This window comes from Callospermophilus lateralis, chromosome 4 (genome assembly GCF_048772815.1).
Source record: "Callospermophilus lateralis isolate mCalLat2 chromosome 4, mCalLat2.hap1, whole genome shotgun sequence".
Taxonomy (NCBI): domain Eukaryota; kingdom Metazoa; phylum Chordata; class Mammalia; order Rodentia; family Sciuridae; genus Callospermophilus; species Callospermophilus lateralis.
This window is the reverse complement of record NC_135308.1, coordinates 157,699,023-157,767,483: the sequence shown is the minus strand read 5'-3', so window position 1 is coordinate 157,767,483 and position 68,461 is coordinate 157,699,023. Positions and strand designations below refer to the sequence as shown.

The following is a 68,461-nucleotide window of genomic DNA, read 5'->3' as shown; positions in this document are numbered from 1 at the left end:
GGACAAGACCTCACTTCATGGGGCTTCTTAAAGCACAGCCTTTGATCCAGGGGTCCTGGGGCGGGCTGTGAGCATGCGCCCTGCCTCCGCCAGTGATGCCCACGCCCAGGGCCATGCTCAGCAAAGCAGTCCCCTGAAGGTCCTCACCACCTGGTCCACATAGTTCTGGGAGCTAGGACCTCTCAACGGCCCTGCCAAAAGACAGTCCAGGGCAGCATGGCCTGCCCAGGCTGAGTTCTCGGGTGTCAGAGCAGGGTTTGAACCCTGGCCACCTTGCCCCAAAACAAGGGTCCTCAAGGGAGCAGAGGACAGCTAGTGTCCTCTGCATGACTGGTCACACAGCTCTGTGAGAAATAGTACTGGAGTTGGGTTCCAGGGTGGTTCCCCAGGTGGGCCTGGGCAAGTTCCTCAGTGTAGTCTTGAAGGGCAGCCTTGAACCTGGTAGGCCTTTGTCTCACGAGCATGTAAAAGAATGTCCATCAAAGTGGGTTTATCCGACACAGTTTACTTTTTTTTTTTTTTTTCGGTACTGTACTAATAAACTACATTCCCAGTCTTTTTTATGTTTTATTTGAGACAGGATCTTCCTAAGTTACTGAGGCTGGCTTTAAACTTGATGATCCTCCTGCCTCAGCCTCCTGGGTCACTGGGATTACAGGTGTGTGCTTCAGGTGTGTAACGCCAAAAGCACTGTTTGAACCCAGAGATAGCAAAGCCATCTAGTGAGAGGCCAGCCCTGTGGGGTGGGCTCTGGGAGGCATTCTTTGGGCATAGTTCCAAACTCCTTCCAGTGCTGGAATTTGAAGACCCGGTGACCTCAGCCTGGCTCATGAGCCTGGAACTCATACCCCCATGTGCAAGGTGGAAGCAAAGGTGGGTTCTTTTTTTTTTTTTTTTTTTTTCCAAGTTGTAGATGGACACAATGCTTTTACTTTATTTATTCTTATGTGGTGCTAAGGATCGAACCCAGTGCCTCACATGTACCAGGTGAGTGCTCTCCACTGAGCCCCAGTCCCAGCCCATGGATTCTTATTCACAGACATCAGGTCAGTCAGGGGGTGTTACCCAAAGCCAAGAAATGCCAGTGGGCCCTGGAACTACAGTGGTGAGCAAGACCTTCCTGGGCTGGGTAAAGATGGGGCGCCATGGTCAACTGGTTGACCTAGGATGTGCTTTCCACTCACACTTGGCCCAATGAGGCCCTGGGGAACCCCACAGAACCAACACCCCCCCCTCCCTTCCCTGCTTGGAAACCTTCTGGGCTGGATGCCTGACCACACAGTGGAAAGTTACCCACTGTGGCCCTGAGGGAGAAATCTGAGGAGCTTGCCCCTTCTCTTGATCTTATTTCTTTTGCAGTGAAAATTGTGATAACACTAATGTGTTTACTTGTTTGCTGTATTCTACAATACATTTGAAAATAACAATTTTGATATTACTGCCAAAAATAAACCTGTGGAGGAAAGACTTTAAAAATATTTTTTTCTTGTCCTTAAAAACATTACAGTGCTCAGAAAGAACTTGAAATATTCTCGGGTTATTTTATCAGTTTTAATAAGGAGTTAATGCATTCCCACACACTCACCCCAATTTGGTTTATTTTTTTGATGTGGGATATTACAGATACAAAAGTCACGCCATACAAAGCCGTAATCAGAATCACTCCTGAGGAGGGCTCTTCCCCTTCATTCTCGCTAGTTTCCGGTTTGTCCTTCCTGTGTTGCTTCTTCAGGGAGTGCGCTGTGTGGGAGGGGACAGCAGTTGACATTAAGGAAATGACATTAAGCTGAGGCCAGAGGAGTGACCATCATGCATCACCCAGTCAGAGTTTATTACTTAAAGCCAAACATTCACCAGGATATTTTGGTCTGACCAGAGAGGGCAAGCATGCCACCCGTGACTCATCTTACATTAATGCAGCTGACACGCACCTGACTGGGCTTGTGTGGGTGCCAGGGCTTGAAAGGTGCTAGGCTGAGGTGGGGCAGGGGTGGGGGTGAGGGGTGGGGAGCACAGGGTTGGAGTCCAAAGGGTCAGTTGGACATCTTGGGTACCAGGTCTCAGTTTTCTTTTCTGCAAGCGAGCGGATGATGTGTGCTTCCCAGGGTCCTCAGAGTACAGAAGACCATGATGGGCACAGGGCTAAATTCACAAGGGCTCACCTGGGCCAGGCCATTTCCAGTCCATTGCTCATGACAATCCAGTGAGGTGAATGTAGTGTGATCCCCATTTTGTAGATGACAAGACAAAGGCATGGAAGAGACTGGACTCTACCACCCATGCTCTTGACCTTCACTGCTCAGGTAACTCACGAGTGACGAGTGTAGTAATCGTACATTTCAAACTTGAAGTGTGAATCTTGGCTTCCAGAGGCCCACAGCCTCGTCAGGGAAGGAGTCAGGCTACAAGTGACTCATCCAAATCCAGAATCCACCGTGTAATGTCCAGTTGTCAAAGTAAAGACAAAGGAAGATAAGGTACCTGGTGTGGAGGAAGGTGTTTCAGATACTTGACCTTGAAGTAAATGTGAGTGGGAGTTTGCTGGGGGCTGGAGAGGTGGAGAAAGTCATTCCTAGATTGTGCAAAGGCCCAGGAGTTGGATCAACTCCCTTGCAAGGAGTTGCAAGTCCAGGGGGTGGGGGAGGCACATCGGAGCAGCTGAGACTGGAGGAGGCAGAGGCCAGATTCTGCAGAAGTGGGTATAAATCCAGCTCTCCCTTGCCCTACCTGCAAGCTGCTCATCCTTCTTCAGCTCTGCTTTCCTCATCTGCAAAATGGGAACAATCAGCTCTAGAGATGCTGCTGTTCACCACAGCCCACACCACTTCACCACCTGGCTCATCAGCTGCACCTGCAAGGTGGGGAGAAGACACAGGATGCTAACTAGGAATGTCATCTGGCCATAGTGGGCAGGCAGACTGAAGGAAGGAGAAAAGGGCAGGGAGAAGGGTTAGGGAGCTATGGTCACCACCACGGCGGGAGGTATCCAGAGGGCAAGGATGACCCAACTAGTAGCAGCCTGGGAGAGGGATGGTCCGGAGGCTCTGGGGCTACCTGCCCGGAGACCTGGGATCAGGGACAGAAAGCTGAATGGGGTCTGGCACAGTGGCACACACCTGTAATCTCAGCGACTAAGGAGGCTAAGACAGGAGGATCGAAAGTTCAAGGCCAGTCTGGGCAATTTAGGGAGACCCTATCTCAAAATAAAAAATAAAAGGACTAGAGATGTAGCTCAGCAGTAGGTAAGACAGAAAAAGCAAGCAAAGGAGGACATGGATGGGCGAGGGGTGCATTTTCAGTCCCAAACCTAGGAGAGGCCACCAGTGAGGCAGATGCTCAGCTGGGAGGGGTAGATCATCCAGGGAGCAAGGTGGGGCCCAGGTGAGGCTCCATGTAACCCACCTTAAAAAGGGTGAGGCTGGCAAAACAGATCTCAGCTGATCAATTCCCCAGGTCCTTAAGAAAAAAATTGAGGGGCTGGGGATGTGGCTCAAGCGGTAGCGCACTCGCCTGGCATGCATGCGGCCCGGGTTCGATCCTCAGCACCACATACAGACAAAGATGTTGTGTCCGCCAAATACTAAAAAAAATAAATATTGAAATTCTCTCTCTCTCTCCCTCTTTCTCACTCTCTCTCACTCTTTCTTAAAAAAAAAAAATTGAATTATAATATGTGTCTAAATTATGAACATGCTAGCTGGGAGGGCTGCGTGGCAGTCATTCCCTCTTGCTGGCCTATTCCCACTGGTAAGGGTGGAGGTGGGTCCTGGGTTCAGTTAACAAACAGGAGGCGTGGGGCGCACGCCTGTAATCCCAGCGGCTCAGGAGGCTGAGGCAGGAGGATCACAAGTTCAAAGCCAGCCTCAGCAATGGTGAGAAGCTAAGCAACTCAGTGAGACCCTGTCTCTAAATAAAATACAAAATAGGGCTGGGGATGTGGCTCAGTGATTGAGTGCCCCTGAATTCAATCCCCTGTACGCCCCCCCAAAAAAAATGTGCACATCCTGCGTTCAGCTCAGTTGCTTTTACCCATTCCTGTCCAGCTGTGTCATCACCCACTGGATGAAGATGTAGGTGGCTGCGGATACTCCAGCAAGTCCCCTCCTGCTTCTTCCCAGTTCTCTCCTCTATACCCAGTACCCCTGCCCCACTCCGTGCCCACACGGACCACCGGTCTGTGGTCTCTGTAGGTTTTGTGCAGAGAAGAGTCAGAACAGGAGGAGAGGCGCGGGGGAGGGGCCTGACCCCAAGGAAGACAGGAAGTGGAGCCTGAGCCCACTACATCCGGGATGGACATAGCAGGTGTTGTGAGAGTCGAAGGCCAGAACCCTGAGGGTGGACCCTTCCCTGTACTTCTCTTCCCTGCAAAAATACAAGCCCCTCAGGTCACTGGCCAGCTCCTTCCCAGGACTACAGCCACCTGCCCCTCTTCCCTCTGGCTGCCTCTTCTTTCACCCTAGCCTGGAGGCACCACCATCCTCCTCTGTCCCAAGTGAGGCCACGTCTGGTAACCTATTGGGATTCAGGGAGTGCACCCCCAGGGCTTAGCCTTCCGGGGCTGGTGGGATGGGAAGCGCCCAGGCAGCTGCTGGGGTGAGCAGAGCAGAAGGCTGGGCCTTGGGCTGCAGGGAAGAGCACTGCTCCTTTAAGGAGGCCCCCCTGGAGCCCCCCATCGAGGATGCCGGCAGACAGCAGCCTGGCTCCTCCTAGACTCTTGGAAAATCTTCCCAGGTAATTATACCTCCTAAGGCTTTCATCCCAGCACCTTCAAAGCACCTGCAATTAAGGTGTACCCCACCCTCCCTTTGAAGCACTGCATCCAGGTTCACCCAGGGCAGGCAGGAGGCCTAACGCGTCCTGCAGTCCTAGGCCTGGGACACCCAGGTCTCTGGCTCCCCGTCTCCATTAAATCCTCCAGGACCAGACCCCCATGACCCGGGACTCGATGGACTTCTAGAATTTTCCTGCTCCTTTAACCACACACCCATAGGTAAACGTACATGCAGACATGTCTGCCTACAGGACACAGCCGATGTGTCTTCCAGGTGGGATGTTTTCTTTTTTCCTCTTACCCACATACCTGGGAAAACTGAAGCTTTATCAGGGACTTGAAGGAATTTAAGAAAAGGACAGGGATGGAGGTCAGAGTGAGGAAGAGTATGTCAGGTGGTGCTCCAGCCTCGGGACAATGGTGTTCAACCAAAAGAGGTTGCTGGAGTGGAGTTGCTGGAGGCAGTGTTTGGGGCAGGTTCGCTTCAAAATTGGTCCAAGGAGCCAGGTGTGGTGGCCACATGCCTGTGACACAGCAGCTCAGGAGGCTGAGGCAGGAGGATGGCAAGTTCAAAGCCAACCGCAGCAGCTGAGTGAGGCTCTACGCAACTTAACGAGACTCTGTCTCTAAATGAAAAGCAAAAAGGGCTGGGATGTAGCTCAGTGGTTAAGCGCTCCTGGGTTCAATCCTGATACCAAAAAAAAAAAAAATTGTTCATGAAGCCTGCCGCAGTCTGGCTGGGCACAAATAACCAAGATGCCACAAAGCACTTGTATGTTCAAACAGGAAACTTTATTGCCTGAACTCTACCAGCACTCCATGCACACTCCCCGGGAACTCTCTCTCCTCACACTGGGCTCCACCCGCGCACTCTCGAACCCTTCCAGATCTCCACAGAAACTCCAAAGTAGCAGCGCCGGAGGCAGCAAGAACTGCCCTAATGCCAGACAGTAAAGGCCTAATATACAATTGAATACACAGCTTAACATAACCATCATCATCTCAATGACTCGCTGGCTTCCCCTCTCAACCACTCCCTTCTGGCAAAATGCCTTGTGTCATCCTGACTCAGCTGTGGCCCTCAACAGAAGCCTGTTTATGTTTTTTTTTTTTAGAGAGGGAGAGAAAGAATTTTTTAACTTTTTTTTTTTTTTTTAGTTTTCAGCGGACACAACATCTTTGTCTGTACCTGGTGCTGAGGATCAAACCCGGGCCGCACGCATGCTAGGCAAGCGCGCCACCGCTTGAGCCACATCCCCAGCCCACCTGTTTATGTTTTCACTTATACACAGGAATTTCAAGGCTTTCTTACTCTGTTTATTATTGTAGGCATCACAAACAACAATTGTTTTTTTCTTTTTTGCTGTTTTCCGCGTGGGGATCAAACCCGGCACCTAGTGCATGATAGGCAAGCGCTCTACCACTGAGATACAGCCAGAAACTCTTACTGAAGTGCTTAAAATACAGCCAGAAACTCTTACTGAAGTGCTTAAAATGTGCCAGGCCCTGAGCTACGAGAATTCCCTGGGGTATTTCATTCAATTCAGTCCCCACACCAGCTCCCAGAGGATGGCTCTGGTATGAACCCCATTTCACAGGCGAGGAATCAGAGGCTCACTGAGGCCCGGGGCCTCATGACCTGTCAGGGCCCGGCTGGAATTTGAACAGGTGGTTTGGCTACTGCCCGGACTACAGTAGACCTCCAAGTAGCCACTCCACATCGATGGCTCTGTCCTTAGTCCCTCCATCTCTGCTTTGGCTCCTCGGCTCCCTTCAGGGACTCAGCCCTCTGAGTACTTGTAGCTTGGAAGGGATGACTCCACCTTCTGTCTCCAAGCACAGGGCCGTGATCTGGGTCCCACCACTAATGCTCCGTGCTTCTCCACCACAGTGACTGGTTCAGAGGCGGGAAGGTGACCCAAGCTGGGCCAATCAGAGGTGATCCTGGGGCAACTTTGGAATTCTTGGGAGAGGGACCCTTTCTACCACTGAGGTGTGAGCCTTCAGTCTAGCTCTTTCTACCTTGAGCTTCCTAATTGAGTGAACCCATAAATTCACTTTATTTAACTTAGTTAGAATTTTATTTTGTTAGTATTGGGGATTGAACCCCGGGGCACTTTACCACGAAGGTACATCTTTAGCCCTTTTTATTTTTTATTTTGAAGACAGGATCTCACCAAGTAGCAGAGGCTGGCCTCAAACTTGTCATCTTCCTGCCTCAGCCTCCCGAGCAGCTGGGATTACAGATGTGCACCACTGCACCTGGCTTAATTTTGATTTTAGTTCATTACAACCAAAAAGGTCTAATATTCAGATGTTAGTTGAGGCTTCTGTAGGCAGTTGCTTGATTGTCAGTCAATGTTTTCATAGATATTTATCAGGACAATCCTGCTAGATGAGTCATTCTTACAATCCAATTACTGATGGGGAAACTGAGGCTCAGAGAGGCAAAGCCACACACCTGAGGTCACACAGCTGAGAAGGAATGGGGCAGAGCCTGTGCTCTGGCTACCCACCCACCGACAGACACCCAGCCAGGTGCCCTACAGCACCCTGGGGACATTGTGGGAGACACTGTGGCTGCAGGTAAATGAGTTGGGAGTGGCCTGGGCCACGGGCCACTCAGGAGCTTGCCTCTCCCAGGCCTCTGCTCTTCCCTCCGGGCTGCTCCGGACTTGGCAGTGAGGGAAAGTTGACACCTGGACTTGGGCCTCCCTTCTGCCTTGAGCACGTGGAACTGTCACCAGTGAGCAGCCAAACTCCCCTCCACATCTGGCACCCAGCAGAGGGGCAGGCTTTTTGTCTGTGCACATTCATGAGCTGGGCGTGGGAGGACCCAGAGAAGTCCCACCTGAGTCCCTATTCTGCAGAGTCCCAAGCCTGGAGCGTCCTGAGAGGAGACAGATGTATTCAGATGAACTATGACAGGAAGTGAGAAGAAAATAGAGAAGGAACAATACATCATTTCTTTCAATAACTTTTTTTCCTTAGTTTGAAAATATGACATGATTCGCAAACAAATTTTGAAAAATACAAAGAAGCCAAAAAAAAAAAAAAAAAAAAGGAGATAATTGTTGTTTGTAAAAAAGTGCTTAGAGGAAAGATCCCAAGAAAAGCTAACAAATGGTTTATCACTTAAGAGAACCCACTGAAGCCAGGTGTGGTGGGGCGTGGCTGTAATCTCAGAGGTGGCTCTGGAGGCTAAGGTAGGAGGATAGCAAGTTCAAAGTCAGCCTCAGCAACTAGTGAGGCCCTAAGCAATTCAGTGAGACCCTGTCTCTAAATAAAATCTTCAAAAGGGCTGGAGGTGTGACTCAGTGATTAAGTACCCCTGGGTTCAATCCCAGATACTAAAAAGAAAGAACTAATTGATAAACCATTTGTTAGCTTTTCTTGGGATCTTTCCTCTAAGCACTTTTTTACAGAGTTCAGACCAGGCTATAACACAAATGTATTACTACCATTTTTACCCAATATCATTTCTAATTGTTTCCCCCATGGAAATGATTAAGTGTGTGCAGGAATCTGACACAATATATTTCATAATTCTTAAGTGATTTTCAGGTTATTTTAAATTTATTTTATTTCATTTTTTATTTTTTTGGTTAGGGAGAAACTAATTAAAACAGAATGGGGAGTCAGGCATGGTGGTGCACACCTGTAATCCCAGCTACTCAGGAGGCTGAGGCAGGAGGATGACAAGTTTGAAGCCAGACCCAGCCACTTAGCAAGATCCTGTCTCAAAACAAAGGTTCTGGGATGTAGCTCAGCGCTCTCCTGGCCTGTGGGAAGCCCTGGGTTCAAGCTCCCGTACTGCACAAAAACAGAGGAACCAGGAGGTAGTCTGCCTTGGTCCTAGCTGTTTCCTGGGTAGAGAGGGCTAGAACCTGCGGTGAGGGAAGGCTTTCTTCTTCCTTAGCCAGTGGACTGGGAGACCACCATAACTGTCCAGAAGTTAAGGTGGCCTAAACCGGGGTGGTGGACACAGGCCTGGAGAGGAGATGGGACAGAGATAGGGAGATCTCCGGGCCTCAACAGAAGGGGCGGATGGGCGGTGATAGACAGAAGGGAGGGGCAAATCTTTTCTTCCTTTTGGAAATCCTGAGCAAAGACCCCGACAGGAGAGGCTTGTATCTCCAAAAAGGAGCAACCAAGAAAAGTTCCCAGGGTCACCTGTTGACCTGCCATGTCACCAGGCCAGGTGACTTTCTGTCTTTGAGCCCCTTTGTGAGGACCCATGCCTAAAAATACCCACCACCTGCCTCTGCCCCCAGCAGCCTTGGGCCTCTGTAAACTGAGACCGGAGGGTGAGCGTCCTTGAGGAGCAGGGACTGGGTGTGGTTCGGCCTGAAAGCCCTGCTCAGGACCTGGATACCAGGTTGCGTCTGGTCATAAACATGCGAGATATAGCCGCGTGGTTGGCACCAGGACTTTGTCCTTGTGGAGGGAGGGAGAAGTGGGAAGTCATTAACAAACGATTACAATGTAATTGATAAGCCTGGTCCTGAGCCCGAGGGACTTCATAACTGGGCTGGGAAGGGATTTTTCTAGAAGGACTTTGCTTTCATAGGATATTTGTTCATGCTACAAATACATTGTGTACCCAGGTTTGCTCTGCTAACTCCCGTGCTAAGTACTGGGGTTACATAGGGAAATAAAAAGGATTAAAAAATCTGTGTCTTCTTTGCATTTCTGTTCTACTGGGAGAAGACAGAGGGCAAACTAATGTGAAAGAAATGGAATGTTACTAGGAAAACAGAGCGTAGTGCAGGGGGGACAGGGTGTGCATGTGAGGGGTTTGGCTACTTACCAAGGTGGGGGACAATGGAGCAAACCCTTGGACACTGAGGGGGCAATCATTCTGTATCTGGGGAACAGTAACAGAGAAAGCGGGAAAGACCCGAAGCCAACTGTGTTCCACTAGTTCTAGGAACAGCAGCGGGTCATGTGGAGAGCCTGAAGGGTCCGAGACGAGGTCAGGCATGTCTGGGCAGGGAGAATGGCAGATGAAGCCTTTGTGCGGACTTGTAAGGGCTCCAGCTTTTATTTAGAATGAAATGAGAGCTGGGCATAATGGCACATACCTGTAATGCCAGTTAACTCAGGAAGCTGAGGCAGGAGGTTCACAAGTTCAAGGCCATCTGGGCAACTTAGTGAGACCCTGTCTCAAAATAAAAAAGAAAAAGGGCTGTGGGTGTAGCTCAGTGGTAGAACATTTGCCTGGCAGATGTGAAGCCCTGGTTCAATGGGCAGTACTCCCCTCCCTCTCCAAAAAAGAGGAGTCAGTGGAGGATTTTGAGAAAAATGCTATATTTGACTCAGGATTTATTTATTATTTATTTATTTAGCCGTGCTGTGGATTAAAATCAGGGCCATGCACATGCCAGGTGAGTGTTCTATGGGTTTCAGAATAATTCTTCTGATTCCCACACTGACATAGACCAGACAGAGAGCAAGAAGAAGATGGGATGTGGCTCAAGCGGTAGCGCGCTCGCCTGGCATGCGTGCGGCCTGGGTTCGATCCTCAGCACCACATACAAACAAAGATGTTGTGTCCAAAAACTAGAAAAATAAAATATTAAAAAAAAAAAAAAAAAGAAGATGGGTTTGGAGAGACTTGCAACAATCCTGGGTAGACCAGCAGTGGGGGTGGGGTGGAGGAGGTCAGAGCCTACATATATTCTGCAGATAGAACCAACAGAATTTCCTGCTGCCTGCCTATGTGGATAGAGGCAGGAGAGGGGATTCAAGCATGATTCCAGGTGCTGGGCCACAGTGGCACATGTCTGTAATCCCAGTGACTCAGAAGACTGAGGCAGGAGGATGGAAAGTTTGAGCTCAGTTTTGGCAATGTATTCAGACACTGTCTCAAAATAAAAAGGTCTGGGAGTGTGGCTTTGTGGTAGATGGCCTCTGGGTTCAATCCTCAGTGCCCCCACCCTACACTACCCAAACCGAAGAGTTCTGACCCAGAGAATGAAGGATGGAGTTGGCCACAGCTGGTGGGGTGGTGGTGAAGGCTGGGAGAGAGCAGATTTGCATGTGTGTGGAAGGGGTATGTATGACCTTGGACCTCCAAGCAAGAGAGATGTGGCTCAAGCGGTAGCGTGCTCGCCTGGTATGTGTGCGGCCCGGGTTTGATCCTCAGCACCACATACAAAGAAAGATGTTGTGTCCGCTGAAAACTAAAGAATGAATATTAAAATTCTCTCTCTCACTTTCACTTTAAAAAAAAAAAAAAAGAGATGTCAGCAGAGAGTTGGGGTGGGGAGAAAATATAAATTTTGGGCTCTTGCACATTAACCCAGAACTTGATTGCCTTTTTTTGAATTGTCTTTTTTTTTTTTTTTTAATTGATTGCATTTTCTGCTTTTCAGTTCACTGGCTAAAGATGTGGATCTGGCAAACAGAAATAGGTCAGGCGGCTGGAAAGATACCTGCAGAATGTGGCTGGTCGGGCCACCTAGAGCGAGGAGGGGCAGGAACGAAGCGCAGCTAAGTAGAATGGGAAGAAAAATCCGCTTTCCGTGCTTTGCCAATTCGTTTCGTGTTCCTGCACACAGCACTCGGTATACGTTCACGCCCCAATTCCACATGCATCTTTCACGCAACAAATAGACACTGTATTTAGTTTCACCTTCAAAACAGGCTCAACTGGAAGAAATTGGGGTTATGAGAATTGAAGCGGCGATAGGGCGCCACAGAATTTGTAGCGGGTGGTTCTGTCCAGGCGCCCAAGGAAGCTCTGTGATGGGCAGAGTTGCGGGGACCCGTTTTGGTGTGCGAGCGCAGGAGAACCAGGTCATCCCCTCCAAGCGAGAGGCGCGCTGCGCTGGACTTCGCGGCGAGGTTCCTTTAAGGCCGGGCGGGTGACCTCAGCCGCGCGCTCACCGCCCCGCCCTCCCGGCCGCGCGCCCAGTGCGCATGCGCGCCGCGGCGGCACTCCGCTGGGCTCGGGACGCGCCGGCGGCGGCCGACACTCCGGGCTGCGGCGCCGCCCGCCCGCCCGCCCGCCCCGTGCGCAGAGCCCGACCGCCGCGCGTCGCCCGCACACGCCCCCGCCATGGGATCCTGAGGTACCCCGCCCGGCCAGCCTCGCGCCAGAGGGGCGGCCGCGGACTCCCGGGGGCGGGGAGCTGCTCGGTTCGGGGAGGCCGGCGCGGGGAGCGTCGGCCTCTGGTCCCGGGGACGGATGGGGATGGAGACCGCTGGCCTGGCCGCGGGGGGGGGGGGGAGGGAGCGTCCGTGGCCCCGCCGGTCCCGCCCTGTGCCCCCTCTCCGCGCCGCAGGTCGCGGGCGGCTCGTGGGTGTGCCCCCCCCCCGCCAGCGTGGCGGGGGCCGCGTCTGGAGTGTAATCGGACCTGCCCGTGGGGGTGGCCGGCGAGAGGGGCGGTGGACGCAGGCCCTTTGCAAGTGGGATCGTGTGCGCTTGGGTGGGTGTGCTGGTGCCTGGCACTGCCCAGTGATGGGGGAGGCATCTGAGCCCTGTGCGGTGGCGGTGACCCTGGGGAGGGTACTTGGCTGGGGAGGCCTTTAGGGCAGCGTGCATGGATGGTGTACAAGCCCCACTCACTGGTCGGCGTATTTGGAGGGGAACCTGGGACTCCAAGGCTGGCTGCCTGCAAAGGGACCCTGGAGGCTGATTTGGGTATCATCCTGTGGGTTGTGCATTTCTTCCCTTGGGCCCCTTGCTTGGATCTACTTGCATCAGTGCCAGGTGACTCCAGGCCATTGTAAGAGAGTGAGGCTGGGAGTGGGCACAGATATCCAGTCCATGTCTTCTGGGGGAGGGGTTGTTTGAGGCCAGACATTTCACCCCTCCCTCCCTTCCAGGGCATCCTGGGCAAAGCAGGTGTTTGCATGCCTGATACCTGTGTGTGAGGTGAAAGCCATGTATTATTTATTTGACTGCTGGGTGTTTTATGTAAGGAAAGAAGTAGCAATCTGTGCCCTGGAGGCTGGCGTGCTGCAGAGTCAGCCTGGCAAACAAGCTCACCTGCACCTGCAGAGGAGGTGAAGGTCTCAGAGGTGTGACTTTCTTGACAGGTTATGCAAGTAATGTCCCTTTCCATGTCCCTTGTCAACCTGCTTGGTGGGCCCTTGGGTTCTGCACATCCGGGTATCTTGTTGAGAGTGTTTGTGCATGTTAAAGTTGGGACTGTGGGGTGGGAGAGCCCTCGAAGCCAAGCCTGTGCCCACTTGAGGCCCTGGGCCTCAAGGAATTTTCAGGTGGGTGAATGTATCAGACTTGGAAACAAATAATCACAATGTTGTGAAAAACACAAAACAAAGGAATAGGAGTGCAGAGGTAGGTTTAGTGCTGGGTGAGGGGAATGTGGCACAAAGGGACAGTTGAGCCATCTGATATTCCTTTGTACTTCCCATGTAGACTTTCACAATTAATTCTCACAGCAGTTGTATGAGTAAAGAACTGTTGTTATCCCTATTTATGGATGAAGAAAACTGAGGCCCAGAGGAAATTCATGGCTCACTTGTCCATCATGCATTGAGGCCTGAATGGAGTCATCCATCTGGATCCCTTGCTTCAGATCTTGTTGCCTTCTAACTTATTGAACATCTAGTATGTGCCAGATACCATGCTGAAGATGAGCACAGAGATCTGAAGATGAATGGGTTCTAAGGGCCTGCCCTAGGGTAGCTCACAATCTGCTAAAGAGATGGAAATAGAGAGTGACCCCAATCCAGGTGACCCCAATGGCCAGTAGGTAAATGCACTGTAACTTCTCTCCAAGAACCATAGGCAATCTGGGGTGCTTTTTGCAGTTTGGGGGGTTTTGAATGTGTTATAAGTTGCTCTAATGGTGGTGATGGATTTTACAAGGAGTCCCTTCTAAATGTCCCCACTGGGGTAGAAGACCTTCCACATATGGCCAGATGAGTGACCTTGTTGTCCTAGTTCACTTTGTGTCTGCTGAGTTCTGGGAGCCTGGGCTCCTGCCTGGGGGGGGGGTTTCTCCCACTCTCTGTCCTGGAGGTTTGGCTGCTGGCTGACCTGCCCAGCCCTCTCCCTGCGAGGGGCTCAGTGCTATTTCTAGTCCCTGCTGTGCTCATGGCTCTCCATGCATTCCCTGGAGTAGAAACAGCCTTGGCAAGGCAGGGTTCAGCCCTTTGTTTTGAAACCAAGTAGCAGCGGATAGACTGGGGATTTGGTATGTGAGTTCAGGGAGGCAGATGGACTGGGGAGCTCTGTGTGGGGTCTGCTCTAGGACCTTTGGCTGAGGCTCTTGTGGCAGCAAGCACTTTCTGAGTACTTACTGTGTGCCCTGCACTGTGCCAGACCTTGGGGAAGAAAGGCCAGAATCATGGGTGGTGCCCTAGAAAAAGCTGTAGCTGGCTGAGGGAGCCCAGCATGTAACCAGTATGTGCAAGACAGTGCTCTACTTGTGGTGGAAACAGAGGGCCCTAAAGGGACCCAAAGGACAATAGGAACAACAGCTCGTTTATTGAGCACTTACTGTGTGCCAGGCACAGTTCAAAGTGCTTTCCTGAATCATTGTGTTTCATCCTTGCGCCACCAGTGAGAGGGGTGGTCACCTTCTACATGGAGGCCAGGCTGATCGGACTTCAGAGCCTTGCTCTTCCCACTGTCCTAGGATGTGCGGCAAGTCTTCTATGCTCTGAAGGACTAGGGGTGCTGGACCCATGGAGGAAGGGAGAGATTCTAGGTAGAGGGGGACCCTGGGGCAGCTGTGGAGGCTTGAAATGCCTCTCCTCCTAGATGTGGCTGTGATGGGTCTTGGGGAAAACCTTTGAAGACCATGCTAAGGAATTTGAACCCGATTGATCCTGATGTGGTCGCCAAGGAGTCTTGAAAGTTTCCAAAAGGAAGTGACATGTTCACCCTTGTGTCACCTGGCAGTATCATCATCCCACATCGTCCTTCCTTCCTGCAGATTAACTCCAAGAAGACCTGCTTTCCTCCAGAGTGCTTTCCCTCTGGTCCCTGCATCCTTTTAGTCACTGCTGGTCTTCATTTCTCTTCTCCCAGCGGCTTCTGGTCTGAAGGCTTGTGTACCCAGGGGGAACCTCTGGAGCCATGACAGCTGGCCTCTTTAGCTGACTGAGCAGGCTTCACTGAGCTGGAGCTTATTTTATTTAAAGGACTGAAGGTCTTCACAGGCAGGACTCGTGGATCCTCACTGACCTCTCATGCCACAGATCTGCCACAGAGGAGTGCCTTGGAAGCTGTGGCTCATCATCCAAGCAGCTCTGTAAATACAGGCAGAGGGGAGCAAGGGACAGTGCTGGAAGTGGAGCAGGGACACTGGGTTTACCTTCTGGATCTCATCTGTGAGCTCATTGCCTGTCCGCTTTGCTGGGGTTTGCCTGTTGATGCAATGACATGCTAGTCCCACCAGGGTGTGGGGAAATAGATGCCATCCCTCCGTGCGCGACTGAGAGCTGTGGGTTGATGTGTTCTAGTTGGGGTCTTTGCAGAGTACTCTGAAGCACAGCTGCAGGAGGGATATGGGAGCTGATAGGGTGTAGGGTGTGAGGGCAGGAGTTGAGGAAGACTTCTGAATTGGGGGCCTTAGGATAGGAGGATGAGGATTCAGGGAAGGGTCAGAGATGGTCACTGGGAACATGGGAACAGGTGGGAGATGGGGAGATAATGAAGGGAGCAGTTCTGGTGACCTGAAGAGATAATTCAAAGATATAGTTCAGATCCTTGCTGTTATTAGTCCTGTGGCCTTGTGCAAGTTGCTTACCAGGTTCTAATTCCTGTTCTTTAAAAATGGGGGGGTGGTGCAAAATGGGAGCACTAATAGTGTAGCTGTCACAGGGCTGTCATGACCAAATGTCTACTTGGAGCTCCTCAAGGCACCTGGCACATAGTACATGCTCAACACACACTAGGTTGTACTGTTACCCTACAAGCCTCTTGCTTCATTCAGAAAAGAGATATTGAGGGCCTGTGTATGTGAGGAACTGCCCCAGGGAGCTGAGTCCAGCTGGGGAGACAGGTGTCAAACACACAGGTTAAAATTGTCTTGGGTGCTATGAGGTCATTCTTGCTGGGCAGACACTTGCCTGGTGAGGTGATGATTAAGCTGTCACCATGTGAAAAGGCAGAGGAGATGGGCTGTAGGCTGAGGAACAGCATGTGCAAAGCAACGTCTGATTTCACGTCTGCGGAATTGTATGGCAGACCCATACAAGGACTCAGCACCTAGTGGGTGCCAGATAAATCTTTGTGGAATGTGATCTTCAGCCTCAGATCAGAAGGGGAAGCAGGAGAGTAGGAGGGGCTGTGGAGAGAGAATCGGGTGGTCACTCTTCTCTTCATTCCCCCCCATTGCCTCCGCCTTTGCCAAAGGGACTGCAGCACAGGTACCTTATTGCAGTGCACCCCACATGGGAAGTGGGGGGCTGCCGGCTTTCTCAGTAGGTGCTCCTTGAACTGTGCTTTTCTGAAGGACTGGAGAGGAAGCCACATGCAGAGGGAGTTGAGAACCAGATCTAGGCTGATACCCAGAGTGCTTCTGCTGTTGCGTTAATGTGACTGAAACCCTGGGCTTGGGTGCAACATTGAGAGCTGGCCAATAAGCAGGTGGTGGCGCACGCCTGTAATCCCAGCAGCTCAGGAGGCTGAGGCAGGAGGATTGCAAGTTCAAAGCCAGCCTCAGCAACTTAGTGAGGCCTTAGGTAACTTAGTGAGACCCTGTCTCAAAAGAAAAAGGCTAGGGATGTGGCTCAATGGTTAAGTGCCCCTGGATTCACTCCCCAGGACCAAAAAAAAAAAAAAAAAGAAGGCTGGCATGTGACTTCTCATGGGCAGCATTTCCAGTCTTCAATTAACGGGGCTCAGTGTTGCTCCGTGTCTGGCGTGAAGTCTTGCACAGATAAGTTCTGAAATAGCTTTTGACTGAGCAAATGAAGAGTTGGATGGGTTAATGGCATTATCACACAGGATAAAACTGGAATTCTCTAAAAGTGATAACAAGGGCAATCAGAACAGGATTGTTAATTGGAACCAAGGTGGGGTCATCAGGCGCCTATGGGGTCCATTAAACAGATTTTGGTTTCCCAAGGGCAGTCGCCCATGGGAGGTGCAGGAGCTCTCAGGCCTAAGGAGAGAGTCAGGAAGCCTGGCAGACACCTTCTTTCCTTCTTCTGTGGGGAGGAAGCCAGAGGGGAAGATCCCACCCAGAAAACCTTTGTGCCTAACCTGCGTCACTTCCAGGTTTACTGTGTTTTAAAAAGCTACACACAACTCAGCGAATGTTATCGTGGTGAGAAGTTTGCAGTGTCAGTGTTTCCACCTTGAGAAACAAGACACAGTGCTTGCTGGCAAACTCAGAGCATAGAAAAGGTTGAAATAATTAAAAGGCTGGGGTTGTGGCTCAGCGGTAGAGCGCTGGTCTCGAATGCATGAGACCCTGGGTTCGATCCTCAGACCACATAAAAAATAAATGAGTGAAATAAAGGTATTCTGTCCAACTACAACTATAAAATAAATATTTGAAAAATAATAAAAAATGTTTTAAAAAAGAATTAAAATCACCCCACTTTCACAGTCAAGAAATGATTTATCGAAGTTTGGGTGGATGTTCGGGCAAGAACTGTTTTATCTCATTGTTCACTTACGCTCCGTCAAATACACTTACCCTCCGTCAAATACACTTACCCTCAAAATTGAAGTTAATCATAGAAAAATCAGAGAAGTCCTAAACAGAACCCTGGTGCTCTATCTCAAGTTCCCTGCAGGAAAGATGAAGGTCCCAGTCTATCCTGGAACACCACCATGGCACGAGTGGTGGGCAGGGTACTGGCTGAGCCTCAGAAACTGGGGTGATAGCCTCCAGTGGGTCACTCTCTCTCTCTGAGGCACCCCCCCTTCTCATACCCCTTCCCTCCTCCCAGTGCCACAAGACTCAGGGGAGTTCCCAGGTTAGAAAGCCTTGAGCCACCCCCCCGCCCCAGGCAAGGGTGTGGCTTGGAGTGTGAGCAGGTCACTTGACTGAAGAAGGCAGGAGAGGGCCATTGTGTGTATGTGAGTGCAGTGCCTGTGCGTGTGTTGCTTTTTTTTTTTTTTTTTTTTTTTTTTAACTTTTTTTTTAGTTGTCAATGTACCTTTATTTCACTTATTTATATTCACTGCTGAGAATTGAACCCAGGGCCTCACACTGCTAGGTGAGTGCTCCATGACTGAGCCACAACTCCCGCCCCTGTTGCTGCTTTTCTAGTAGATGGATGCAATACTTTATTTAATTTATTTATTTCTATGTGATGCTAAGGGGTGAACCCACTGCCTCACATGTTCGAGGCCAGCGCTCCACCACTGAGCCCCAGCCCAGCCCCCTGGGTTGCTTCTTTCTCAGTCTGGAATCTGTTTGGGGATCCTTCTGATGACTTGCCTCCTTGCTGCAAAGCCCTGATCTATGGTCACGCTGGTCCCACAGTGGTTGAATCCCCCTCCCCACAAAGCAGGTGGAGTGAGACCTCCAGATGTTACTGCATCTGTCGCCCTGAAAGGGATTTTCAGATCAGACAGCTTCCCCACCCTGAGGGACATATGGTACTTTTATTTTTCTCCTGCTGCAACCCCTGTGGACAGTCTGCACTGAGGGTGGCCCTGTCCTGCTGGCAAGGGGCTGAGAACTTCCACTCTTTGGGCGGGGCCGTTCCCCCAAGCCTGCTGGGTCATCATTTACAGAAAAGCTCCCAGAGAAAAATAACTCACCCGGTGGTGTGCTATAGCCACTGGCAGAGCTTCCTGGTTTCTGCCTCCCACACCCGTGGTTTCCGCTTTATCTGGGATGGGCAGTGAAGCTGGGTGCCCATGAAGCTAGGTGCCCGCGCAGCATAGTGACAGGGGTTGGCAAAGGCTGTGTGAGGGTATTAATGTTAATATTAGCAACTAATTGTATTAATTTTGTCCTCACTGGAATTTGTGTAGGGCTTTGCCAATTACATTTCATATTTATCTTTTCATTTAATTTTCTCAATGGCCAGGAACCTTGAAAGAATTATTATTATTTATTTTTTTGGTACTGTGGATTGAACCCAGGGGTGCTTTACCACTGTTCTACATCTCCAGCCCTTTTTATCTTTTAGTTAAATAATTAATTATTATTTTTAAAGTTGTAGTTGGACACACTACCTTTTATTTATTTTTATGTGATTCCGAGGATCAAACCCAGCGCCTTGCACGTGCTAGGCGAGTGCTCTACCACTGAGCCACAACCCCAACCCCTTATTTTTTATTTTGAGGCAGGGTCTTACTAAGTTGTTTAGGGCTTTGCTAAATTACTGAGGCTGGCTTTGAACTTAATGATCTCCTGTCATGGCGTCTGGAGTTGAGTTGCTGTGATTACAGGTGTGTGCTACCAGGCCAAGCTATTATTATTGTTGTTGTTATTTTGTAGATGAAGAGACTGATGCTCAGAGGGTGAATTGCCTGAGATCCTGGGGATGGAAGCACCCAGCTTTCTGTCCCTTTCTGTCTTGAGTGGCCACCCCAACACTTCCTGCCCATGGAGAACGTGTGGCAAACTAGAAAGCCCAGCACCTTGGATTGCTGCCTGGACTGTGAAACACATTGGCAGGATTCAGGTCAAAACAATGGGGGGCCCCAGATGCTCTGCCGAGGTGTGCTGCACAGGATTGCTTGGGACAGGTGGAGGTCCGGGGAGAGCTTTTCAGGTAGTGAGACCACCTGGAGCACACAGGCCCGGGACCCAGGCAACTCTAACTGAGGTCGAGTGAGCCCTCCTGGGGCTCTTGGGGTCCTGCCTCACCTCCAGGAGATGGCAGTGCATCTGTATGTGAGTTTCTCAAGGGGGTTTAAACAAATAGGACTTGTGAAAATCTGGATTCCAAGACAGTGGGTATTTACTTTATGAAGGATGGTTGATGCACCGTGTATCGATTAGAAAATTATAATAGCCACAGCCTGGGTGCAGTGGGTGTGAGTTCCCGATGGCTCAGCCAGTAGAGCTGGGTGGTGCAGGCCGGCAGGGCGAGGAGGGTTCTTTCTCTCAGGGGCATCTTTCACCCAGCCGGGCGAAGACCATTCCTTTTATCCACGCTCATTAGCAGGGGCCCTCGTTTGGGAGGTGGCAGGAAGCCCTGTCCTGCTCACTGCATATGTTCAGCTGTCCTCATCCTCAGGGAAGACACTCAGTTTCCTTCTGGAGATTTCTTCCATTCTCCATGGGTCACTAGCTTGAGCAATGCTTAGATGGCAACAGCTGTTGAGCACATGAGTTATGTAACAGGTTTGTGATGGGCCAGGAACAGAGCTAGTCAGAGTGAGTGTGGGCACCCCCTGTTGGGTCCCCTCTTGCCTGTGGGGGCTTTGTTTTTTTTCTTCTCTCTTGAACAAATCCTGCTCTTTGACATGAAAAAAAAAGTGTGAGCCTGGGTGTCCCTCCCAACTGCGATGGCCTGAATCTTGCAGTGGTTGTGCAGTAGGTGCACCCTGCTGGGCTGTGCTAGTCTAGGAGCTGACAGCCTTTGGGCTTTGGGATCTGCCCCGCTGCTCCCTGCCAAGCCCACCCACTCCTCCTCTGTGCACTGGCACCTTTACCCAAGAAGGCCAGTTACAGCTGAGTGTGTGGGGACCCAGTCTGTCCCTTTATGCTAACCCTGGGACCAGAACATCAGAGCCAGAGCTGGGAAGGACTGAGAGGCCCAGTGGGTCTAACCTTTTTTTTTTTCCCAATCCCGTTTTTGAATGCTGGAAATCAAACGCAGGGCCTCACACATACTAGGCAAGCACTGTACCACTGAGCTACATCCCAGCTCCAGGGCTAGCCTCTTACCTATTTAGGAAAGCAACTTTGACCAGAGCACTGAGCAAGTTGGGGCTCATCTGGGTCTAGCACAATCTCTTGACTCAAGCTCTGCTTGCTGAAACTCAGCTTTTCTCTACCATTTCTTCCTCTGGACATCTTAAAACTACACATGGTCAGTATTGTATCTAACTTTGAAGTTCATTTCTTGGATGAACAGTTTAGGTATATTCTGCTTCTCTAGTGATAGTTCTCAAAACTACATTTCTTAACACCTGGCAACTGTACTTCTAGGAATTTATCATATGGATGTGTTAACACAGGTGCAGATGACTTATTTGCAAAATTAGTCATTGCTTGGGGCTGGGGATGTGGCTCAAGTGGTAGCGCACTCGCCTGGCATGTGTGCGGCCCGCGTTCGATCCTCAGCACCACATACAAACAAAGATGTTGTGTCCGCCGAAAACTAAAAAATAAATATTAAAATTCTCTGTTCTCTTTCTCTCTCTCTTTAAAAAAAAAGAAAAAAGAAAAAAATTTGTCATTGCTGCATTGTTTGGAATAGCATAAGATTGGATGTCCCCAGGCATGGTGGCTGCCTGTAATCCCAACAGCTCCTGAGGCTGAGACAGGAGGATCTAGTTCAAAGTTCAAAGCCAGCCCCAGCAACAGAGAAGCATGCTAAGCAACTCAGTGAGACCCAGTTTCTAAATAGAATACAAATTAGAGCTGGGAATATGGTTCAATGGTCAAGAAGTGCCTCCGAGTTCAATCCCCAGTACCCTCCCCCCAAAAAAAATTGGCTGCAACTTCTGTGTCCATTCAGAGGGAGCCATAAATTATGGCCCATTTAAATCACAGAAGACTGCACAGCTGGGGCTGGGGATGTGGCTCAAGCGGATGTGGCTCAAGCCTGGTGTGCGTGCAGCCCGGGTTTGATCCTCAGCACCACATACAAACAAAGATGTTGTGTCCGCCGAGACTAAAAAATAAATATTAAAAAATTAAAAAAAAAAAAAAAAGACTGCACAGCTGTAAAAAATAAAGTGAGGATGCCACATGCTGAGACAGAACAATCTCTAAGATGAGCATACTAATATTGGGGTTCAGGACTTTGCACTCATTTGTTCAGTGCCAGAGGGGATTTTAGCTGGCTGGAAAAGTGGTCACGTGTACAGGGGCTCAGAGACAGCATTGGCTGGGTGCTGTGGCAATTCCTGTAATCCCAGCTGTTTGGGAGGCTGAGGCAGGAGGATTACAAGTTTAAGGCTAGTTTGGATAACTTAGTAAGGTTCTGTCTCAAGATTCAGAAAGGATTGGGGGTGTAGCTTAGAGGTAAAAGAGCTCTTGCCTACCATGCTCAAAACCCTAGCTTTGACCCCCAACAGGGTGCGCGCACACACACACATTGGTCCATTGGTTCTAATTTGGGAGAAAACTAGAGTGATCAAAATTCAGGCTGGTATATAGTAAGAAGATGAACTCCAAGGCTGAATTCAGTGGTCCTTTCTGAAAGCCTCTGGATCTCTGTTGGTCCTAGTCATTCCTTCGTCTCCTCCCTTGAGTGCTGGGAACATAAATGGATAATTTTTTCTTGCAGGCTGAGAGACTTGGGGACTATGGTCCCAGAATGGGAGAGCTCTGGAGGCTAGAGTGGCGTGGGCTGGTTTGTGTGCTTGGCAGGCAGTGGGAGGGAGATGTGGACCCCTATGGCTGCGCGTGGGCATGTGATCCCGGCCCACCAGGTAGAGCTGCAAGTGCTGGCCGCTCCTTCCCTCCAAGCCCCTCTGGAGAAGGAGCAGGCTGTGGTTGCAGACCTGTGCCCATGTGGGTCTGCCACCCCTCTAAAGGCAGCCACCCAGCCACTGCTAACAGCCCGAATGGCCCCTGAGGCAGGAGAGCTCGCTGTCATTCCCCAGCAGCCCAAGTGGGGACAGCAGGGTCAGTTCAGATTAACAGTGCCCAAGTCAGATTCCACCTCGGAGTTATGTGGAGTTGGAAGTTCCTCTGTGGGTAAGAAATGCAAGAACAAAAACCGACCCAGGGTGCTTAACATTGCAGAGATATTCCTGAGCACTTGCCAGTTTAGCTCTGTCTGTGGGTGGCAGCTGCCTGAGAGAGTGCTTGGTGGCTATAGCTTAAAAGGGTTGGGATCTGAAGCTGATGAATGAAAATCTGACCTTAGCAGGTTTCAGAAGAGCAAACTTGGGGCTGGGGCTGTAGCTCAGTGGTAGAGCGCTTGCCTAGCGCATGTGAGGCACTGGGTTCAATCCTCAGCACCACAAAAAAATAAATAAGATAAAGGTATTGTGTCCACCTACAACTAAAAAAAAAAAAGGGAAATTAGGCTGGGGATGTAGCTTGGTGGTACGGTGTTTCCCTAGCATGCATGAGGCCTGGGTTTGATCCCCAGGACAAAACAAGCAAACAAACTAACAACAGAGCAGGCCACCAGAGACAGGACTGGCATGGGTCTCAGACTGTTGGGAACATAAATCCCACAGCCTGACCTGAGGATGAAATGACAGGGAGGAGCACTAATGTCAGGTGACATCACATGTGTCAGGCCCTGGCGTGGACTTCCTGTCAACATGTGCATCCCCACAGTTGCCCTGAGGTGATGTGGCTGCACGCCCATTTTACAGATGAGGATGCAGCACAGAGAGGTTGTGAACTTGCCTATGCCGCACAGCTGCGAAGTGGTGGAGATGGGAGTCCAGGCCAGGTGGTCTGGCTTCAGGGCCAGGGCTCTTGCAGCCTTAGAAATCAGGGGATTGGTCTGATAGCGCAGGGAGGGTGGAGTGAGGAATCAGGGCAGACTGCCTCTAGCCTCACATGTAGGCTCGATTTGATGCTCCTGGTGTCACAACAGATTATGAGATACTTGGTGACTCAGAGCACAAACTGCTTATCAGTTTTTGGAGTTAGAAAACCAAAGTGTCTCACTGGGCTGAATGGAGGTGCAGCAGGGCTGGGACCTCCTCTGGAGGCTCTGTGGGAGGAGCTGGTTCCTCGCCTTTCCTGTGTCTGGAGGCTGCCGCATTATTTGACTGTGGCCCCTCCTCTCTCTCCCGAGGCAGCAGCAGAGCATCTTCTGCTCCTCAGCTGTCACACCGCCTTCTTCACACCCGGGGGTCCAGGGTGGCCCATCTCCAGATCCCCAAGTCAGCACACCTGCAGAGGCCCCTTGGCCATGACGGGGACATGTTCTCAGGTTCAGGGCTAGGACATGCACCTCAGCCCATCATGCGTGGCTTAAAGGGTGGACAACAATGAGGTGTCCCTCAAACAGGAAGTGAAAATGACTCAGAATAGAATCAGGCTGAGGCGGTGAAGTGCTCTGGGATGCTCAGATCCCAAGGTGGCGGCGGCCAGGGGGCTCTATGTAGCTTCATGGCTTGTCTGGAAATGGATGGTGTTTGGGGAAGAAGGATCAGTCAGAGCCCATCTGTGTTGGAGAAGTATGCAGATGGGCATGTTCTGGGGGACATGGGAGTCTGCATCCGTTTTCTGGGCTTGGTGTAGTTCAGGCTTCCTGTGGCTGGCTGAAGTTTACTCCACACCACCTCCCCTTCCTGCTACCCTGTCCTCTGATGTCCTGTGGCTGGTTCAGCTTTATTGGCTGTCTGGTGAGAGGTAGAGGGGACATTTGTAAGTTGGCCGCTCACTCTGACTTGTTGCCTCAGCCAGTTCCTCATTCCCAGCAGCTCCAGGCCCTGAAGCCTGGACCTTGGGCCAGAGAGGCCTTGTGGCTTGTGGCTCCGTGGGGCCAGCCTCCTGCTGCTCTTCAAGGCTCTTCAGAAAACTCGCGCACCTGCCTGGGTGCTCTACCTGGATCAGACCCACTGCTCATGGCTGTCAGAGGGCTTTGTGAGCTGGAGAGCACCCTTTGCCCCCGCCTGAGGTTCATCCCACAGCTGGTACTGTGCTCATCACACCCGCCTGCCCAGCATCCACAGGCGACACGTTGTCTCCATGCCTTTGTCCATGCTGTGTCCTCTGTCCCTAAAGCAGCTGTTCAGCAAATACTTTTCAGCATCCAATCTCAGCCAGTCCCTGAGCCAGAGGCATGGTGGGGACCAAGGAGGATCCCATCCTGCTTTCTTGGAGCCTGCCTCTCCAAGAGGAGTTCAGTGACCAAATACAATCTCAGTTGTGGTAAAGGCTGCAAAAGAAAATGCGGCATGCTAAACATAATGAGGGATGGGTGGGTGGTAGTTGGGGACAGAGCCAGTGAGAACCAGGGACCGTTCCAGTCCCCAGTGCTTGTGTGCTGATGGAGGGTCACAGTTTTAGAGTTGGAAGGAACTGTAAAGGGCAGACATCACTGTTCCCTTGTCCAGCCAAGGCATGTTGGGGGCCAGCTGTGTCCAGGACCTGAGACGGATGTACCTAAGACAATCAGGAAGAAGACAGGTGAGGGGAGCACCCTGCAGGTGCCTGGGTCAGTGTCCCTCACCCAGGGAGTATCTAGCTCTGTCTGGGGGGGCCTCCTTATGCCAGAAGCAAACAACAAGTTGACCGAGCATCCTGGTTGGTGGGAACATCTCTATCTTGGCAGACTCACCTTCCCACTGTCCCCACCAGGTGGGTTGGGCTGCGTTCTGAAGAGGCCCATTGCAGGTGCCCTTGCCCTTGTTGGCGTGGCCTTTCTACCCTGGGACGGTGGATGGACTCAGCCTCCATTATCTGTCCTCCCCAGCTTCCCCCACTCCATCCAAACACCTTGGTCCTTCAGCCATGGGGAGGACCCAGTGACAGAGAGCCCGTGGAGTGTGGGGTGGCTCGACGCCAGGTACTCAGTCCCCAGGCGGCTGCATGGTTCTCTTCTCTCCCAGATGTCCGCAGCATGCCTGGCCTTGTGCTGGGTCAGCGAGACACAGGAACAGGGCAGCTGCCCCTTTCAGTACTATGGAGTGAGCACAGGCAGCCACAGTGTTGGGGGTGAGTTAAGAGGGGACGGTTATGGGACTGCAAGGACCAGGGCAGAAATTAAGGCACATGGGCAAGGGCTGGGCCCAGCCTGCTGACAGGCACTCAGACAGGTGACTGGGAAGAGAGGCCATTGCCATGGACTCCCTGCCAAGGAGCCAGGCCCATGTCCCTTGGCCAGCTCCTGATGTATTTTGAGTGGATTTCAGGTCCAGACTTGGGGATTCTGTCACGTTTGAAAGTCAGCATACGTCAGCCACCCAGGAGGTGGTCTGGCAGCTCCAGAGGACCACCCTGGCCATACCCCTTCTGCCCTGTTCTGGAATCCAGAGCGCTCAGTAATCCCAAAGGCTCTTCCTAAGTCTGCAGCAGACTAATTTCGTGGCAAAAATCTGACCTGAATTGATGCAAGTCTAATTATAGTCTTTATAAATATCTTGCCTGGGGTGATCAGCGCATCTTTCCCTGTGTGAGTTCTGTGTATCTGATTTTGGGGGCTGCCCACATCCCTGTGGGAGTGTCACATTGTGCACAGCACTGTAGTTCTCTCTGAAGTCTAGAACATTCTGAGTTCCTAACCTCATTTGGATTGGGCTCAAAGGCCACGGTGACAGGACAGTGTACACCTGTGCTCTGCTCCCCGAGGAGCAAAGTCAGACTCTAGTCACCCTCCCAGGCCCAACTCAGGTGACGGGTGTGAGATTCCAGTTCTACTCCCTCACTCAGGGCCTGGGACAAAGAGCAGCCTGTGGGCAGCGGGCAGCTGTGGAGTGGCTGTGTGGGTGGGCAGGTGGGTCACCCGAGGGGGCTGGGCCAGTGCTTGGCTATGTGTCTGTTTGATCTGAGACCTTGGACTGAGGAGCTGGAGGCACGTGTGGGGCAGTGTCCAGGGAAGAACAGGACAGAGAGGCAGAGAGGTTGGAACGGGGAGTGGTGTTTACCCTTGGGAAGCCTTTGGCCTGAGCCAGTGCTTGTGGCATCAGACTTTCTTGGGTCTCAGGTTCTTCCCAGTAACAACAAAACAAAGCTTTTGGAGCACCCCCCACCTCCCCAGTGTGTGGGTACTGATGTGGGTAGAGGGCTGTGCTGGGTTGCCTCCTTGTGTGCAGGACAGACTGCTCCAGGTGGAGTCAGAGACAGCAGGAGACAGGGCAGTTGAGCTTCTTGAGGTTCCCGCACCCGGCTCCCTCCGCCTGGCTGTTCGGGCAGTGCACTCAGGTAGGAGGCTGCCTCTGCAGGGCCCGGCTCCACCTTGGCTTTGTTTCTCCTGGGCTTTCCCTGAGAAGGACCGGCCTTGGCCACGGACAGCATTCAGAGGAAGCTTCGTTGGCTCTTTCCAAGTCTGGTTACTCACTTCACACCCCTCTCCTGAATACGCAAAGGGTTCATTGAAGTTTGGCTAGTACATTTCCATCCTCCCTGCTGCCAGCCAGATGTTTTTATAAATGAAATAAAAGGTATTTTTTTTTTTAAGATTTTTTTTTTTTTTTTTTAAGTTATCGGCGGACACAACATCTTTGTTTGTATGTGGTGCTGAGGATCGAACCCGGGCCGCACGCATGCCAGGCGAGTGCGCTACCACTTGAGCCACATCCCCAGCCCTTTTTTTTAAGATCTTAACATGAGTCCAAAACAAGCTCAAATGCTTTGGAAAATTTGTAACAGACTAGTAAATTCTGTTACATAGTTTTTTAGTTTAGATATGAGAGTTTGGGCATTTGTTTTTAAATCAGTGTCAGACATACTTAAAAAAAAAAAAAAAGTCCTGTAATAGTAGAAACATTCCAAATATACATTTTCTGAATGTTCGCTCTAGTCCAGGTCTCAGAGCAGTGTCTTCTCATTCATTACGACAACACACCCTTCCTCTGAAAGGACGTCTTAAACATGCTTAAAGATGTTTTGAAACCAGCACTAAGAAGCATATCTTCAACAGCCAATTGTAGAAAAAGCAGCAAATGTGTTGAAAAATTTTTGTAAAAGGAAAATGTAACTGTTGTTATGTTCATTTTTTAAAAAAAATCTTTTTTAGTTGTCAAAGGATGATTATTTTATTTATATGCAGTGCTGAGAATTGAACCCCGTGCCTGACACATGCTAGGCAAGTGCTCTACTACTGAGTCACACACAGCCCCAGCCCATTACGTTCATTTATTTATTAATTTATTTTGTGGTGCTGGGGATTGAACCTAGGGCCTCTTGCATGTGAGGCTAGCCCTCTACCAATGGAGCTATAGCTGCAGCCACTATGTTCATTTTTTGATGTTAGTTCTTGGTGGTGCTGAGGACTGAACCCAGGACCTTGGGAGCGCTGCTGGAGTGCTGTGCCAGTGAGCCAGTCCCAGCCCCTGTTATATTGGTGTGTTGCTTTTTCAACCCTGAGCTACATCCCTAGCACCCCCATCTTTTTTTCTTTGGGGGGGTACCAGAGATTGAATTCAGAGGCACTCGACCACTGACCCACATCCCCAGCCCTATTTTGTATTTATGTAGAAACAGGGTCTCACTGAGTTGCTTAGTGCCTCACTTTTGCTGAGGCTGGCTTTGAACTCAAGATCCTCCTGCCTCCCTCTCCTGAGCAGTTAGGATTACAGGTGTGTGCTCAGCCACCCCACCTTTTCTAAAATATTGAGACGAAGTTTCATTAGGTTGCCAAGGCTGGCCTTCGATATGTGCTCTTCCTGCCTTGGCCTCTGAATCACTGGAATGGCAGCAGGTGCCACTGTGCTGGCCTAGGTTGTCAGTTCTGAGCGCTCTTTGGCTGCTTTTCCACGAGATGACCAGTAAATCTCTGATCAGTTCCTCAGTTGCTTCCCATCTCAGTACAGGTTTTTGTAGAAGAGTCTACAGTTCCACTTCTGAAGCGTTTTATGGAAAATTTCAGACACAGGCGAGCAGTCGTGGGAGTGACTGTAGCCTCCGAGTTGCCGCTGGGTGTGATGCCATTGCATCTTCCCCTCTCCCGCTTTAGAAAGAAAACTCCAAGCTGGACCAGGTGGTGTGCACCTGTGATCCCAGTCCTCGGAGGCAGCCTGGGTAATGCAGAGAGACTGTCTCCAAAAAAAAGAAACTCCCAGAAGCTGCCAGGTTATTTTTAATCTTTAAAAGATGTCAGTATGTATCTCTACCTGATAGAGAATTTTAAAATAATTGGAGCCTCACAGGAAGTTACATACATAGCATAAAGCGCCCCCCCTTCTCCCAGATGCCTCCTGCGGTGACTTTGTTTCTCTGGCTGTAGTGACATCAAAGCCAGGACATGGACATGAAAACAGCACTAGGAACTGGACTACAGACCAGTGCTCACTGCTTGCTCAGGGGGAGTGTGTTGTGTGTGTGGTTTGGTCACTTTTAGATTCATGCAGCCACACCACTATTGGCAGGCAACTGTTTCCCTACCTGGAGGGAACTCCCCACACGGCCCTTGTCATTGCCACTGATGTCTGCCAGCCACTGGCCTGTGTGCCTTCTTTATGGTGTGTCATTTTGAGACCTTTTTTTGTGTGTGCTAGGGATGGAACTCAGGGGTACTCTACCACTGAGCTGTACCCGCAGCCTTTTTATTTTTTATTTTGGGGCAGGGTCTTGCCATCCTCATGCCTCAGCCTCCTGAATCATTGGGAATACAGACATGCACCACTGTGCCTGGCTTAGAATGTTCTGTAGATGGAATCATACAGTATGTGACCTCCTGAGATTGGCTAGCTTCATTAAACATCCTGCCTGGGGTCCCATACCGATTGCTGCATATCATTGCTGGTCTTTTACTGCCAGGCAGGTTTCTATGGCCAAGAAGCATCGTGGAATGTGTTTATTCTTCACCTGTTGAAGGGCAGGTCTTTGGGTTGTTTGCAGGTTTTAGCAATTACAGGTGTAGGAGTGTGGAGGTTTTCTTGTGGTCATCAGTTTTTGTTTCTCTAGGGGAAACAGTAACTATGGAGTTGTGTGGCAGATGTGTGTTTGTTTTATAAGAAACTTCTAAGTTGTTGCCCAGAGTAGCTTGTGTTGGATGCTTCTTGCCACAAAGTGTCAGCTCATGTATTCCGCCCATTTTCTAATCTCCTATAATTGCCCCTCAACTATCATTTTTTTGGTACTGGGGTTTGAACCCAGGGGCACTTAACCACTGAGCCACATCCTGAGCCCTTTTTTGAAGACAGGGTCTTACTCAATTGCTAAGGGCCTCCCTCAATTGCTGAGCCTGACTTTGAACTCATGATCCTCCTGCCTTAGTCTCCTGAGCAGCTGGGATTACAGGCGTGTGCCACCGTGCCCAGCCCACCTTTGTTTTTAAGCCACTAATTTGTTTAGAGCCCAGGCCACTTGTCCCATGGACTGTCCCACTGTCCAGGATGGCCATTGCTTTTCATGGTGTCATGAATGCTATTCCTCTGTCTCTTTTTCCTGGATATTGGTGGTTAGTTCTGGAGGCTTGGCTAGATTCCATCTCACACAGGCCACAAGTTCTGCCAAGGGTGTGGCCTCATGCTCACAGTATATCCCTCCGGGAGCCTTGGGATGGGGGGCTGCCTCATGTTAGTGGTACTGGTGTTGCCCTGTGCCCACGGCTTGATCTGTGCATTGCCAGGTTTTCCATTAACACTTCACTGCACCTCCTTTTTTTTTTTTTTTTTTTTGATATCAGGGATTGAACTCAAGGGCACTGGACCACTGACCCACATCCCCAGCCCTACTTTGTATTTTATTTAAAGACAGGGTCTCACTGAGTTGCTTAGTGCCTCACTTTTGCTGGGCTGGATTTGAACTCACAGTCCTGCCTCAGCCTCCCAAGCTGCCGGGATTACAGGTGTATGCCACTGCGCCCAGGTGGTGCTTAACCACTGAGCCACATCCCCAGCCCTTTTATTTTGAGACAGGGACTTGCCAAGTTGCTCAGGACCTCACTAAGTTGCTGAGGCTGCCTTTGAACTCGTGATCTTCATGCCTCAGCTTCGCCAGCTGCTGGGATTACAGGTGCTCACCTCTGCATCTGGCTCACCTCTAGTTTTATCATCAAGTTACATCATTATTTGTATTAGGAATTACAAAATAGTCACTTTTTTTCTGTTGGTCTGTCTGTATTTATTAATAGGACTTCTGTAACCTGGAACTTTCCTTTGTCAATTGTGACTTATCCTGGAATATTATAGACGGGGGAAACTAAGGCTTCGAAGGAAGTCACTTGAGCAAACTCGCAGACGGCAAGGTCTGGTAGGAATTCCGTCCGTGACTTCAGGGAGTTCACTTGGTTCTGCTGCTAAAGACCCGGCCCCAAAGTTCCCATCACTGGGCCAGGCCAGCAGGCCAGGGTTCTCATTCTCATCAGTGCAGAGGGGTAGGGTCTCCAGGTACCCCTGTCCTTTAGTGCCAGCAGAGTGGCTGTGAGCCCCCACGGCTGAGGCTGGGTCTGCTGTGCTTAGCAGGAGTCCAGCAGCCTCATGGCATGTATTCAGCATCGTGCATCAGGGCCTCTGCCTGTTCTAGGCAGAAGTTATGGTGTGATCAATTGAGAAAATAATGGGAGTTGGTGTGGTGTCTGTGGTCCACGCCTGTGATCTAACAACTCCCAGGCACTCAGAAGGCTGAGGCAGGAGGATCACAAGTCAGAGCCAGCCTCAACAACTTAGTAAAACTCTGTCTCAAAGTACAATTAAAAAGGACTGGAGATGTAACTCGATGATAGAGTACCCCTGGGTTCAATCTGGGTACTGGAAGAAAAAATAGAAAGAGGCCCTGCTAGATCTCTTGTATCCCCCCATCTTGGGGTCCATAGACTGCACCGAGAAAGGGGAGTCATGGAGGGCCCTCTTCACCAGGGGAGCAAAGGAGCCGGCTGCACCGGGCATAGTTATCTTTGCTTTCCAAGGCCTGGGGCTGAGTGTGGGGAGACAAGAGCCACTTTCCAGGGAGGTTCCTCCCCAAGTATGAAAGGATTGGGCCCCAGTGTCTATTCCTGTCCCGTCCAGCACATGCTGGGCAGTCTGCAGGGCCTAGCACAGAGCAGACTCTGTGTGCTGCTCTGGGTCCAGGGAGCAAAGCCACCCCCGCCTTGAAGAGATGCCAGCACTGGCCACTCACGGACACTGGGCCTTGCGACTGTGAGCCAGGATCTTGCTCTAAGTATTTCGGGGTTACTATAAAAGCCCTGGGATCATTTGGGGCCACTGGGAGCACTGCAAAACTAAATTCTGCATCTGTTCCCTTATCTCCAAAATGTAGATAATGCCACTTACTCAGAGGGCCAGGAAAAGACACCTGAGGTGACATTTGGGAAAATGTGAAGGGTTAGGGGTATCTTGGCTTCCCTGCTCCTTCATTTCCCATGTTTATTCATTTAATTTGCAATGATAGACAAATGTGGTGATTTACAACTCAAATCTTTTTGAGGAAACATTTCTGGCACTGGTTTTCAACCTAGCAGCCATGCTTACACAGCTATTATTAGATTGTCACTAAGAACTTGCCACCAGTCTTTATATAGACACCTCCATTTTTGAGTTTCTTAATATAGATGCCTTCTCCAGTTTTGAGTTTTTAATCAGTTCTTAGTCGGTGTGTTAGGGACATTTCTATGTAAGAAAATAGGAATGCGAGGGCTCTGTGTGGGTGCCCATTCAGAGCAGGAGCCAGTGGCTTATGGAGGCAGAGGATGCTGGAGACCCTGGCGAGAAGCCAGGCCCAGGCGGGAGGTGAGTGAGCAGCAGGCCAGGGAGCCTCTGGATCATAGGGTCAGGCCCGGTGCCGGCACACTGGGAGAGCCAGGGAACCCTCCTGGTGTCACTGTGTTCTGGTTTGGATATCAGCTTGTGGACTTGGAAGGGACCCTGGAAGGATGACTTGGGGTTCAGGTCAAATGGGGATGCCCTGGTCCGGCAGCAGATTCCCTGGGGCCCGGTGAACCTGCACCAGGGCAGGTGGGAGCTGGGATCCTTGCTCCATCCCGGCTCCTTCCACAGCAGCCTCTCTGCTTTGTTCCTGGATTTCCTCAGCTGTCCTTGGGTTTGTGGTTGGTAGAGTTAGGCTTCCAGGTCACTGGAAGCACTGACCAGCCTGTCTCCAGCGGGCAACACTACAAAAGGCCAAACGCTATCCTGTTTTCCCCATTTCTAGAGTCTGGGAAGTGCAGGATCAAGCCTTGGCAGATTCTGTGTCTGGTGAGGACCCCCATCTACTTTCCTCACCGTGTCCTCATGGGCAGAGGGCAGTGTCTCTCTTGGACTTTTTTATTTCATTTCTTTTTTGTGTGGGGGTAGGTACTGGGGCTTTCCACTGCACCACATCCCCAGCCCTTTTGTTATTTTTAATTTATTTGTTGATGAACCATTTAATTTAGTTGTTGATAAACCTTTATTTTATTTATTTCTTTTTTTAAAAGATTGATGTGATTTTTTTATGCCTTTATTTTATTTATTTATTTTTATGTGGTGCTGAGGATCGAACCCAGCACCTCGCACATGCTAGATGAGTGCTCTTCCGCTGAGCCCAGCCCCAGCCCTTATTCATTTCTCTATATATGGTACTGAGAAGCAAATCCAGTGCCTCACACATGCTGGGCAAGTTCTCTACCACTGAGCCACAACCCCACCCCTTATTTTTCATTTTGAGACAGGGTCTCACTGAGTTGCTTAGTGCCTCGTTTTTTGCTGAGGCTGGCTTTGAACTCATGATCCTCCTGCCTCAGCCTCCCAAGCTGCTAGGATTATAGGCGTGCGCCACTGTACCAAGCTCTTTGGGTTACTCTTTGTGTGTGTGTGTGGTGCTGGGGATTGAACCCAGGGCCTTATGCATGCCAGGCAAGCACTCTATCAACTGAGCTATATCCCCAGCCCTCTTTGGGTTATTTTTTAATGTGAAATTGTTTATTTATTACCAGGGACACTGAAGTCACACTAGACGCTCTGCCTGGGACCTGTTTTCTTTCTAGAAAGACATTTCTTACACTGAGAAGCCTCCTGTGTCCCACACCTTCAGCTTCCCTTTCCCATCCAGGATTTTCTTGGTGCCACTCTCCATAACCCTTTGTTATTCTTTGCTCTCTCTGTGAGGCATCTCAAATTCCTTTTGAAATAAGAAATGAAAATCGGTAAATAATAAAAGTGAATAGCAGCAGGATGTGGTGGTGCACACCTGTCATCCCAGTGACTTGGGAGGCTGAAGCAGGAGGATCATGAGTTCAAGGTGAGCTAGAGTAACTTAGTAAGACCCTGTCTCAAAATAAAAAATAAAAAGGGCTGGGGATGTGGCTCGGTGGTAAAAGACCCCTGGGTACCATTTCCAGTACCAAAATAAATTTAAATAAATAACTCTAGGTACATGTAAGACTACACATGTGGTGTGACGCTACATCGTGTGCAACCATAGAAATGTAAAGTTGTGCTGCAATTGTGTACAGTGAATCAAAATGCAGTCTGCTGTCACATCTACCTAATTAAAATAAATAAATAAATTTAAAAAAATAATAAAAATTCAGCATAAATAGCCTGGGTGCCACATTCAGTGCTGGGGGCTCAGGGGGTCTTGCTTCATAGTAGGCAGGAGGGTAAATGGGTGATTAAAAGATGGAACCCCTTGTGGCAGAGAACAGTAAGGGCACGTGACATGGAGAGAAGGGTCTAGTCGGAGAAAGTGCACAGGGTGGGCTTCTAGGAAGGGAGCTTCAGGAGCAGAGTTACAAGGTGAGCAGTTTGGAGATTGGGTGGGGCTCAGGGCCAGGCACTTGCCTGCAGTGTGTGAGGCACTGGGTTCCATCCCCAGCATTGGGAAAAAAAAGCAGTTTGAAGTGCAGAAATTGGGAGAAGGCATAAAGTTACCACAGTGGCCCAGCTTGGGGGGTGAGGAATGGGTGTCAGCTATTAAGAAAATTGGGGAGAAATGGTAAAGAAAAATGCAGGCCCTTTAAGGAGGTGACCTGATCAATAAAGTGATTTTACTGTGTCCAGCAGGGGCTTACAGAATGCTCTGTTGCCCACCTCTATTCCAAGTGCGGCAGAACAGAGCCTGTGCCCCAGGGAGCTTGCATTCTATTTGGGGACAGCGGTGACAGCTAATAGGTAATATGAGTAAATATAGTTGGTTAGACAGAGTCAGATATTTTGCGTGTCCTGGAAAAAAATAAAGCAGAGGGGTCATGTGTGCCATTGGGAGAGGGCCATGTTGGAGCCGGTGGTCAAGGTAGAGGCCTGAAGGAAGGGTGGAGTGAGCCACGTGGCCGGGCAGAGGAAGGGGCCATTGCAAGGCCCGGTGACAGGAGCAGGGGTGGTGTGTTCAAGGGGTCTGTGGAGCTGGGCGTCTGTCGGGGTGGGAATTGTAGTAGCTGAGATCAGAGGGGTATGGCAGGCCCTCAGGGTAGTCTTGTGGCCAGTGAGGACATCAGCTTAGTCCAGGAGCTGGGAGCTGTGGGAGAGTTTTGGCAGAGGAAGGGCCTGGTCTGGCTAAGGTCTCAAAAGGCTCACAAGACTGCCGTGTGTGGCCTGGACTGTAGGCAAGGGCAGAGCTGGGGCTGTAGCGACGATTGGGGTCAGGGTGGCTCACGGAGGTGGCACAAGACCTGGAGGACTCTTTCCGATGCCGCCACTCACCTGGGATCTCTTCTCTCTAGGCTAGCTGTCCCCACTCCCAGGATTTCTCTTAGAGAGCCTCCTGCTGGTGGGCACCATGACAGTAAGGGGGGCTGTGCTGGCCCCAGGTCCAGCGTTGCCTACAACTGCAGCAGCTTCACCCAGCGTCTCTGTGACCCCCGAGGGGAGCCCCACAGCCATGGAACAGCCTGTGTTCCTGATGACCACCGCTGCTCAGGCCATCTCTGGCTTCTTCGTGTGGACAGCCCTGCTCATCACCTGCCACCAGGTACACAGCTTGTCTGGGCTCCTCAAGAAGGATCCTGAGGGGTTTCTAGTCTTAACAAGATATGGCTGGGGTAGGCACGCCAGGCTAGAGGAGCCTGGTAACCCCGAATTCTCAGCACCTCCCCTGGTAAACCTGCTCATGTCCGGCTCAGCCGAGTGCCGGTCAGGTTGGCTTTTGCGGCTCGAGCATCAGCGGGCTTCAAGGCTTCATTCTTCTGACCACCAGGGAGATGGGGTGTGGGAGGCACCTGGGTACTTGACCACCTCATCCCAGAAATGACACAGAGGGGTCATGGCCATCACTGTCACTTCTGCTCACCTGTCACTGGCTGGACTGGTCTTGTGTCCAGCCTAAGCTACAGGGAGTTGCAATGCAGGGACCCCTTGCAGAGGAGAAGCTTCAGAGCCCAAGAGCCGGGGGAGAGAGCTGGCTGGGCACGGGCAAGTTGGTGGGAGGACAGGGAAGGAAGTTAAGTCTCCTATTTCTTGTGCTCTTGGCCCCAGAGGGGGCTGGTGTGGGCCGGCTGGACCCGGGCAGCTGGGAGGAGGTTGGCAGCTGCCCAGTGAGAGGGCAGCTCCTCTGCAACTGTCCCTTCAAACCCTGCACATCTAAGGCAATTTTCTTTTCCTCCTCACTCAGGGCTCAGTTGGGCCAAAAGTGATGTCACAAGAGCTGGGACAAGATACTCAGGGGCTGCAGGGGCTGTGGGCTGGGCTGGGTGATTCTCGGCCTCTGCGGCAGCTTTGACCTCCCGTTTTCATTCAGCTAACTGCTGGCGGCAAAATGCCTCAGTTTGGAGGGGCACTGTGAGCCTGTGCTGGGGCCGCTCAGCCAGGAAGCATGTCCACATCCCCTACAGGGGGCTGCCTCTGCCCCGCCCTCTCCGCCTTCAGTTAAGGGACAGAGCAGGGTGGCCACAGCCAGATGGCTCAGTGCTGCTGCTGGGAGACCCCAGAGGCCAGGCTCTGGGGAAGGTGGAGGGGAAGGGAGCACCCCTCAGAGAGTACCCCAGGGAGCTTGCAGGGCTGGGGGTTCTGGCCTTGTCCTTAATGCTGCTGTGCTCCTGGGTGTGGTCTCACAGTCCCCTCTATCTGGAAGCCTGGCCTGCGAGCCCCTGTGCATGTTTCCTGACAGCTTCATGCAGCCCCTGTGGCGTGATTTGTACAATGGATGTTTTGTCACCCATATTTACAGAGCCTCTGAGGCTCTGAGTCAGTGACCTGAGTCAGGCCATAAAAGGAGTAAGGGCAGAGCCGGAAGTGAGACATGTTCCTGTCCCCCTGTCAGGTGCCTTCTCCCAAGGAGCAGGAGCAAGAGGGCGGAGGGGGGTACATGGTGACAGAGGGGTCTCGGCCAATCCTGTGCTTCTGCCTGCAGATCTACATGCACCTGCGCTGCTACAGCCGCCCCAACGAGCAGCGCTACATTGTGCGCATCCTCTTCATCGTCCCCATCTACGCCTTCGACTCCTGGCTCAGCCTCCTGTTCTTCACCAACGACCAGTACTACGTGTACTTCGGCACCATTCGTGACTGCTACGAGGGTGAGTGCAACAGGAGGGCAGGGACAGGAGGGAGGGCTTCAGACAGGCTGGGAGCTGGTGGGCCTGCTGGGGCCCTCTCTGAGGGGCACTGGCTTGACTCACCCCTCGCTTCCTTACCCACTTTGGGGTCAGCATGTGGTCAACGCATAGGTGGCAGCACACTGTGCACTTTGCTGCAGGGCTCCCAGAACCTGGGTGGCTGCGAAGCCGGGGCCTCGCCTGCGTCTCTCTTCTCGGGTCTGGCATCTCCAGGTGGGGCAGGTGGCACTGGGGGGTCCTCTTGTGCGTAGAGGCCTCAGGCAACCCCAGGTACAGGTGGCTGGGGTTCACCCAGTTATCTATGGCAAGTTGGTGGCACAGCTGGTCCTCCATCCCCATATGTCTTACTTTGGAGGACTTTGTCCCATGAGAGGCTCTAATGCACTTCCTGTTGTGGGCCTTGGTTCTATGCCTCCTGCATTGACCTCAGCCGTGGGCCAAGCTCTGGGTTGTGAGGAGGAAAGCCAGCCCTCACCCTCCCAGCCCTCTGAAGTCGGTGCCCCCTAAGTAGTCACAACAAAGAGACGAGCAGGTTGCTATCCCTGGAAGAGAGGAGTTGTCCCACCAGACCAGGAGGTCATGGGGGGCGGGCGTGTGCAAGGTGTTGATCGTGACCAGAGAGAGGCGAGTGGCTGGAGAGAGATTGTGCTGGGAGTAGGGACAGAGGTGGGGCCCACCCTGCAGGCTACAGAGAAGTTTAAAACCATGACACTTGGAGATTGCAGGTTAGAACACTCTCACATGGAGGTGGTGAGGAGGGAAAGTCCAGAGGCCCCAAGACAGGTCATGGTCCGGTGGGCCCAGACCTGGCCGTGAGCAGGCCAGCAGGGAGGGAAAGAGAGCTCCAAGTTCAAGATACGTGCTCTAGCGCCCGCTGCCTACCCTCCTGGGCTGTGCAGAGGGCTCCCTGTGTCCGCCCGCTGGCTTGGGGCGAGCAGGCAGGGGTGGTTCCCGTGTATGCAGGCTGAGCGGGTCCAGCCGTGCCCGGCAGCTGCTTTCTTTGCTGACCCTGGAAGGGTTGCTGTGACTGGGCTCTGTGAATGTTGGGGTGTAGCACGCTCAACCCCAAGCAGCTGGAGTCTCTCCTCCTGTCCCACGTGGAGCCCTGTGAATCTCCAGGGCTCATAGGACATGGAAATGCCTTTGAATTTGGCAAGGAAATGGAGGTGCCTAGACGGCACCCTCCCTGCTGCGTCCCCCTCCACCTCCACGCCTGCCCTTGTCTCCTCCTTTGCAGCCACATTGGCCTCTTTTCTAGCAAGAACGCATCAGGGGTTTTCTGTCCCTGTGCCATTTCCCTGGCACCTGGGTGCCCGTTCCCCACCCCCCTGTGGCTTGCCCCCTCTCGCCTTACCCTCTCCCCAGTGGTTCAGCTGCAGAGGCTCCCGTGCTGCACGCTGCCAGCACCCTGACTGCCCTCCTGGGCCACACAGGTCGCAGTCCTTGTTCATTCTCTGCCTCAGGAGACCCAGCCCCAGGAAAGCAGGCTCAGTCAGGTGTGTGGCCCAGGCCAGGTAGAGCCCCGCACATGAGAAGTGTTATAAAATAATTATTTTATATATAATATATTATTTATGTATATTATTTATATATATTATTATATTATATATTTATTTATATTATATATATAACTAGCCCACCCCATAACTTTTGAACAAAGAAGGGACTTTATTAACTGGTGGGGCCTCATTGACTCGCAGTGCTCCTGCCCCGTGCTTCCAGGAGAGAATGCGAAGGCATGCGGGGGCCCGCCCCCAGCTGGACTAGGGCTCTAGCTGTGGCACCTGTTGTTCTTGGAGTCCCCAGGGGAACCTCTGGGACTGGGGCAGGGCCGAGAGTCCTTTTCCCTTTAGGTGCCAGGTTCGCATGGGTGCCCTGGACAGCCTTCACCCACCTGGTTCCCTCAGAAGCAAAAGACTGTTCCTGCCAAGGGGGCTAGTGAGACTAGACCCTCTTCTTGGCTGGCCCTGAAGATGGAGTGTTTAGCAGAAGACAGGGGCACAGTCAGAGAACCTCTGCTTGGCCCTTGCTCTGTGTCCCAGAGGTGGTGGCAGATGGTCTGTGGGCACCCCACTCCAGCAGCCTCTTTGTCCCTGTCCCCCATGCCCCTACCCTGCTGCCTGCCCTGGCCCGCCTCCTAGCCCAAGAAGCCCTGGAACCCTGTCCCCTGTTCAGCCATCTCCTAGCAACACTACTGTTCCTGCCTGGGCTCTCCCAGGGAGTCTTCCCACAGCAGGCAGCTACCCTGGACTTGACCAGCTCTTGGAGTCTGAGCCAGTGCGCCAGGCCTGGCCTACCTGTCCCTCCCGCACCTCCACACAGGTCTCTCCCCACCCCATCCCTCTGTCTGTGTAGCTACCCCTTGAAACTTAGGCCTCCCACTTGTTTACCTTCCCCCTTCCACACCCTCTCCTGGGCACCCCAAGGCCTGCAAGGGGCCTGGGCCAGAGAACCCTTACCCCAGCCAGCCCATGTGAGGTCTGGGCATCACAGACAGTAGCCTTGAAACAAAACAAAAAGCTGGTTAAAATCATGCCAAGTAAGGTGCTGAGCAACTCAGTGAGACCCTGTCTCTAAATAAAATTCAAAATAGGGCTGGGGATGTGGCTCAGTGGTTGAGTGCCCCTGAGTTCAATCCTTGGTACCAAAAAAACAAAACAAAACAAAAAACCCCAAACAAACAGCAACAACAACAACAACAACAAAAACACATGCTAAGAAGTTATTTTTGTAATACATGCATGTGGTTGAAACTCAAAACTGCCTCATCAGCTCCACACTTCAGGTTTACAGCGTTTTCAACTGTTTTGTTCTAGAATGACCTAACAGTGTCTTGTTTCTTGGTTTCCAGCTGGCTGTGGTGTTGGTAGTGCCCTGCTCTGTGGACGGTCTTGCTGCAGGCGACCCTGCACCCTCACACACGTGTGCACATGCACTTTGCTTACCCTCACCTTTCAAAATGACTGTTGTGATTTTTTTTTTCTTCTTTTTGTGGTGTTGGGGTTTGAACCCAGGGCCTTGTGCATGCCAGGCAAGCACTCTACCAGCTGAGCTACAGCCCAGCCCTGTTGTGATTGCATTGCATCATTATGTATCTCAATTTGTTTAGGGGGTTTTCCTTTGGGGACTGTTTGTCCTGCTTCTTAGTTTGCTCAGTGTTCTGTGTCTGCTATCCACTTATTCCCAAGTGCACCCACTGAATTTTTAAAGACCAGCCCTGGCCCTGTACGCTGTTGGGCTTGTTGCACGGGAACCTGTGGGCTCCGGCCTTTCCTAGCTGCATTGCTCCCTCTGCTGTGGGTGGACTGCTCACCCTCCGGCCTCCACTGCTTAGCGCTGCCCTGGTGCCATCACTCCCCATCTTCCTGGGACATGTGTTTGCTTCTGTGCTGTGTCACCAGTTCCCTGGATGCATTTCTTCCTTATTGGTTTGTTCTCTGATTTGAACGCATCCTCTGTGAGCTTCCTGAGGAAGAGGACACTTGGGAGTTCTCTTTTTTGAAATCTGAAATTATCTTTATTATATTTTTGTGTGTTCCATGTGCAAGGAATACAATGCCAGATTGGAGCTGGGCGTGATGATGCACTCCTTGTGATCCCAGCTACTCAGTAGGCTGAGACAGGAAGATCTCAAGTTCAAGGCCAATCTTGGCAATTTAGGGAGACCCTGCCTCAAAAATAAAAAGACAGATAGATAGTGCTGGGGTTGTAGCTCAGTGGTAGAGGGCCCCCGGGTTCAATCCCCAGTATGGAAAAGAAAAAAAGTTGGAAATCATTGTGTCTTTGAATTTTGAAGGTGTATTTTAGCTTCTGTTTATGTTTTTGTTTTGGTCTAGGGGATTGAACCCAAGGGCACTTTACCACTGAGCTATATCCCAGCCCTTTTTATTTTTAAATGTTTTTTATTTTGAGACAGGCTCTTGCTGAGTTGCTTAGGACCTGTCTAAATTGCTGAGGCTGGCTTTGAACTCATGATCCTCCTGCCTCAGCCTCTGGAGAGGCTGGGATTACAGGCGTGCACCACCATGTTCACTTTCTTCTCTATTCTTTTTAGAGACCCCTGTTCCTCGCATGAGACAGAGTGTTCCTCTGCTCTCTCTGGGGATGTCAGTTGCTGTTTTCTGCTGCTCCTGCATCACCTCTGTCTCCTGAGTTCTTTCATCTGGTTAGAAGCTCTCCTCAGATATCTCGTGTCTTGGCTATTTTTTGTGTTGAGAATGAGTCATCTAATTGCTGGGCCTCCTGTTGGGGTGGCAGACCACGTGCCTTTCTTATGCTGCAGTGGGGCAGTTGGCACATGCAGGCTTTTGATTCTGGGCCTGTTTCCCCAGAAAAGGCTACTCCTCCTGCTTGGAAGGAAACAGGAGAGCCGAAGTTATGGGTGCAGAGAAGGACCTTTGGGGCTCCTCAGCCCTTTTGTCCAGCCTTAGTTGTCCTCTTCTGTACGTCTCCCCATTACTGACCTCAGCTGGGCCAAGTTCTGTCTCAGTCCCTCTAGAAAGTGGCATTCAGTAGCTCCGTGGGGATCTGGAGCGCTTTCCAGTTTCCCTCTTCACAGCCCCAGAGCTTCTCGCATGCCCAGGGCTGTTTTATGAAGTTCCTGGCTCCTCCCCGTCCAGGTCAGTGACCTCAACACGTCATCCAGAGCTTCTGTTGATGTCTGTCACTAGTGGCCACCATTGCCGTCTCCTTCTCCTTACAGGTCTGCCTCGCCCCTTGTTCTCATTTCCCTGTGCTTTGCGGGAGGAGGTGGGGATGTTGTCTATGAACCTCGATTTGTTAGTATAGGTAGCCTGCGCAGGTCCCCTGCTTGTTCTGTTGCCCACTCTGGTGAGGGCCACAGTCCACACAGCACTGGGTGCACCATGGCCAGGGCGCAGGGGCTGAGAGGCAGGGCAGGAACCAGCCACCTGCGTTCATCTGCTATTGGTTGTGATTGGGGTGGGGAATACCCCCTAAAGAGGACCTGAGGCAGACATATGACTGCTGTGGTTGCCTTCTGCGGCCTGTTTTGTCATGTTATGTGGCACTTATAGTTTTATCACAAGTTTGTCAGCACTTTAGCTCGTTGTCACCCATAGAGTATACATCCTCGAGCCTGTTAAACACGGGTGGAAACAGCTTCCAGTAGGCAGCAGACTTGCCCAAGATAATCCAGGGGCCAGACACCCCCTCCAGCCCTCCCACCCGCTACCCTCCACCTCCGGATCCTGGGAGCTGCTCTGAGCCAGACTTGGCAAAGATGGGGACAGGACCAGCTTCTCCCCTAGAGAAGTAGGAACTCTTGGTAGGGAAAGAAATTTTACTTATTTTATTTTTTTACTACTTTTCCAAATTTTCTTATTAGTGCCTTATAATTATACAGAGTACGATTCATTTTGCCATATTTGTACAGGGCATGTGACATAATCCGATCAATAGGCAAAGAGATTTTACATGTGTGAGAGGAACAGGTAGAGCATGGTGCTCTGTTCACCCTGTTTTAGACTTAAGACAAACGGAGCTTCTGGTGTCTGGCCCAAGCGAGCCATCTCCCAGGTAGAGAGAGGCAGCCGCTGAACAGCTGGGGGCCCCAAGTGCAGGCCCCCAAAGCCAAGGGTTGGTTTGCTGCCAGAGGACACTGCTTGGTAGTAACTCCAGCTGGCCATGGCTGACGGCTGATGACGAAGCTGAGAAGGACAAGAAGGCAGTGGATCTGGGTAGAGGAAGCCATTCAGAGGAGTCTGTGGAAGAGAGAGGCCAGACACAGCACTGGGGGTGGTGAGAAGCACTGTTGGAGTAGTGCAGAGTCGGGGCACGTGCATAAGGGCAGGTCCCCTGCCTGCTGTGGGTGGCACACTGTACCTACCATTGCCTGTATCAGTCACCTGCCACTAAACGGGGTGAAGAAGGGCCCGAGGCCCCGTGGACTCAGCAGAGGTGTCTGTCCACAGCAGTGAAGATGCAGTCTTTCAGGCTCGTCTTCCAGGGTCTGGAACCTGGTGGGCCCCATGGCTGTCCAGATCCCCAGTGTTCTGTGCAGCAGAGACAGCTGGGCCTGAGGCCAGCTGTGAGTGCGAAGGGGTGCATAGGAGGTTAGCCTGCAGTGGCCCAGCGTGCCCAGGGCCATCAGGTGGGCATACAGTGCATGGCACCCAGTGTTGCCCTCAAGTATTCACTGAGTGATTGGCCGGATGTGCCTGCAGCTGCTGGCAGAAAAGCCTGAAGGGTACTTCCTAGCGGTTCTGATTCTCCCTGTTGAGCTGTTGGTTAGTAGGGTCTCCAGCTGGGAGCACAGTTTTCTCTTGGGCTACAACTTCCTGTCCAGGTTACTCCAGGCTTGAGAAGCTGCTGTGAAAACAGGAAGTCTTGGATTTTGGAGTTGGAAGGGACCCTGTTATACTGTCTGTACCGAGGGACCCCTGCCTCTGATGCATGCTCCTATTGGCAAAAGCTCTCAAAATAAAAACTAAAACAGCCTGGGAATGCAGCTCAGTGGTAAAGCACCCCTGGTTCAAACCCTGTACAAAAAAAAGAAAAAAATTTCCCCATTAAGCTTAAGTCCATCTGGGCTCTGCCCTGGGGCCATATAAGGCCTGTTTGGCCTGGTGGCTGGGTGCTTGTCATTTACATGAAGAGAAAGACCCTTCATCTTCTCTCCATCCTCAAGACCCCAGTCCAGCCCTTGTTTCATCTCTGTCCTGGTCCTTCTCTTCTGATCGCATTTGTCTCTAGCTCAGGATTTGCTGGCTAGAATGGAGCAGAAATTTGCAGTTGATGGCCCAGAAAAGGATAGAGGAAAAACAGGCCTGACCTGCGGGTCTCTTGTCACTGACATGTTTCAGGGCCTCGCACGGAGCCTGTGCAGGGCTCTGGTGGGTAATTAGGGAAGCACGGGCCATTTTGTAACTTGGGAACCTCTCCAGGGGCCAGAATTGGATCCGTGGTCTGCAGGGGGATGGGCAACAAGCCTGCTGCTAAGTACTTTGTTCCTGTGAGTCTCTCTCGTGTCCAGGCCACTGGATTGCTTGCTGTTTCTGGAATGTTCGTGGAGGGTCCATTTTAGGCACTGTTGCTGGAACGTTGGGGATGGTGTTCTGTGCAGTTCCGTTATTTCCTACGGAGGGCTGGGTTTGTCCAGATGGCAGCAGGCCTTGGTTTGGGTTGGTTGAGTCATATCCAAGGAAATTGTATGGTCTCCTTTCTCCAAGATTCAGTGAGTCTGTTATTGAGTCACTAATGATTCTTTAAAGGAAATTGTTAGCAAATTGGTATTTTACAGACCAGCTGGCCCTGGAGCACCTTTAAAAGGTCAAGAATCTTGAACTAAGAGATGTATGAAATTCGGTGATTCTGACCGGCTGTGTGCAGAGCTGCCTATGATCAGGTGGCCCCACCCTGGCCTCAGGAGGGTGCTCGTGCCCCTCATGACACAGGAAGGGACCTGAGCTCATGCCAAGCTCCTCTCAGGAGCAGATTGCAGGGATGGCCTTGCCTGGGAGGGGCCAGATGACCCCAGGTCCCTGTGACTTGTCTTGAGGGTCCACCTTGCGGGAGGTGGGCTTTCCAGCCTGCCAGAGGACGCACTCCACAGCTGGGTCCTGGGGACCACTCAGGGTGGAACTTGCAGGTGGAAACTGAGTTCCATCCGAGTTGCAAGCCCTCTGCTCTGTGTGGGAAGAGGGACAGTCACAGTAAGGTTAGTGCTGTGGGCTGTGTCTATGCAGAGTGCTGCTTGGAGTCTGGAGCTCTGGATAAAGGGCCCCAAATATACTCCTTTCTGACTTGCTGAAGGACCTCTGCCAGGGTTTTCCATGCCTTAGTCAAGGCAGGTATCGTTTCTTCCATGCCTGGTGTGTGCTAAGCATTCAGCCTGCATCCTGAGCAAGGACGCCCCCTTTCGGGAGTCATGACCTGTGAGGCTGGTTGGTGACTGACTTTCTCTCTCTCTCTTTTTCTTTCTTTCAACATTGAGACATGCATTTATTTTCCATATTATCAGCCATGGGGCATGGCCTGATTATGTGTGGTTAAGTCTTGTATCTTCTCAGGAAAACAGATTTTTTTTTTTTTCTGGAGATGGGGATCAACCCAGGGCCTCAAGTGTGCTAGGCACATGCTCGGCTGCACCCTAACCCTGCATACCATTTTTAAGTGACATGGCATCCCGTGCAGAACTGCAGTGTTTGGTCACAGCATCAACAGCTTTGGATGCACAGTGCCATGAGCCATCTCAGGACTGACCTGTGCTATAAGCCATCTTAGGAGTGACCTGTGCCAGTAGGTGGGTGTTATGCCCACTGTGGGAAATTCTGGGAAGTGTCTGCTGATTCAGTTCAATGGAGGGAGTGTGAGACTCCATGATGGTCCCAGAGCTGGGGTCAGGGTCCTGGGAGTGCAGAGAGGAAGCGCCCCCCTGGGCAGTGGGAGCTGAGAGCACAAAGATGCCAGAGGGTGAGGACCTGCTCTGGGGTGAGAATGGCATTCAGTGCTACTGGGGAGTGTGGGAGCGGCAGGGATCCCGCCACCACAAGTTGGGTGGCACAGGGGGCCTCAGGGACTGTGCTGCAGAGGTGATGGGGCCAAATGGGCAGGAGCCCTCTGGCTGCCCTTGTCCTCTTGCCCCATGTTCTAGGTCTTGGCTGCTGCCGTCCTCATTGCTTTTCTGGGTGCCTTCCCTTGGTGGCGCCCTCTGCAGGGCCCGCCGGCTCCTCCTTCTGTTCTCCTTCCAGGTGAGGCACACCTGAGAGCCCTGGCCGCACAGCGCTCTGTCTGTGGCCGCACATTTCCACCTACTTTTCCCAGGCCATCGCTCACCCATGAAGATTTCAGGTCTCTATGGTGACGTTGCGCTGTGTCCCACTTCAGAAGGAACCTACCAAGCTTCCCAGGTTGTGCCCTGCCGCCTGCGCAGCTCTCCTGTGCAGTCAGAGAGTGCCGAGCTGGGCACGCATCATGGCCACCCAGACATGTGGCCGGATGGAGGTTCTCCTCTCCCTCTTTGTTTACAGTGTCTCTTGAGATCCCAGCAGCGTTGTGTTGTAAAAGTGTGACACACAAATAGACTGGTGAACCAAACTAGTAGATAACTAGCGAGCGACGCCATTTCGCCCAGAATGTACACACGCCAGCCCCCAGCCCTTCGACACCCGCCCTCCACTCCCTGTGCCATCCTGGATTTATGGTTGTCACTCTGTGCCTTTCTTTGGGGTATTACCACAGTGTAGGTGCCACTGAGACACTGGGGCTAAATGGCACCCAATTTTAGACTCTCCCATTAGACGGTGCTAACCTGTGGCCTCGTGGGCAGTCTTGTGTCCCACGGCTCCTCCCTGTTGGCTGTGGCTCTTTTGTTTTCGGTTGCTATGTAAATTTCGCCAGCTGCTTGCCCGCTCTGCTGGGCTGAGTGGTTTTTCTGGACACTCTCCGCAGCCTTGGTCATCTATAACTTCCTGAGCCTGTGCTATGAATACCTCGGGGGAGAGAGCTCCATCATGGCGGAGATCCGAGGGAAGCCCATTGAGTGAGTAGAGTCTCCCTGGAGCCCCGCGCCTGGGCCTGGCTTCTTCAGGCTGTCCTGGTGTCAGCTGGACACAGACATCTCTCCCACACTCCTGAGCAAACCCCTTCCTTAGGACTCTTGGGAAGGTCTCGTGGCTCGTTCTCTTCTCTTCCTGTCACCCTTCCTTTCCTGTCTGTCTCTGGTGGTTTTAATTCTGTGCTTCCTGAGTCGGTTTCTCATCTGAGGGCCCAGACAGCCCTCTTCCCTCACCACCTGCTGCTCCTGCAGAGGCTGAGCTGTGCTCCCCCTTGGGTTTGTGCTGCCCCAGCTCCATGCCCCCAGCTTGTCTGATGGCGGGGAGGATGGCTGCCCAGCCCCACCTTTCCCCGCTCACCAGCCCCTTCTGCGCTTCTCTCTCCCAGGTCCAGCTGTATGTACGGCACTTGCTGCCTCTGGGGAAAGACCTACTCCATTGGATTCCTGCGGTTCTGCAAACAGGTATGTGTGTGGCAGTCGCCTGGTCAGGAGGAGCGGGCTGGGGACCAGAAGCCAGGCCTGTGCCCTGGAAGGAGGCCCCTGCTGTAGGCTGCCCTGGGCCCCACCTGCGGGGTCCTGCCAGGTGCCCAACTCTAGCCCTAACCTGTTTGGGAGGCACCCGGTGAGTAGCATGTGCTCAGATGGACAGTGACCTGCATCCTGGGGTTTTCTGGTACAGCTCTGGATAAGAGCAGGTGGTCGGTCTCAAACTCTTGCTCATTTTGACCAAGTCTTGATGTGTCAGACTCAGAGAAAGTACATGGGCTGTAGAATCTCAGTTTGAAAACTCATCCATTGTGGCTGGCTCTGGAGGATATTGGCATTAAAGACACATGACAGATGGACCCACGTGGCTCCCTTCTCTCTCCTGTCCAGTGACTTCCGGTTTTCTCACTGCCCTCCCTGTGGCCCAGAGTAGCCTGGAGGGAAACATGTGGTGGTGTCCTTCAGTGCTAGGCCCAGGTCTCTAACTGCCCACGTTTGACTTCCAGCTTCTCCTCAGACTGTGAGACCTCAGATAATTTACTTAACCTCTCTGTGCTTTAGTTTGCTCCTCTGTAAAGTAGACATAACAACACTTATCTCCAGGGGTGATGGTAAGGAACAGGTGAGGTAATGGATCTGCCTTTACCATAGTACGGGCTCGTTCAGGGAGGTAGAATCTGAGGTGAGACATCCAGTCTTCATTGGCTTGGCCCTGGTCTCTACAGGGCCCCGGCCTGTCCCTTCAGCATCACCAAGTAAGTCACAGGGAAAATGAAACCCACAGCCGAGTCATGGTGGCCTGCCTGAGGGCTGGCCCTTCTGCTCGCTTCTGTGCAGGGTCCAGGCCCAGCGTGGCATACCACAAAGCTTCCACCTGTCAAGCCAAGTGTGCAGCTCAGCTTCCAGGCCTTCCTTCCCCAGGGTGTTTCTGAAACCAGATTCTCACCAGGAGGCTGCAGGGAAGGAGCAGAGCTGCCGGCCTGGGTGGGGTGTTCCGGCTGTTTACAGCAGGTTCAGCTGCCCAGGCCCAGGCCCAGCTGTGACTCAGCCTCGTTTGAAGTTCTGTCGTCCACACCATGTTGTGAATGGTTCCCCAGCCTGTGTGCTCAGATGCTCCGCTCTCCTCCTGGAGGAGGTGGGAGAGTAGGATGAGAAAGAAGGGTGAAGCCTCTGATCCCTTTCTCACACCCAGAGCTGCGAGGGGGCCTGAGCGTCCTGCAGCAGCCCAGTGTCTGACTCTTCTCGAGTGCTTGCCAGAAGTAGATTTCCAGACCACCAGCCACCCCTCCCACGGGACAGGTGTGTGGTGGTGCCGGCCTGGCCTGTGTTGCAGTCTTCCTGGTGACTGCGATGTCCAGCCTGGCCCGGGAATCTGCCCTGACCCAGGTGTGGTTGGGCAGTGGCTCTGGGCCTGCCGACTCAGTTTCCAGTGCTTTTGCGGCCACGCCAGCTGCTCTGTGCCTCAGTTTCCCTTCTATGGCAGGGGGATGCTGTGGTCTCACATCACAGGGAGGCACCACCCAGCAGCTCTCCACGCACATTTGGTGGGAACCGCTCTCCCCTTTCCCCAAAGGGTGTGGGTCCCACTTCCTCTGGGCCAGGTTCAGGGCCAGAAGAGTTCTGTGGGGTTTTCTGACCGCTCTGCCATCAGGGTCACCTGCACTCTGCTGGGCAGCCCCAGTGCGAGCCGCCCGGGGCCCCTCAGACTGGAATGGGTCCTGGGGACAGGAGCGGGTTCTGCAGCGGCTCATGCTGCCCCAGCTCCTTGCACCACTTGGCGCCTCCCTAGCTCAGCCTTGATGACCAGAGCTCCAGCCACCTCCACGAGGGGCCCCATACTTGGGCTGACTTGCTCTCAGGAGACTGGTGATTCTCGTGGTTCTGGGGTACAGTGGTCCCTGGGTCTGTGGCCTGTGTGAGAGTTGTGGAAACCTGCAGAGGGTGCTGTCGAGCTCTGGGGGGGCGCTCCCAGAGTCCTCTGTTGAGCCCCCTGGAGGGGAACCCTCCAGGAAGACCCCCACTCCCCAGCAGTGACCCTGCATTGTGGGGCTGGTTACCTCCCTTGTCGCAGGGAGGCAGTACTAGGTCAGGTCTGCCACTGCAGCAAGCAGTCAGCCTGGCCTGCACGGATCAGCCTGCGGACTCCAGAGCCTACGTCTGGGCAGCCGTTTCCTCACCTGCTGCCCCACAGGCCACCACCTGCCCAGCCTGACAGAAACCCTGGCCTTGGGCCCAGTGTGGGACAGGGAACCAGCCAGGAGCTCTAGAGCTCCTGTCCCAGCCCCCGCCCCTGCCTCCTCTCCCCAGATCTCGTCCCTGCCTGGGCTTGTGCATGCGCTGCTCCCTCTGCCTGGTATGGAGCTGCCCCTGTTGTCGCTGGCCACCTTCCTGATGGTCTCTCATCGTCGCTGGGGCTCCCCTGGCCTGCCTTCCCCACGCCTGTCTCCTCACAGGGTCTCCTTGGGTTGTCATTGTCTCTTGCTTTTTCTGTTCCTATAGCCAGCAGTCCCCTTGGGGACCCGTGTGCCCCCCCAGTGTTCAGCACAGGCCTGCCCGAGGAGGAGTCTGGCACACTCACCGTTCGCTGCCTCCTTTCTCTCCCTACAGGCCACGCTGCAGTTCTGCGTGGTGAAGCCGCTGATGGCCGTCAGCACCGTCATCCTCCAGGCCTTTGGCAAGTACCGGGACGGGGACTTCGAGTAAGCAGTGGGTCGTCCCTCCGGGTGTGTGGGAGGAATGCCAGTGCCCTGGCCTAGCAGGGTGGCTCTGCCCTTCCTGGGTTTCCAGGGCTGCTCTGAGCCCAGGCCTGGCAGTGCCCCCCTTGAACTTGGCCTGACGCTGGCCGAGGAGTGAGCCTGCCACTCAGTTATGTCCTCGCAGGCTGCGTGGCTTCCCCAGGCGGAGCCTCGAAGGCCAGTGAGCACTCTGAAGGTGGGGGTGAGAGGGGAAGAGCCCGAGAGGCCAGGTTTCACGTGGGGCAGTGAAGGTGGCCCTGTGCTCACCAGGGCTTCACACACACTGCCCGTGATCCAGCCACAGCCCTACCCAGGCAGGTGAGCGAACTGGGCTCAGAGCTGTACCCTGGTCACACAGCAAGCTTGGGGTCAACCACTTGGACACACTGACTGGCTGTCAGTCTGTAGCCTCCAGCCTGACTCTGGTTTTCCTGCCAGTGTGTCCCAGCAGTGGGCCCAGAGCTGGGACAGCATGGCACAGCAGAGAGAGCAGGCCGACCTGCACCATGGGCACACAGCCCCATCCACTTGGGATGCGTGCCCTTGACTGCCATCCCTCCCTCCTGCAGCTCACTGCACTCTGGGGAGGGGTGCGGGGGTCACGTGTGGCAGGGCAGGTTGGTCCCAACCAGAGTGTGCCCGCTCTGCAGCGTCACCAGCGGCTACCTTTATGTGACCATCATCTACAACATCTCAGTCAGCCTGGCCCTCTACGCCCTCTTCCTCTTCTACTTCGCCACCCGGGAGCTGCTCAGCCCCTACAGCCCTGTGCTCAAGTTCTTCATGGTCAAGTCCGTCATCTTCCTCTCCTTCTGGCAAGGTCAGCTCCCTCTAGCCACGTGAGGCCCTGCCTCTGAGCCCCTTTCCACCCTCCCTGCGATTGGGTCCTAGGGTTGTGGAGCTCAGGCCACAGGGCTGTCCTAGGTGGTCCCAGCTGGGACTCAGGGAGCCTGGCCCATGGGGCACTCTCTGCACCCTCCAGGGCTTTTCAGAGAAGCTTTGGGAAGCTCCGGCAGAGCTAATTCATGGATGGAGGACCCCAGGGACCCCATGTAATTGAAGTCCCAGTCACCTCTTTTAGGTGACTGGCAAGAAGCTGGGAGAGTGGCTTTCTGGAGGCCTTGGCTTTGTGTCACCAACCCTGTCCTGCAGCTGTGCTCCCTTACCACCACAGTGGGCTTGAGGGTGTCTGGGGGTGTGTGGGAGAGGGGCCTGGAAGTCCTTACGGGCCAGGTGGCGCCTCCCCTCAGGCATGCTGCTGGCCATCCTGGAAAAGTGTGGCGCCATCCCCAAGATCCACTCGGCCCGCGTGTCGGTGGGCGAGGGCACCGTGGCCGCTGGCTACCAGGACTTCATCATCTGCGTGGAGATGTTCTTCGCGGCCCTGGCATTGCGACACGCCTTCACCTACAAGGCCTATGCTGACAAGAGGCTGGACGCTCAAGGTAGGAGCCAGGGTCTGGGGGTGACTCTAGTGGGGGGAGCAGAGTTCCAGAGCACCTGCCATCCTCCAGTGCCCTGCAGGGGCGAACCCCAGTGGGAGAAGGGCCTCAGAGGTTGGGGAGAGGGGATGGCAGGACCAGGAGAGACCCCTCCCCATCGCTGGCACTACTGTTATGGTCCTGGAAGCTAAGCTCACCTGTCCCTTGGAGTAGGTCCCAGTGTGGACACAGGGATGACATGAAAGTCTGGCAGGAGACTGAATAGGCAGATCCCCAGGCTCCCGATGGCCAGACTTGCTTCTCTGTTGTCCTCCACTTCTGTCCTCTTTAAATTTCTTTTTTTTTCTTTCTTTTTTTGGTTGGGGCGTGGGTACCAGGGATTGAACACAGGGGCACTCTACCACTGAGCCACACCCCCCACCCTATTTTTTGTATTTTATTTAGAGACAGGGTCTCACTGAGTTACTTAGCACCTGGCTTTTTGCTGAGGCTGGGTCCCGAGCCGCTGGGATTACAGGCCTCTTTAAATTTCTTTAAAAACAAAATACCATGCTTACTCCTAAGAAACAGGTGGTGCTGGTGCGAGGTCTGACAGCTTTCTCTTTACACCTGCTGATCTCCTAATTGGAAGTTGGTAGCAGACCCACCCCCTATTCCAAGAAGGTCTGGAGCCCTCTAACCCCGTGCCCGCCCCACACTCTGTCTGGGGCAGCCCTTGCCTTAGAGCTCCTTAGTGACTGGATAAGCAGCGGGTTGGGAGGATGGGGACCTGTTCCAGGAGAAGGAGGAGGTGGCAGGGCGAGGAGAGGGAGCCTCTCAGCCCAGGTCCTCCCCGTTGCTGGCCTGCTTGGAAAGAGCACTGAGACTCCTGCTGGACTTTGTCCTGCGGGCACTCCTGCTGCTGTGCTCTCAGTCACTCTTCAGTCTTTGGTCACACTGTCCAACTTTCTGCCAACTGGGAGGTCCCCATTTATTTCCCCTCCAGACCCCCATTTTTATCCCCAAAGTGGGGAGGATCTTACAGATGCCCACCCAGCACTGAGGGCCTTGTCCCTTGGACCTGGTCTGGCAGAGCCTATATCCGTGGGAATGTTACCTGGGGCCTGGGGCCTGGGGCCTGGGACTGTCCCCAGAGCAGGCAGGGCTATAGTGGAGAACCCTTTCCATACCTCGGGCTCTGCAGAGTCTTCCTACCGCCAGCCTGGGCATCCTGCGCTCGCTGTCCCCTCAGACACACCCACCCCAGCAAGCAGTAACCTGACTGGCTGTACTGCCAGGCCAGGGACAGCTGATGCTGGCCGAGCTTGCCTCCCTCTGGCCTAGGCCCAGGGCCCATGGCCAAAGGCTCCTGGCCCAGCCTCTGAGGTGCCCAGCCCCTGTCACCCTAGGATGAAGGCCAGCTCTGCTGAGCCTTGAGGTGTGAGAAACGGCCACTCCATGCAGAGGTGGCTTTGGCCAAGCCTGAGAAAAGGTGGAACAGGGGACACCACTAGCCGGGGTGACCTCTGTGAGTGTGAGCACCATAGGAAGAGTCATCCCTGGGCAGATGTCCCCTCAGGCCTCGGGGGTGGGGGCAGTGGGAGCAGCTGAGGTGCCCGGGTGGGGGTGGGCCAAGGGCCTGGGGTGGGCGCGGCGCTCACTGAGCTCTCTTGTCTTCTCTGCCTCCGGCTTCTCGCCCTGCCCCTTTGCCTTGCATTTGCCCTGGGTTTGGCCGTGGGCAGTGCCAACATACGGCCCTTACGGTAGGTCCCACTCTTGTCTGCACGTCTGTCCTGCACGTCACTTCTGGTCACTGTCACCAGCATGCCTCTCTGTAGCTCCTCTGTGTCCCCTTCTCCTCCCTGCAGGCACCCCTAAGGTGGGAGACCCCCAGCACCTGCCTGCCGAGGCCCCTCCATCTGCTTTTGTCTGATCGCCCATTGTTCTGGAACATGCCCTGTGTGGTTCTGGGGCACAGGGCCCCCTGCTGGGGCAGCAGGGCCTTCAGTGCTCTTTCCATGGCAGAGGACATGGGGGTGGGGAGACTGGGGTCTGATTCTGGGCCCAGAGTTGGGTTGTTCACTTGTGCCTGGTGGTCTGGGCCATTTCTCCCCTCTGAGCCTGAGGGAACGCATCATTAGAGGGGGTTAGGAAGAAGCATATCCTCTCTAGGGGAAGCCATCGGGCCAGCCTGGACCCCTCCCCACAGAGGAACATTCCCGGGGCAGGGCGTGGGCCTGGCACCGCGGAGCCGGGGGCATTCCAGGCTCATGCCTGCAGCTCGCCAGTCTCTACCAGGGTCCCTTCCTGCCCGCCCTGGCTTCCCCAAACAGTGTATCATTTTGCCCTCTGGCCGGAGGCCAGCCCACAGGATGCCCTGGCTGCTCCTGCCCGCTGAGCAGCGGGGTTTGCTTCTTGCCTGTCCTTTCTCATGTCTTGGACCCGTTCTTGGTTCAAGAGGGAATGACTGGATGACAGCCTGGGTCGGGGGTCTGTTGCAGGGTCGGGCAGGGACCTACCCCTCACCCTACCTCCTGCCTCCTCCCTCAGGCCGCTGCGCCCCCATGAAGAGCATCTCCAGCAGCCTCAAGGAGACCATGAACCCACACGACATCGTGCAGGACGCCATCCACAACTTCTCTCCCGCCTACCAGCAGTACACACAGCAGTCCACTTTGGAGCCCGGGCCCACCTGGCGCAGCGGTGCCCACAGCCTCTCGCGCTCCCATAGCCTCAGTGGAGCCCGAGACAACGAGAAGACTCTCCTGCTCAGCTCTGACGACGAGTTCTAGGTGTGGCGCTGCGGGGAGGATCCCGCACCTGGCCAAGGGCGGGCCATGTCCTCCTCCAGCCTCACCGCGGCGCCAGGAGGCCACACAGCTTCGGTGTTGCCCTTATTTATTGGACCATATCGCTTTCAGAGGAACAGCCAGACACCCTCTGTCTGGGGACATCCCAGGCTCTCCCGTGAGCCTTTAGGAATATTTATACATGGTTAATCCTGCCTGCCCGGGCCAGGGCAGAGGACACTGGGAGAGCTCCCATACCCCTGCTGCCCGTCCTGTGGCGGAGGCACCTCGGACCAGCCATGCCCAGGCCTAAGTGCTTGTGTGTGGGCCATGGCTGCAGCCTCCCTGGCCTTCCTGCAGGAGGAGCTCATGCTGAGGTCGTGCCCCCTGCCCCACGCCATGCTCTTCCCTGCCTGCCTGCTCCTCCCTGCCTAGGGAAGGCTCTTCCCAGGCTCCTCCCGCCTGCTTCCCCCTGTGTCCACCCTGTCCAATGCTAGATTGCCTCAACCTGGGCAGGAGGAGGGAACGTGGACATTCTGTGGCTGTCCCTCCTGACCCAGGCCTGCCTGGCGTGCTGCAAGGATCAGAGCCAGACACCAGGGGACCTCTAGGAAGGGTGCTCTGGTGCCTCGGAGGCCTTCTGGTGAAGCAGGGGGCCTGTGGGCCCCAGGTGTCCTCGCCAAGGCCGCCTTCTGCCCACTTCCTCCTGGCCCTCTTGAGGGCAGCCAGCAGCCTGCACTGCCCTCTCACTTGGTCCTTCTCTTGAAGGCGTTGGGGCAGAGCCAGCTGCCTGGCTGTTCACAAGTTGGGCTTCCAGTCCCCCCCCCAGACGGAGCAGTCAGACTTTGCTGAGCCTCTCCCCGGGGCTTCTCCCTCCCATTCAGGAGAAAGGTCTGTGTCCCACATTTCGGACCAGCTCCTGGGGGAGGACAGTGGGGATGGCCATGCAGCAGAGAGCCAGGAAGTGGAGGGTGTCCCAAACTCCTCTCCAGGGCCCTCTGTCCACACAGGGCCTGGTGTTCTGCCTCATCTGGCCCCCAGCCCATCTCTTCTGTGCCTTAGTCACATATAAAAGCCCCCTCCTCAGCCTGCATCTGCCCCAGACACCCCCTGGGGACTCCTTACTAAGCTGCTGGCACTCAGGATCCTGCAGTGCTGGGCCATGTGCCCTTAACAGGCCTTAGGAGTGACCAGGGACCACCAGTTCCTGTCCTTGCCCTCCACACCCGTGTATCCAGGGCTGAAGTCCCCAGGCAGGCTGGGCTTTTGCCAGCCAGTCTTAGGAAGAGCCTCGTGGTGTGGTGCACATTCGTGTAGCAGGGCGTTCTATTGCTTGAAACCCAGGCAATACTGGGTCTGGAGTGGAGTAGCCTCGATCCAGTGAAGGAGAAGGGTCCCCTGTCTGGTGGCACTTGCCAGAAGCTCTTTTGGTCACTCCTGGAATGAACAGGCTCCTGCCCCTGGATCTAGGGCAGGGTCCAGGTAGGATAGCTGATCCCAGCAACCTTCCTGACCTCCTTCCTTCCCGTGCAGCCCAGAGGCCTGCCCTGGGCTCCCATCTGGGTGGGCGGCAGCTGGCAGGCACAGGCTGTCCCAGGAGCGGCGCTGGCTCCCTCCCGTGTCTGCCTCCAGAGTCGAGTCTGCCTCCCTGACACATTGCCCCTCCTTCCAGGCCAAAGCGTGTTGCTGATTCCTGCCCCCTCTGTCCTCGGCTGCTCTGGCACGCTTGTCCTCTAGCGTGGTGGGTAGAGCTGGGAGCCAAGTGGCAGGAACTAGCAGTCCCTGGGGACACAGGGATGGGGAAAGTGTTCCCAACTGCTGCATCCCCTCCTCCTTCCTAGGATGCATAACCTACCTTGTCTTTTTTTATTATTATTTTCCAGATAGAGTAGCCCTTTGTATATAAAAATACTTGAAAATTAATTGTATGATGTATGAGAAGACAGAGTCCCTAGTTTTGTATCGTATGACTGCCATGAGTTCCACCGAAAGCCGCTCTATTTTGGTCTCTGACATTTTAAATGCGTGACAGAAGTGAGCAAATAAAGTGAGGAAGAAATATATATATGAGATAATATAGATTGTACTGAAACCCCCTGCCTGCGGTGAGCTTCTGTCCCTGCCTCTTTCCTGCCCCCTCCACCTGGCGGGGTGGGGTGTCCACTTCGTCCTTCCTGAGCATGATGTCTAGGTGATGGAGGGGAGTCACATTGCCAGGGACTGAAATCGGCATCCAGGTCCCCAGGTCCCCGCTGGGCAAAGTGTCACCTCCTCCCCCAGCCGGCAGGTCACAAGGAGCTCAGCCTCTTGTTGTCATAAGGACTGGGCGCCATAGGGAAAACCAGTGTCACTGGCAGCCCCTCTGCAAGGACTTCCAGGGATCCTCCAGAATACTTAGCTTCCCTTTGCCTCTACCCTGGGACCCTGGGGCCAGGAAGTTGGGGCAGGGGTCCTAGGCAACAGGCACCTTCCCTCCACCCTCATTCCTTGCTGGGGCCCAGCCTCCATGTGACAGGAGCTCTCAGGAATGCAGCGTGGGTGGGGGAAATTCCCAGCCAGCCTGTAACCTGGAGGTAACAGCCACTGGTCCCTCCCAGGGCTTCCTGCTGCCCATGCCCCAGGCCTGTGCTCAGCATTTCACACATCTAGGACTCATCAGAGCCCCAGCCTGAGGGGAAGAGAGCTCCGCAGTCCCAGTTAAGCCCTTGTTGTCAGGCCCTTTCCCACACTCAAATTCTGCAGCTTCCCCAGCCCTACCATCTCCCTACCCAGCTACACACAGGGTCCTTACCCGGGCCCTGTGTGACCGTGAACGCCTGCAGCTCCTCACCTTCAACCTCTCCGGCCCCAGTGCTTTCCTGCCTATCTTCTGATAGCACCTCTACTTTGTAGGTGGATAAGCCAAGGCTACAAGAAACACAATTAAGCCCCACAAGTTCCACAGCAAGGAAAAGAGACCCTGGAGTCAAACTCTGATTCCGCTGACCCCACAACCACCGTCCACCCGCCTCAAGGGGCCCTCTGAGGCCTGGCAGATTGGGATGACGCGAATATGGGCCTGGAATAAGGCCCAGGAGTAAGATTTAGTTCTGTAGGCTGGGACTGAGGAAGCCACTTCTCCCCATGCCTCCCTGTGCTTTCCAGAACTGGGGGAAAAAACTCTGACTTGATCATAGAAAATCAGACCTTGGTATAAAAGTGCTGGAAAGATAACTCTAAAATCCAGGAGTTGAACTACCTTAAGGAGGCTTCTAGGCTCTAGATGGAAGGTACAAATTTTTGGCACTGCCCTCCTCTATTCCTGCCCCATATCAGCAACACCTAGCGATGGGGGCTTACCCTCCCACCCTCTGAAGGGCCCTGAGCACCCCATCTCAGGCCGCTTATTCAGTACACACACAAAACAGGCCAGGATGTACGCTTCTCAATGGAAAAAGAGATCTTGACTTTATTCAGAAAGTCTACAAAATACAGAAGGCAGACAATGCTCACTGTAAGTCAGAAAATAAATAAATTCTGGGGCCGGGCAATTTTAAAAAACATTTTTGTGATTGCCACCTGGCTTTCCCTAAATATAAGATAAAATGTGATTTATTTGCAGGTATAAAATATAAAGTCCAGCTCAGGGCCACATGCCACTCTTCCCAGGGAGCAAGAGCTGGGCTCTGGCTGGGGAGAATAACTTAGATTCGTGCAATAAATAAAAAGTGGGGAGGGGCGGCTGTATACAGTGTTGGGGGGTGGGCTTTCCAGGAGGACTGCAACAGTGGCAATGGCCAGCCCCAACCCCACAGAGGATACAAAGGTTGAAGGGGTTCCTTACATCCAAGGACCCCAACTCCAGGCTTTGGGACTGTGAATCTGTCTCCTGGTCTCCGCATCTGCCATAGTGGTCACCTCCATTCCCCTTTCTCTTGGACTAGCCAGCTCCAGGGCACCCTGGCTGCAAGGAGAGCCTTGCATGGATCCAGGCCGGCTCCTTCCCTCTCTTCCACCTGTCACCTTCTCTCTCCCTCTGCTTCTCTCTCCCTCCCTTACAGAGAACTGCTTCCCAGGCCAGGGAGGTCCTCCTGCCACCTTTTTCAGTCCCTGTTCACTGTCCCCTCAAAAATCATGGCTGGAATCTTAAGGCAGCAGTAAGAAGGCCCAGCTTTTGGTTCCAGCTCAGACACTAAGTGATATGTCGCCTTGGCTATGTTTTGTCCACTGGACGGCTGCCCCATCTCACCATTTCGAATGACCTTCCTAGCTTTAGGAAGCCTGGCAGGTCCTGGACCCAAAGCAGAGGTGGGAGGTCTCTTCAGTGCAGCTTCCCAGCAGGACAGCCTGGCAAGTCACTCACAGGGTCAAATCTAGTCCCGAATCCTGGGAGGTTGGACATTGGCATGATTCGAGCAGTTTCGAGCACTGAGCATGCCCTCCTCACCCGATTTCACTCCAGTCCTAAGAAGGTGAATTTCAGCAAGGAAGACCCTGGACCCGGATGCCCCCGCAACCTAACAAAGTTGCCCCTCGCCAGGGCCATTAGGTCCCAGTTTGGGGAACTGCAAGAGGAAGACAGAGCCTGGGAAGAAAATGTGTGTTCACCACAGGGACAGGTGGCCGCAGAAAAACAGGACCTGGGGACAGAAGGCGCTCAGGCACTTTGGGAGAGGAGCGCGTCGGAGGGGCGTGGCTTTGGGTGGGCGTGGCGGGAAGGGGAGGCGGGGCGCGCACTAGGAGCAGGCGGCCGGGCCGGGGGCGGGGTCCGGGCCGGGGGCGGGGCCAGGGCCCGGCGCCGACTTGACGATAGTGATGACGCTGGCGGGCGCCACGAGCGCGGCTGGCCCGCGGGCGGCGGCCACCGAGCGCGCGAAGCCCTGCAGCGCCTCGCACTTGCCGCGCAGCGCGTCGAGCTCCAGGCGCATGGCGGCGTTCTCGCGCGCCAGCTTGTCCACCTCGCGCTCCAGCTCCGACTTCTGTTTCTGCAGCTCCTCCTTCTGGCACACGCGCTTCACGCGGCAGCTGGCGGCGTAGCCGCGGTTCTTGAGCGTGCGGCGCCGCTGCTTGAGCCGCGTCACCTCCTCGGCCGAGAGCCCGCGCAGGTTCCGGTTGAGCTCGCGCACCGACAGCCCCATCAGCGCCTCGTCCGACAGGTGCGGCGTGTTCTCGCTCAGCTCGCGCTTGACCTGCGGGCAGGGGAAACTGAGGCCGCAGCCGCTCCCGCCCGTGGGTCGCGAGTCCCGGGCCTGGCGCGCCACCCGCGCTGGGGACGGTCCTCTCCCTCCCCCACTCCCCCCCAGCCCCGTGTTCCTCCGTCGCCGCCGTGGCCACAGAGGCGGTGGCTGGACTTGATCCAGGCCCTTGAAGGGGACAGGAATCCGGAAGGGGAAACCAGGCCAAACCAGGATCGAACTCGAAAGGAGGCCACCCCAGGGCTCGGCCGAAATCTAACCAAGCGTCAAGTCCTGGACTCAGCCAGAACCCAGCCCGGAAAGCACCTCTGAATGGGGAAGCAGGCCCAGAGTGGGAAGTGACCTGGCCCCATGCCACCATAAATGCCTGATGCCGGCTGAGCCACCCACCCTTAGGGAGGCCAGGAAGGGAAGGGGAAGTTAGGATGTGGAGGCTCTGTGTGGACAGAGAGGGGGCAGAGGACAACAGGAGCAGACACCTCACCTTCAGGGCTTTGCTGGATAAGGGATCCACAGACATGGTTGCAGAAGTTGCCCTCTGAGCTGCAGACCTAGGAGACAGAGGAGGTCAAGGTCACTTTGGCGTCCTCCCACACACACACACTTATAGTAAAATCCAAGCTCAAAGAACTGAAGCCTAACACCTTCCTCTGACCCCGAGGGTGCAGCCTTCTTAATTAAATAGATCATTCTTGTCTCAGGGCCTTTGCACTTACTGTTTTCTTTACTGTTCTCTCCCCATAGTGACTCCTGGTCATCCAGGTCTTTGTCCAATGCTGTCTCCTCTGAGAGATCTTCCCTGACCATCCAGACTCAAACCCCACCTTGTGTCATATCATTAACTCCATTTATCAAACCTCATAACAATCATCTTTTGTGAAGTTCTATTTGGTTCCAATTCTGGCTTATGGCTTGTCTCTCCCTCCCATACCTCTTCCACCAAAATTTCAGACCATAAGAATAGGGCCATCACCTGCCTTACCACTTCATCCTTCTGCCCACTTCCAAGACTGACATGCAGGAGGCTGTCAATAAATAGGCACCACCCACAGGCCATTCTTCCGAGAAGCTAAGACATACCTATCTGATGTTTCTAAAAAGTTTCATGGAAGTATAACCTATAGAGAGACTGTGCGTAACAATTTAGGTGGGGCTGGGGTGCAGCTCCATGGTGGAGTCCTTGCCTGGCATGCCCAAGGCCTGACTCCCCCCCCCCACTACCACCCAATAAAACCCAAACCAAAAAACACATGCACAAAACGTGTACAGTGACTTCCCAAAGTACAGCCAGCACCGCAACAAGATATGACATCCCAGTCCCCTCCCCAGGTCACCCTCATTCAGGCCTGTATTTTAGGGAAAGCTTCCCCAGCTGCCTGGGGGCAGCTGGGCACTAACTCAGCTTGTCCCTGGGCAGATGGGGTAGCAGCCCTGGGCAGGTGAGGGACCATCAGCCCCCAGTCCTTCCCTGCGGGCCTGAATGTTCTAACAACGACCTGTCAAGCAGCTGTTTGCCACCCATATGGTTGGCCCTTGGGGAATGGAGGTGGATACGGCACTCATGGAGGGCTAGGCTTGGTGGTGCACGCCTATAATCCCAGCAAGGAGACCTCCTCTGGAGGCGGAGGGAAGAGGATCACCAGTTCAAGACCAGCCTCAGCAAGTAGTGAGACCCTTCCTGTCTCAAAAAATAAAATAAAATAAAATAAAAGGTCTGGGGATGTAGCTCACTGGTAAGACACTCCTGGGTTCAATCCCCAGTTCAAGAAACAAAACCAAAAACATTTCATGGAGGGGACATTCAAGAGGTCAGTGGTCATCACTTTAGGCTGGAGCAGGGAACCACCTCCCAAAGGGGACCATGCCCCTTTGAAGAAGTGATCCTCTGTCCCCTGTTGATCTGATCTTCTCTCTGCTTTAGTGTGAGCCTCAGTTTACTCACGGGACAATTCCCCTGGGGAGGGGACAGGGGTAAGGAGCAAAGAAAAAGGCAGGTGTTTGTGATCTGAGGTGTGGCGCTCCAGGCACTGTCACCAGGGATACCCAGGAGGCAAAAGCCGGTCTGGGCTGTCTGTGGGTCAGACCCCATGGGTCAGCCCAGCCTCTGACACATCCTGGCAAGGTCCAGGGGTCTCCTGGGGACACATCAGAGAAATGGAAAGTGCATGGACCCGGTACCAGACATACCTGAGCCTTTTGGAAACGTCCCCTTGCCAACCATGGGGTGCTTGCGGGTGTGTGACCTCCTCTATGCTTGCTTTCCCCTTGGTGACAGAGTAGTTGGGTGTTCATCAGATCACCTCATGCCAGTCTTGGGACCCTTCCAGGGCTCCCATCTCACTGGAAGTAAAGCCAGGTCATTACAGTGGCCACAAGGAACTGCCCAATGGGCCCCGTGCAATCGCCTCTGACCAGCCACTGGCCTCCCCGGCTCTGTTCCGCCTGGACACCTCCTCGCGGCTCCTCCAGCCCCCGCGTGCTGCTCCAGGGCCCCTGCATGGCTGCCTGCTCTGCCTGGCATGGGTATCCACTAGCTACCGCAGAGCTTGTGCCACCCCTCAGGTCTCTTCAAATCTCAGCGTAGAACCAACCCCCAGCGCTGGGAGAGACCCACGCAAGCTCTCTCCCCTTCTCCCGCCCCTGCCTGTGTTTACAGCACTTTTCAATTTATAATTATTAGTCACGAGCATTTTACATATTTGTTCAGCATCTGCCTCCCCGAGAGTGCCTGCTCCCAGAGGGACAGAGCTTGCACCCGTGGACTCCCCAGGGCTTAGAAGAGCACTTGGCCAGAGCGCATGCTTAGGGTGCTAGTTGCTGAGTTCTCAGGGTGACTCAGGCTGAGGTGGGGACAGTCCAGGGCTTTTTGGGAACCCCCAGCCCCTGCAGGCCCACACAGTCAGGGGTCTGGCACCTCAGAGGGAAGGAGCAGATACAAAAGGGAAGTTGGCATTTCAAGAGATTCCTCGGAGAGAAGAGCCACTGCGCCCCTGGGGCTGGGAGGGTCTTAAGAGCCACCAGGCTTCTGGGGTGTACTGAGAGACCCGAGGCCTGAGTTTTAGGAGAACTTCCCCAAATGCCTGGGGCTGCTGGGCACTAACTCCGCTTGTCCCTGGGCAGATGGACTGGTGAGAGGCCATCGGCCCCCAGTGCCTTCCCTGCGGGCCTGAAAGCCTCGTGTTCTTCTAACAACCAAGAGGGCTCTGGGCTGCCCGGACTTCCTCACAGATCCTGGTGGGGGCAGGGGGTAAGGCCCTCTCGTAGGGTGGACCCCCAGCTGCAGCCCACATTGCTAAACGCAGGCTCAGCCTGGGCTCTGGCCCGGTTCCCTTCCTGGCCCTCCAGCCACTATGGGGCTCGGGCCCTGGTGGCCCCTTCAGGTGTCCTTGGGGACCTCTACGCCCTGCCCACCCCTCCTGTCTGGAAAAATCATACGGAACGTGCCAGCCTCCTGACTAAGCGGATGCTACCTGTAGATGTCCACACACCACTCGTACCCGTCCCACCGGCCACACAGCCTCTTGAAAGGGCGCTGCCCCTGCCGCACACCCGGGGGGTCCAGCATGCCTTGCTGTCGGCCTCAGCCCCCCTCCCCATGGCACCTGGAGGATCTTTCCACCAGGGGAATCTAAGCCGCTCCCATGGCTCCCTCCGACCCTGAGTACGCTGACCTGCGTGTCAGCCCTGGCCCTTTCCCACCACAGGGCTCCGTTCTGCATTCCAGACAGGAGGAATTTCTTTCACTTCCTCCCACCCCCATGTTCATGCCTCTGGGCTGTCCCCTACCTCGTGACACTCTCCGCTGTTCCCTCCTCCCCACTTCTCCCACCAGACTCCTGCTCATCCGTCCGCCCTGGGCACAGACCTCTCCTCCAGGAAGCCCTCCTGAGCCCTCGGCCCTCCCCACCACAGCCGCCGTCCCAGGGTCATAACGGTGGCTTTCCTTTCCATCCATGAGCTGAGGCAGCCCTGGGGGTTTAAGGCCACCCAGAGCAGGGCCCTGCAGGGCAGGAGCGGGCACTGGGAGGGGCTGGGTAGTCTCTGATACAGTCAGTGTCCGAACCCAGTTCCAAGCCCAAGCCTAGTGCAGAAGAAGCCCCCGGCCTGGTCTCCAGCTTTCTGTTTCCCTCTGCCTCCTTGCTCCCACAGTGGAAAGGTTACAGATGCCAGGAGAACAGGAGGGGAGCAGTAGGGACCCCATCTATGTGCAGTTGGGCCCGCAGAGGGCGAGGGAAACAGACAAAGTGGCGTGGTCAGAGGAGAGCCCAGTTTCAGTCCCATTCCCGTGTTCTCCAGGCTGTGTGACCTCGGGTGAGCTGCTCAGCTTCTCTGGGTCTCCACTTTCCCATCTGTGGGAACAGAACAATACCTGCCTCATGGGGTTTTGGTAGAAGCAAGTGGTATAACTGCAGAGGTCAGTGACCGTCCAGGAGGAGTGGGGTTCAGGCCTGCAGCCAGCCCTGGGGTCCCGCTCTGATTCAGCGCCTCCCCGCTGACCAGAGTCACCAGGGAGCTGCAGGAAAGGCTTACAGGCCATTTGCCCCCCACCCCAGCCCCATTTTGCCCAACAGGAGATAGAGACCAGAGAGGAGCATCATTTGCCGGAAGTCACACAGCAGGTGAGTGGATGTCTCCCTGGGAAGAGAGAGGAATTCCAAAGCCCCTAGAAGCCCAGGACTGAATCCTAATCCCTTCCCACCACTCCATCCCTGGCCTTCCTGACAACGCTGTGAAGTTGCCTCTGGAGTAGCCCACCCTGAGGAGGCCACCTGGGGCCACCTGCCTCCTCACAGTGTGACCCTGGCAGAGCCCTTTCCCTGGGTCCTGTTTACCCCCACAGAGGAAGTGGGCTTGACAGTCTCCAGGCCCCCTCAGCTCTGGAACGCCAAGATTTGGGTTAGGCCTGACCTCAAGTATCCAGGGCCCCTGGCCATGGCTGTTTGGGAGCTGGTGTGTTGAGTGATGTCTGGGCCACACGGAGACCCAATGGGAGAGGGAAAGCCTTTTCTGGCGCAGGTAACTAAGCCTGCTGGGTGCTGGGTGCTGGTGCTGAGTACTGGGTGCTGTGCCTAGCACTGAACCTGGGTTGCATAGCCTGGCCCCTCACTTGGTCACTTTTCCTCTGGGAGCTGGTCTCCCCATTTGTAAAGCACGGGAGGGTCCTAACTGCATCCACATATAGAGCACAGGCTGCTTAGACGAGATGGCGGCTGCTGCACACAGCCTCGGAATCCTTCCCAGCACAGCCCCCCAGAGGAAACCTCCCAGCGGTTCCTCCCTCCTCTCCCCCACCCCTCCTGCCTTGCCTCAGCCCCCTGCCGGCATCCTTGCTGAGAGCTGGGGCACCCTGTTTGCCCAGGGACGTCCTGGCTCAGCCGTCAGGCAGCTGCCAGGCAAAGTCACGAGAACCGGGAGCTTTCCAACTCCCGGGCTTCGACTTCAAGGCCCAGGCGGGGACTTCTAGGACTGTCCTACCTCCGTCAGGCTGGCTGACCTGGCCCTGCCCTGCCAGCTGCTGCTCTTCTCCCTCAGAGACAGCAGAGCGGACCTCCTGTTCTGGCTTCCCAACACTCTTGGGCGGTCCACGTGGTGAGCTGACCCGTGGACTGTCGCTGCCCAGGCGGTGGCCATGAACCCTCCCGCACACCCGGCCTGGCCCCCGGGGCCACTCCAGAGGCACCCTATAGACAGGCCCACCCCGGGCACAGGCTCCGCCCTGGCTGCTGACCCCTCTTGCTAGCTCTGTGAGGACAGAGGGAAAAAATGTGTTTTCCTGGTTCTTGGCAGCGCGCGCTGTGGAGCCTCCTCCCTGCTGGAAGGGACGCGGCGGAGAACAGGCAGGACAGGGCAGCGGTGGACTGGGGCGACGCCCCAGCTGCGCAGCCCACTCACTCGCTGTGCGCTGTCAGGTGTGTCACCCCATCTCTCTGGGCCTCAGGTCCCCAACATGCCTAACTTCCCAAGCTTAGGGCACCTCCTACAAGAACCATCTCTGAGGTTAGAGATTCTAGCCCAGAATGCAGCTCCCAGACCCTCAGCAGAAAGGGGGCCTTGGAGGAGGGAAGGGAATCAGTGAGGGCATCCTGGGGGCAGAGGCACCAGACACAATGCCATCTCAGCCTTGGTCATCCTGCTCCACCTGCACAGCCTGGACCAGGACCACAGCCTTGGCCTTGAGTCTTGCCTCCCGTCATCTCCAGCCCCAAGAGAGCTCAGAGGGGCCATCATGACCCCAGACTACAAACCTGGCCACGACTGGCATGTTTAAAGATTGGCACTACCAGCCTCTCCTCCAGCCCACGGGGGTCCCTGGGGCCTCATCATGTCTCCTCCACTCCCTCCCAGGATCAGGCTAACCTCCCCAATTACTGTGTCCCAAAAGGGACAAGGGGACTGTGTGTGTAGAACAAAGTGACTTGAACTCTACAGGATCTGCTCCCTTGGGGAGGCTGCCCACAGCCTAGCTGGGCACAGTGGCGCACACCTGGTCATCCCAGCAGCTCAGGAGGCTGAGGCAGGAGGATCGCAAGTTCAAAGCCAGCCTCAGCAAAAGCGAGGTATTAAAGAGACTCGGTGAGACCCTGTCTCTGAATAAAATACAAAATAGGGCTGGGGATGTGGCTCAGTGGTCCAGTGCCCCTGAGTTCAATCCCCAGTATATAAAAAAAAAGAGTCCCACAGCCTATGCCCTGATTTTCTGCTTCCCTGGGGTCTCAGGCCTTTTTCTCCATGTGTCATGGAATTCTTCAAGGACATGAACCAGGTGCTCGATTATTCAATCAGTAAACATCCAAGAAGCACCTGTTGGGTGACAGGCTCTGTGTTGGGCTCTGGGCCAGAGGAATCAAGCCCCTGCCCTCAAGGGCTTCACAGACAGTGACGGCTCCACCAGGCTCTGTGACTGGTCACCTCCCCAGGGAAACCTGCCTGGATTGCCTGGCTCAATCAGAACCCTGTTAGATACTTTCAAGCCAGAGTGACGTCCGTCCACCCCATACTGCCCACTGCCCATCCCAGCTGAGGCTTTGCGTACAGTTTTGTGGCTCTTCCTTCAATGCTGTTTCCTGGGCTTGGCTGTAAGCTCCAGGGATGGGGCGGTGAGTCTGGATCTGGTTTGTCGTCTCTCCCAGCACCCGGCCCACCATAGGGCACTGGGGCAATGCAGGACTAAAAGCATCAGTGAGGGACCCAGGTTGGGTCCTAGGCCCTAGTGGATTCCCAGGATGATTGGAGGGGAGAATGAACCTTTCAATACTCACTTTCCATCTATGACTGAGCAAACCAGCCACTTCCCTCACCCGCTGGCCCTGAGCCCTGGAGATGGGCCTGCCTGGTTCCTGTGCTCCTGGCTGAAGCCCCCTACTCACACCTCACATGCTCCTGGACACCCCCATGGCCTGGGGCTTGGCTCTGTCCTCTCTCCTACAGTTGCCCAGCAAAATAGGCTGTGTGTGGAAACTACTAGATTGCCCGTTCCCTGGCCTGCCACTGGGGAATTGCTTAGTTCCTGCTGCAGGTAGGGACACAAGGGGAGAGGCGGACACAGTTTCCAGATGTGGTAGCAGAGCTCACCAGGGTTCAAAGATTCAGAATTAGATCACCCCGGCAAAGTGCCCCCCCCCCCCCCCCCCCCCGTCCCCGTAATGTCATAGACCCCGAGGGGTGGGGGGCGCAGGAAGGCACATTAGGTCAGAGGGCGCCTTAGCCCCAGCCCATCCTGAGGCTGCAGAACAAAACGGATAGGTGCTTTGGGCCGGATGGTGGGTGGGTGGGGCTCCACCCCTCCCACCAACCCTTCAAGAGGAAAAACACCTATCCCTACTGCCTGCAGATCCTACAGGCCAGAGGGGCTGCGGGGCGAGTGGAGGGACACTCCAGGTCTACCAGCTGGCCCAGGTCCTTAAGTAGCCTCTGGGATCTGACAGTTCATGCAGGAGCCCAGTCTAACTAGTCCCACCTTGAATTGAAACTACGTGGAGAGTGGACTAGCTCCGCCCTATCCTCCACGACCCAGCAGGTACAGCCACCAGATCCCAACGAGCCAGATCCTTCCCTATCCCCATCTTTGCTGTGGGTTTTTTGGCCCTTCTTGTTCTTCCCGAGACTGAGGGGACGGGCAGTCCAGAGGTGTACAAAGTCCCCAAGGGTCCGCCCTCCCCAGGGAGCCCGAAAACCTGGGATCAAGGACCTGGGCTCCAACCCACTCTGCTGCAGGTCGCTCTCGCCTCACCCCCTGCTCAACTGGGCGGGGGTTTGATACCTCCGCCCCACCCTGTGGCTGCAGGCGCCGGCCCTGGGTGGAGGACAAACACTGGAGTCACATGGCTGCGGCCCTGGGAAACTCCGCGGAGGGCAGGGGCCGGGCCGTCCGGGCTGATGGCCACGGGGCGGCCCGGCGAGAATTCCCAGACCCTGTGACCGGGCCGCTTCCTTCGCTCGTGACCCTATTCGGTTTACTCCAGTGGTCACCGTGGGATGTCACCGTGGGACGCACCCGCTCCGGGGCACTCACCGCTAGCATCGGGCTCCGGGGGGCGCACGCGCGGAGACGCGCACACACCCCGCGTAGACCGCGCACGCACTCGCCGGGCAGGAGACCCAGGACGCCTGCCAGGGGACACACGCACGCCCGCCGCCCTCGGACGTAAACAAACCGCGCACACACCGCCCGCGGGCGCCGGTCCAGGGACTGTTCCCTGCAAGTCACGTACAGGCACACCTCCCCCGCCCCCGCCGCCCGCCGGCCTGCGCGGCCCCTTCCTCCCGCTACGCCGCCCGGGCCGGCGCCGGGGAAGGGGCCCGTCTCCACCGCACCCCGCCCAGCTTGGCTTCGGCCGCGTCTAGGTGTCCCCAGACTTCTGTCTCCTTTTCCCCCGCGCCGACTCGGCGGGGGATACCCAGGGCCACCGACGGAGCGGGCCCCGGCGCCCGCGCCCGGCACCACCCCGGGGCGCAGGAGCCCTGCCGCCCAAGGGTCCTGCGCGCCGTCCCCGACCCGCGTCTCTCACCCGCCTCTCGGCCCGCTAGGCCTGGCGCCCTCCGCACGCGCGCGTCTCGCTGCTGTCCCCGCGGCTGTCCCGGCCCGCGCCCGGGTCCGTCTCCCCTCCGGCCAGAACCGCGGGGCGCTCCGAGCCGAGCTCCAGGGAGCGCTGAGCCGAGTTTTGTTGTGGAGCGGGCGGCGCAGGGGGCCGGGGCGCGCGGAGTTGTAAAGCGAGCTTCCCGGAATTACTCACTCACAGGATTCCTTTCATTCATAAAAACCCAGTCATGCGGTGACGTCACCGCCAAGCCGCCCCCGGGCCCCGGAGAGCCAGCCCAGAGCCTGGGCCCCGCCCCGCCAGCCCCGCCCCTGGGGCCGCCGCGGTCTCGGCGCTGCCTGGGTTCTTGGCCCTGGTTCCCAGGACCCAGGGACACGTTCATGTGATACCTCCGGAGAGACTCGTGGGTGGA

The 68,461-nt window shown here is 54.2% G+C and overlaps 2 protein-coding genes across 5 annotated transcripts; one reads left to right on the top strand and one right to left on the bottom strand.

Annotated features, from left to right (window-relative positions):
• Nucleotides 1-11,739: 11,739 nt before the first annotated feature.
• On the top strand, nt 11,740-55,929 carry Tmem184b (transmembrane protein 184B). 3 transcript variants are annotated; one of them, XM_076853317.2, is made up of 10 exons: nt 11,740-11,847; nt 35,060-35,307; nt 36,685-36,850; nt 46,301-46,391; nt 46,793-46,868; nt 49,500-49,591; nt 50,278-50,447; nt 50,878-51,072; nt 52,791-52,811; nt 53,599-55,929. In XM_076853317.2, the coding sequence occupies exons 2-10, from the start codon at nt 35,116-35,118 to the stop codon at nt 53,838-53,840; spliced, it is 1,245 nt and encodes a 414-aa protein (XP_076709432.1). In that variant the 5' UTR covers nt 11,740-11,847; nt 35,060-35,115; the 3' UTR covers nt 53,841-55,929. The 3 variants fall into 3 exon arrangements, with proteins under 3 accessions (XP_076709432.1, XP_076709434.1, XP_076709433.1); XM_076853318.2 differs by lacking the exon at nt 11,740-11,847 and adding an exon at nt 32,024-32,150; XM_076853319.2 differs by lacking the exon at nt 52,791-52,811.
• Nucleotides 55,930-57,253: 1,324 nt separating this feature from the next.
• Nucleotides 57,254-68,221, bottom strand: Maff (MAF bZIP transcription factor F). 2 transcript variants are annotated; one of them, XM_076853315.1, is made up of 3 exons: nt 68,020-68,221; nt 59,496-59,562; nt 57,254-59,005 (listed from the first exon to the last, which is right to left on the bottom strand). In XM_076853315.1, the coding sequence occupies exons 2-3, from the start codon at nt 59,529-59,531 to the stop codon at nt 58,553-58,555; spliced, it is 489 nt and encodes a 162-aa protein (XP_076709430.1). In that variant the 5' UTR covers nt 59,532-59,562; nt 68,020-68,221; the 3' UTR covers nt 57,254-58,552. The 2 variants fall into 2 exon arrangements, with proteins under 2 accessions (XP_076709430.1, XP_076709431.1); XM_076853316.1 differs by lacking the exon at nt 68,020-68,221 and adding an exon at nt 67,524-67,542.
• Nucleotides 68,222-68,461: the final 240 nt, after the last annotated feature.

Bases quoted from the DNA above. Each gene is read 5' to 3' on its own strand.
- Tmem184b (XM_076853317.2), top strand. From the start codon at position 35,116: ATGACAGTAAGGGGGGCTGTGCTGGCCCCAGGTCCAGCGTTGCCTACA. The intron at 49,592-50,277 runs GTAAGCAGTGGG...CCCGCTCTGCAG, and splicing joins TACCGGGACGGGGACTTCGA to CGTCACCAGCGGCTACCTTT. The intron at 50,448-50,877 runs GTCAGCTCCCTC...GCCTCCCCTCAG, and splicing joins CTTCCTCTCCTTCTGGCAAG to GCATGCTGCTGGCCATCCTG.
- Maff (XM_076853315.1), bottom strand. From the start codon at position 59,531: ATGTCTGTGGATCCCTTATCCAGCAAAGCCCTGAAG. The intron at 59,006-59,495 runs GTGAGGTGTCTG...CCCTGCCCGCAG, and splicing joins TATCCAGCAAAGCCCTGAAG to GTCAAGCGCGAGCTGAGCGA.